Raw genomic sequence first — 72,089 nt, 5'->3', positions numbered from 1 at the left:
TTGGGGGGGGGGGGGGGGGGGGGTGCGGGGTAGAGAAGTTAGGGGGTAGAAATGTGTTGTATTAATAATTTTCTTTTTGTTTTGGGAGCTTTTGTAGTAAAGAGTGTTGGAGAGTAGAGTTAGGATGGAATGGTTAGTTATTAGGTAGTTAGTATTGTTTTGGGTAGTTTATTATTATAAATGATTATGATTAGGTAGAGAATGTTACTTATTGGATAGAACATTAGATAGATTTTTAATTTGGAGTTAGCAAATTAAAAAGGTATATGACTAAAAAGAATAATTAGTAATATATATAATTAATTGTGAATTATCAGAATTTAAATTTATAATGTAGGTTCCTTTACCAAATTAATGAGGCAAACATTAATGTATGGGGTAAAGGTTTAATAGGTGGGATGAGTACCTTAGAAAATTCACATATGGAATTTAAATTATGGATAAACTTAGTATTAAAAAAATAGGAGATAAAAGATTGGTTATATTTTAGTAGTATTAAAGGTTAGACTTTTGATTTTATGTTTGTGACATGCCAAATTAATACAGATTTCATTAAACATGTTGATTTTCTCTCTCAGTTGGGGATATTGGTAGTATAGAATAAATAATAAATAAGTAAATAATTAAGTGAAATAAAATAAAATCAATATTCAATACTTAATTCTAAGACAAAATTAGATAAATAAATAACTAACCTCAAATTCCAACAAATAAATAATTAAAAATACCAAATTACTAATGTATCAAATTGAATAAGCCTGGAAGAGGAGGAAGGTGTAATGAGTCCCTTAAGGGGATGTTTATATGTAGTGGAAGACAAATTGGGAAGGTATGTATGTGATAGGGAAACTTGTATCCAAACACATTTAGGACAATTATCAAACATCTTTGTGTTTACAAAACCTAGAACCATTGCAACTACATTTATACGAGAATGGAACCTTACGTCCATTTACAAAGTGACTTAAATTAGAGTGTGGAGGGTGAAAGGTTTATAACATTAACCACATGTAACATTGTCTTTATAGCCTAGTATTGTTACCGATGCTAGCCAACTAGGTTTCCTCTTATGGAAGGCTTAAAAGCCCCAGGTTTGTATAGAGCCAATTTTGTTACATTAACTAACTTAAATATCTCCTAAAACTTGAGGAAAGAATTAATAAACTTACAACACCCTTAATAAAACATAAAATGTTATGTGAACTATTCCTCATTTAATAGTATGTCCATAACAAGTATAGACCTATACACAAAATCTGTAGCACACTATTCAAAAAATAAAAAATTTTGTGTTTTTTTTTATCTCATAATTTTAGGGCATGACATCTTTCCCTAGAAGTTATTTGGAAAGTGGGTCCTTTTTCTTTCTACAACTCCTAATAGGGTTGGCACAATTCTTAACAAGGTTAAAAACTCCTAACATTGATTCAAAGTTTCCTAACAAGGGCTCTTATGTACTAAATGTGTTTATATACTCCTAACAGGGTCCATCCTCTAGTAATCTCTCTCTCTCTCTCTCTCTCTCTCTCTCTCTCTCTCTCTCTCTCTCTCTCTCTGTGTGTATGTATATATATATATATATATATATATATATATATATATATATATATATATATATATATATATATATATATATATATATATATATATATATATATATATATATATATATATATATATATATATAGATATATATATTAGTATATCTTTGTGGGCATCATTCTCGCCAAGGTTTTCCCTCTGATCAAGGGTTTCCCTAGTTAACAAATTTGGTGTAATTATATATGTACATATTGTTATGGTTGCTATTTACTTTGATTGGATGGTTAAGATTAATTAAGTTTGATAAATATTATAATTGGATAACTGCTTCAACCCCCACCCCCCACTCCTCGCATTTTTCTTAGTGGACTATTATTTCTAACAATTGGTATTTGAGCTTTAGGTTTTTGAAGGTAAAGTTTAACAAATTTGGGAGATCCATGGAAAACATATTCAGAAAGGATAGTCTAAAGTTTGATGGAACAAATTATGATACCTAGAAGGAAACGATGAAGACACATCTATTGTGTATGGGTCTAGTATAATGGATCTTGACAAAATCAGAAAAGATAATTATTTCTAAAAGTGCATTGGAAACTTGTACCAAGGATGAAAGAGAACTTTTCATATGTGACATGAAAGCTAGAGAAGCACTATTGTCTGCAGTTCATGAAATTGAGTACAATTAGGTAAAAACACTTAATACTTCTCATAAGATTTGGAAAGCTTTAGAAAATAGTTTTGAAGGTGATCAACATTCTAAGAATTTGAGGCTACAAAGTAGGCTTTTTGCATTTTAACATGCTATAATTATAGAAAATGAATCTATAAGAAGATTTGTAGGTAGAATATCATAAATTACTATAGGTATCAGATCTCAAGGAGCAACCAAGGAAGATGATGAGGTGATCTGGGAGACACTGAAGAGTTTAACACCACCATTTAAGCAAGTAGTTCAAATGATACAGTTGTTGATCTCTTGTACCAAATATTTCACCAAGAAAACATTACTTGGGAGATTAGAAGTAGTTGAGAATAAGCTTAGATAGTTTGGAGAATTGTCAAACATAGAGACAACTTTGAGTGCCTTAAACATTCAACCTAATCTATCAAGGAGCACAAGTGCTACAGGAGATTTTTCTAGTACTATCATATTTGATGAGGACAAAAAGATAGAAGAAGGAGTATCCCTTCTAGTAAGAAGAAAAAAAGATGGTATGATAATATTTAAATGTTGGACTTGTAATGAGTTTGGTAATTATACATCTACATGTCCTAAAAAAGAGAAAAAGTATAGAGGAAATTTAAAACCCAGAAGAGGTAAAGAATATTTGTATGCCAATGAAGAAGATAATTTTGATGAACAAGTAGTAAGTGCTAGCAATGATGAAATAGGATTTGTAGCTATTAATGAAGAAAGTGTAGAGAAAATGGTTCTGGTATCATAGGTTGAAAAGAAATCTAATTGGATAATTAATAGTGGTTGTTCACATCATATGACTACTGATATGAACAAGTTTGTTGACTTCAAAAGTTATGATGGAGGCATTGCTAGAATTGGAAATAATGAAGTTTTGTATTTTAAAGGTATTGGATCTATAACTCTTGATGGTAAACCTAACACTAATGATGTATATTTTGTTGATGGTTTGAAACACAATCTTTTATTTGTTGGACAACTAGTGGATAAAGGTTATCAATTATAGTTCACAAAGAAGACATGCATGTTCAGAGACAAATATGGGAAGGTAATTGGAACATGAACTAGATCTAGAGGTAATGTATTTTTGCTGAATCCCACTAAAATGACATATTTGGTTACAAGAATAGATGAAAATTAGTTATGGCATAAGAGATTTTGTCATATAAACTTTGAAAACATTGTGAAAATTAGTAATATGTTTTCAGTTAGATATTTTTCTAAGATTGTAAAGCCTACTAACACAATTTTCAAGGAGTGTCTATTGGTAAAACATAATAGAGCTTCTTTTCCCAACAAGAAGTTCACTACTACATCAAAGTTGGAGATTGTACACATAGATCTTAGTGGTCCTACAAAGACTAAAGAATTTATGGTGAAAGGTACTACATGATTATTTTTGATGACTTTTCTAGAATGACATGGGTTGCATTTTTTAAAGAAAAATATGAGGCATTTGACAAGTTCAAGATATTCAAGAATAGATTTGAGAATGAATCAGGTATGAAGATTAAATGTTTAAGATTAGATAAAAGAGGAGAGTTTACTTCAAATGAGTTTAATATCTTTTGTGAAGATAATGAAATAAAAACACAATTTTGAGCTCCTAGAACCCCTAAACAAAATAGCATTGTAGAAATAAGAAATAGGTTAGTGACGAAAGTAGCAAGAGCTATGTTAGCTGAGAATGATGTATCCAAGACACCTTGTAGAGAAGTTGTGAATATAGAAGTTTATAGTATGAATAGATTGTAGGTCAATAAAGACACAAAAAAAGCCCCTTATGAATTATGGTTTCTTCACTCACATATAGTTAAGTATTTCAGAATTTTTGGTAGCAAATATTATATCAAAAGAGATGATGATGTTGGTAAATTTGATGCTAGAACTAATGAAGGTATGGTTCTTGGTTATTCATTGAAAAGAAGAGGTTATTGATGTTATAATATAAGAACTAAGACTATTGTTGAAAGTTAAAATACAAGAGTTGATGAGAAATTCAAGATACAAGAAAGAATAGTTGACTACAATTTTGATGATCAAAATGTTGTTGTTACCAAACTAAGGAATGATGAAGTATTCTTTGAGACTAATAATTATTTGTAGAATGAAGGATAGATAAGTAAGGAACAAAGTTTGGAACCTAGAACATAGCTAAGAGTTGAGATAACAACTCCTACTTTTAGTAAGAATATGAAAAATAATCATCCACCAGAGCGGATCATTAGCATTAGAGATAAAGTTGTGATGACAACAAGTAGAATCAATGAAGAACAATGTCTGATATCTCAAGTAGAACCAAATAATATAGATGAGGTATGTAAAGATGACTATTGGAAGCAAGATATGAAAGAAGAATTGGATTAGGTAGTGAAGAATGACACATGGGAACTGGTCCCTAGACTAGTAGACAAGAATGAGATAGGAACAAAATGGGTATTCAGGAACAAGATGAATAAACAAGGTGAAGTTGTAAGAAAAAAATAAAGATTGGTATGTAAATGCTACTCAATAGATAAAAGGAATAGACTATGATGAAACCTATGCTCCTATTGAAAGAATAGAAGTAGTAAGGTTATTCTTAACCTATGTATCCCATAATGTATTCAATGTGTATTACATGGATGTCAAGTCAACATTTTTGAATGGAGAACTTGAAGAAGAGGTATAAATAGAATATACTAAGGGTTTTCCTTTAATAGTTGACAAGGACATGGTATTAAAATTGAAGAAATCATTGTATGGATTAAAAAAATCACCCATAACTTGGTATGCAAGGTTGGACAAGCATTTGAAAAAACTTGGATTTAACAAAGGTATGGTAGACAATAATCTATATTGGAAAGAAATAGATGATGGATTGATGATTTTGGTAATATTTGTTGGGCTCATTTGTCATTCCACCAAAAGCCATGACTGTTAGTGAACATGGAACACCACATAATTAGCCACCTGCGGGCAGGGAAGCACATCGCATCACCCAACAATCTCCCCCTTGATGCGCATACCAGGTGCTTACATGGGTTGGGAAGGCACCGGGGAGATTTGAACCCATGACCAGGCCAAAACTAGGCTTTGATACCAAATGTTATATGTGGTGTTCCATGTTCACTAACAGTCATGGCTTTTGGTGCAACGGCAAATGGGCCCAACAATATTTGTTGATGATATCATATTTGGAGGAGATGATGATGAAAGTGAAAAGTTTGTAGAAGAAATGAAGAAGAAATTTCAAATGAGTATGATAGGAGAGATGAAATACTTCTTAGGATTACATATTGTGTAGGATAAGGAAGGAATCTTTATTTCTCAAACTAAGTATTTGAAAGATCTATTGAAAAGGTTTGGTTTCGAAGCATGTAAACCAGTTGGAACACCTATGATAACTAGACACAAGTTATCTACAATGGATGAGACACCTATTATTGAGCATAAGAAGTACAGATCTATGATTTGAGGATTGTAATATCTAACTCACACAAGGCTAGATATAGTAAATGCAATTGGAGTTGTTGCAAGATTTCAAGCTGATTCTAGACAAACACATTATGCAGTAGTTAAAAGGATATTTAGATATATAAAGGGAACACTAGAGTTTAGATTGTGGTATGATAGATTGAAAGATTTAACTTTATATACTTATACTAATGTTGGTTGGGCAGGCAGTATGGATGAAAAAAATAGCACTAGTGGTGGACCTATCTTTCTTGGAGGAAGATTGGTTTCTTGGATAAGCAAGAAGTAGGACTATATCTCATAGAGTACAAAAGGGGTAGAATATGTTGCAGCAACAAACAATCATAATCAAGTTATTTGGATGAAGTAGATGTCGAAGGATATAAGGATAGAATTTGATGAACCTATTATCATATATTGTGATAACACAAAAACAATGAATATGTCTAAGAATCTAGTATTGCATTCTAAGAATAAGTATATTTCTATCAAATATCACATGTTGAGAGAGAAAGTTGTAGAAAAGGAAACCAGATTGGAGTATGTAAGCACCAAAGAGCATATTGTGGATATTTTAAACAAGCCTCTTCCCAAAGATATTTTTGAGTATTTGCAAGGTATGATAGGGGTTATGCACTTACCTACATCAGAGTAGATTATGCATGAGTGCATTAGTCTAGTGATACAAAGAACTATTGTTTGTATGGACTAGATGCTAATGATTTTTGTATGGGGGAGTATCTTTGATGGACAAGGTCATCTAAGACTCTTGATGGATGTTGTTTTGGGCAATGTCTTTGGATACTTGAGAAATTTAGAGATAGTTGTTACAGTGATAGATGGTTACTAAAACCTTTGACATTGATGTCAATGGGGAAGAGATTACATCATGAAAAATAGTTTGATATAGAGTACATTGAGGTATATGAATAGGGGAGAATGATTGATAAAGAAGATTTGAAAAGATAACAATATTTAATAGTTGGTATTCTTGGAACTAGATGTTTTTCATCTATGTTTCCATCAATGCCTAAGGGGGAGATTGTTCGAAGCATGAATGCTGATGATAATTGTATGTGGGAGTATTGCAGAGACATTATTTTGATGATATGTTACATTCATGACCATGTTTGTCATTGATGTCAACATAGTAGTTTTCTATGGTATTTGACAGAAGAACAATAGTAATGATCTAGTTTTTGTGGATAGATCATTGAGTTATTTTAGTATAAAGGTTAAAGAGAGATACTACTAAGTCTCTAGTATATGAAAATAATCTCAAAATAATTAGATATTAATTCTGGAAGAAGTTATGCAATTTTTGGTGAAGATTGTTCTGAGATAGAGTTTACAAAAGCGTGTTCTAGTAAACTTGCTAGATCTCTTAGTAGAGTTGCTATTCTGAGAAGCAATGTTAAAGACATGTCAAAGACATGTTGGAGATGATGTAGCTAAGATTTCTCATCATAATATTATACATATGGAAAGTTATTCAATTAACAAAGTGATAGGTTGATGTTATCGCTAAGTATAATGTGTTCATAATGAGGTCCTATAATAATTAATTGAGAAGGTGTAATAGCTGACTTAGGGAATTATTTTATGGATTTGGTATAAAGGAATGAATTTTTTCTTTGTTATGTAGGAATGTATGAAAAATTACATGAAGAATGAAGAGAAAAATAGAAGAGAAACAAGTTGATATGCGAGGATAATAAGAATAGAGAAAAAATGGAGAAAACTTTGTTGCTTAGGTTTTATTCTAAGATCTAAGGTTTGATATTTGGATCTAAGGTTTCTCACCTAGTCTACAAGGTCTAATAGTGATTGGTCCAATTGACAAGATAATGAAAGAGGTTAAAGCATAGCACTAACAATTATTCTACAAGGAATGGTTGAGAGATCACTTGGATAGTGAAGTTCAGTGGTCTTGCCCTAGAAGCTATTTGGACAATGGGTCCTTCTACCTTCTACAACTCTTAACATTTGGTATTCTTGGAACTAGATGTTTTTCATATATGTTTCCATCAATGCTAAAGGGGGATATTGTTGGAAGCTTGAATGTTGATGATAGTTCTATGTGGGAGTATTGTAGAAACATTATTTTGATGATATATTACATTCATGATTTTGTTTGTCATTGATGTCAACATAGTAGCTTTCTATGGTATCTGACAGAAGAACAATAGTAAAAATTAAGTTTCTACGGAGAGATCATTAAGTTTTTTTAGTAGCAAGGTTAGAGGGAGATACTAATAAGTGTCTAGTATATACAACTAACCTCACAAGAATAAGATATTAAGTTTGGAAGAAGTTATACGTGTTTTGGTGAAGACTATTCTAAGATAGAGTTTACAAAAGCATGTTCTAGTAAACTTGTTATACCTCTTAGTAGAGTTGTTATTTTAAGATGCAAGGGTAAACATGTGTCAAAGACATATTGGGGATGTTTTGGATAAGCTTTCTCATCATAATATTACACGTATGGAAAGTTATTCAAGTTACAAAGTGATAGATTGATGTTATCGGTAAGTATAATGTGTTGTTAATGAGGTCCTATTATAATTAATTGACAAGATGTAATAGCTGACTCAAGGAATTTTTTTATGGATTTGGTATAAATTAAGGAAATTTTTCTTCATCATGTAGGAATGTATGAATGATTATATGAATCCTGAAGAGAAAAATAGAAGAGAAATAAGTTGATATGCGATGATAAGCAGAGTAGAGAAAAGTTGGAGAAAAATTTGTTTTGGAGGTTTTATTCTAAGATCCAAGGTTTGATATTTGGATCTAAGGTTTTTGACTTGGTCTACAAGGTCTAATAGTGATTTATCTAGTTGACAAGACATAAGAAAGAGGTTAAAGGATATTGCTAACAATTATTCTACAAGGAATAGTTGAGAGACCACTTGGATAGTGAAGTTCAATGGTCTTGCCCTAGAAGCTATTTGGACAGTGGGTCCTTCTACCTTCTACAACTCTTAATAAGTTTAATACAACTTCTAATAGGGATGGGATCTCCTAGCATGGATTCAAGTCTTCTAATAGGGACTCTTATGCACTAAATGTGTTTATAGATTCTTAACAGGGTCCATCCTCTAACAAGAAATATATATATATATATATATATATATATATATATATATATATAGATAGATAGATAGATAGATAGATAGATAGATAGATAGATAGATAGATAGATAGATAGATATCTTTGTGGGCATCATTCCCACCAAGGTTTTCCCAATGATCAAGGGTTTCCCTAGTTAACATATCTAGTGTAATTGTGTTTGTGCATTTACTTTGATTGGATGGTTAAGATTAATTAACTTTGATACATGTTTTAATTGGATAATTGATTCACCCCTCCTCCCCCCTCTTAGTTATCTTGGTGGACTATTATTTATAATAGTAATGCCATTTGGTCTTACCAAAGCACCATGTACATTTATGAGGGTAATGAATGAATTCCTAAAAGACTACATATGTGTGTTTGTATTAGCATAGTTGGATGATATCATGATATTCATAAAAAGAATATAAGAGCATATGAAACACTTGGAAACAATTTGAGAAGACTCCAAGAGGAGAAGTTGACTATAAACCTTGAGAAGAGTGAGTTCACGAAGGAGGAACTTGTTTATTTAGATTTTGTGGTTTCACAAAAAAAAATTAAAAATGGACAAGAGTAGGGTGGAGGCAATCCTAAGTTGGATTGCTCCTATGTTTGCTACTGAAGTGGGAAGTTTCCATGTGTTAGCCCAATTTAATAGGAAGTTTGTGAGGAGGTTAACTAAAATTTGTGCTCTTATGAATGAAACAATAAAAAGAGGCACAAAGACCAATTTCATTTAGACAAAGGAAATAGATGAGAGTTTTGGGAGCCTTAAGAAGGAGGTAGCCACTCAACGAATATTGATTTTTCCAAGTTTTAAAAAAAAATTCTTTATGGAGTGTGATGCAAGTAACATTGCAGTTGGAGTAGTGTTAATCCAAGAGGGGAGGCCTATAGCATTTTTAGTGAGAAGCTCAATCAGCAAAAGACAAGGTATTATTCTTATGACTTGGAACTATATGCACTAGTTCAAGCCCTCAAGAAATGGAAACACTATCTATTACCCAAGGAGTTTTTAATCTATACTGACAATGAGGCACTCATTTTTCTAAACACCCAAGAGAAGCTCAGCCTTAGGCACATAGATGGATGGAGTTCTTGCAATCCTATACCTTTACCATAAAGCACAAGAAGGGGATCAATAACAAGATGGCTAATGCCTTAAGTAGAAGGTTCCCAACTATTCAAGAAGGCAAGTTGTAGAGTCTAGGGATTGAAGAGTTCAAATACTTGTATGGAGAAGACACTAATTTTGCATAGGGAAAGAGGTATGTAGCAATTTTGAAAATAATATTCATAGTCAATTTGTTGAATTTACTTTGTAGAATGGTTTTTTGTTTAAAGGGAAATACTTGTGTGTTCCAAGAGGTTCTATGAGGGAAAACCTCATTCAAGAGAAGCATAATGGGAGTATGAGTGGTCATATTGGCCTCAAAATGACCCTAGATCTAGTAGAAATGTTCTATTATTGTGTAATGACCCACCTAGAGATCCTTCAAAACAAGGATAAATATAAGCCAAGATAATAAAAAAATTTAAAAACAAGTATGGATGCACATGACATACAATATACAATGATCACAAAGATCACAATAGAAGGCTAACCAAGCATCTCGACACCAACAGATCTCCAAATGCCACTACTAACCAAAATGACTGATGATGGAAGACACATAATTGAATTCAAATCAAAACACTACAAATTCAAAATACAACACCAAAGGATTGAAGAGAACATAAGAGAGTAGCCAAAACACTTCTTGAAATTTTTGAGCCTAACCAAAAAGAGCCCACTGTCCACTTGGATAGTTTTTTGCTAATACCAGGTGATACTTTAAAATAACATTGTGCAATACTTCCAATATCGTATAACCTTTCTCTAGAATGGGTGTAAGACTTTTAGGGATTGGTGACACTCCTCAAAAGGGCATGTAATACTTTACTAGAATTATATGAAACTCATTCAAAGGGGGTGTGATACTTTCCAATATCACATGAAAGAACTCTTTTGGGCATGCAAAACATTATAGTATCACCCCATGCTGACACATAGTCATCCAAGAAACTCATAAAATGCTCTAAGGGAATACTAAAGAGAAATATAGAGTTCAAAACCTCTACAGTAAGGAGTATTAGATCTATAATTCAAGGCATAAACACCTAAAAACAATACTAAAAGATGGAAACTGCATCTAACTATCTAATCAAGTAGTGAAGGGAAAGTACAGAAGGAAACATCATAGTGTACTAAAACAACATTGCAATAAACTGAAGCAACATCATGATGAAATAAATAGCCAAACTAAGTATGTGGTTCCTCCCAACCGTAATAGCATCATAAGACCATCATAGGCCCTAACAATCCCCTATACATAACATCACAAATTACCAATTAGATAGTAGATACTAACATATGATGACATCAATAATAAAACATGCTACAATATAAGCATAAGGAAATCTAACATGCTAGAATTAAAGCATAAGATAATCCTACAAAATAGATAAAATCATATATCATATGCTAATCATCATAATAAGGAATTGCATCAATAACTAACGTCATCTAAACATGATATACAAGCATTCCAATGAAAACATAAATCATAAGAAAGCATACTCTAGAACCTGGAGTACCAAGTGAAAATATCCAAAAAGAGTCACAATGGGATAGTTGACCATCTCCATACACCAATCCCTAGAAGTGGTATAGATAGCTATTCCTCCTAACTACATGGAACTCAAAGGCCCACTTGCACTGTGCTGATGGAGATAATGATGCAGCTACAAACACACATAAAGCACATTATCCATGGATAACACTCACACTAGATAGTATGATGACTGAAACCAAGAACATAGATTATACATAAACTATATTTCATATTCAAACACACAATAGGCTACTAAGTAGGGGATGACATCATGGAGGGTCAATTGGTATCAACAAGCCTAAGCTTGGATCTATGCAAAATCAACTTCCCAATGGAAGGATCGCACTCTGAAGCATTCTTTAATCATCTTAAATTTTATTACCACCTAGTGTTTTATTTAGTTATCACTTACTTAAAACTTCATCTACCAACCCTTTGGCATCATGACACTAGGCTGTGAGATAGAAGCTCCTCCATATGCCACCCTACCCTACCCATGCTCATCAAACAACAAGTGCCCATAGACATGCAAATTCTCAACCCAACCCAAATGATCATACCATTCAGAAGTACCAAAGAAGATTTGGCCTCGCAAGTCACTTGAAAAATGTATGTAAATGTACTTGTGTGTGGTGCACCACCATCATGAAGATCATAACACAAGGACTAGATAAGAATACAAAGCGTAAAGTCACTCAACCAAAAAAAAAATTTGGAGGATGGATGTGACACACATCCCAATGCAACATAAATGTGCAATAGTGGTCTAATTGGTATCCAAATAGATCATCGAGGCCCATGACCAACATCAAGCCAAGAAAACTTGAGAAAATAGGGTGGCATACAAAATGAGGTAAAACCCCCCATAATTGGATAACTGCAAAATTAAAACCCATTTGGTTTTTGGGAACAGATATCCCAAAAATCCAATAATATCTAGGTTTAGACACTATATGCAAAAATGACTAGCATAATGGTGTGGATCCCCAATCCTGCATCCCAAAAATAGTCAAAATGCCCATACTTGACAAATCAAACAAAACCATCAAACAAAAATGGAGGAGGACAATATTTCTTAGCCCCCTAAAAAACTACTACAAGAAACAAAAGCTAAAACAAAGTAGAAAATAAGAAAACTAGAAAGCCCTACTTGACAGCAAAAGGGGCAGACACAAAAATCAGGCTAATAAAATAAATAATTTGTTGATATTTTTGAAAGTGATGGCAAAGCAAGGCCTCCCAAAGCTAGACCCAATGAGACTGACCTCATGAATATCCCATGCTCATAGCTTAGAAGACAAGCAAAAAACCAATCCTTTAGAAAGAGGATTTCAGAAAAGTTCTCCAATTCTAAATTGTAAAATTGAAAAGTGAGAAAAAAAATCCCTTTTTCAATACTTATTCACTTTTTGAGTGAATAGTTGATTAAGGCAATAGAAAGTTAGACTAGCTGACTCAGAATCAAGCCAAAGAAAAATAGGTTATTCCTTGTAATGGAAATTCACCTAAGGAAAAGTTGCTAGAAATTAAATTCAATAAGATTTAAAGACCAAAAACCCAAAATCATAGAAATTAGCTTAACAAATTTTGCAACAATGTGAACCTCTAAATTCATAGACACACTCATTGGTCTAATTACATAGTGCAGATGAGTTTAGATTTAATAATCATCAAAAGGTTTAAGTAAACAATTAAAATAAGGATACGTCAACCATATAGGGACATAAATTGGTAAAATGAGTACCTAAATCACTATCTCCATAGGCCACTACCAGGGATATAATTCATGCACATTAAAACATATGATCAAGTGCAATTGCATATAATAACATAGCCAAAGCAATAAATGCATTAAATAACTAATTTAACCTGTTAGTCAATTATACCTAAAAATCCATTTAAATCACTCATGTTTGCAGAAATTATAAGGAGACAAGAGTGAAGTAAATAACCATAGCATGAAATCCATCACATGACATAATCAAAAAATATGTCCAAATACTAGATAATCAAATACCACCATAGACCTACTATCATCTCAAAATGGCATCAACATGTTGATATGATAAATTGAACAACATAATAGTAAAGCATCTATGGCACTGAAATCAAAGTATGACATCTAACCCTTAGGTCTTCTCAAGGTACATATGATAGGAGTATTAAGTATCTCTCAAATAAAAAATAAAAAAGGTATAGACTACAAACATGAGAGGTGATACATATTGGCCTAAGATATAGAGGGATGTGAGAAGGTATGTGAAACAATGTGGCATATGCCAAAAACCTAAAGACACTTTATCAAATGTGAGACTCTATCATCTATTTCTCATTCCGAATAGGCCTTGGAAGTGCATTAGCATGGACTTCATAGTTGTCCTACATAGAAGATAAGATTGGATAGTGTATTTTTTGTTTTTGATAGATTTAGCAAGATGAGTCACTTTATACCCTATAAAACTACACAACATGCTAGTCATTTAGCCCACATTTTCTTCAAGGAGATAGTTAGGATACATGGATTTCCATTGAATTTTTTTGTAGAAAGAGATGTCAAGTTCATGGGGAATTCTTGGATATAACTTTGGAAAAGGTTAGGAACGAATCTAGCTCACTATTCTACCTATCATATCCAAATAGATTGGCAAACATAGGTAATCAATAGGGTTCTAGGAAACTTGCCAAGATACTTGACTAAGGAGTATGGGCAAGGCTGGGAGCAAGCTATTACATAGATAGATTTTTCCTATAATGATAGTATAAATAGAACCACAAGGCTAAGTCCTTTCCAAGTTGTAGATGGTGCACATCCAAGAGGTATTATGGAACTTAGAAAGCTACCAAGATATGATAAAGATAGTGAGAATGTAGATGACTTTTCTTAGTCAATGAAGGAAGTTCATGATTAGGTAAAACAACAATTAATAGAAGCTAGTTAGAAACTAAAAGAAAAGAAGATGAGGGGAGAAGAGAATTACAATTTCAAATAGGAGACTTAGTAATGGTGTTCTTGAATAAGTCTAGATTGAGAAAAGGAATTCAAAATAAGTTTCAAATGAAGAGGATTATAACATGTAAAGTGTTGGAGAAGTATAGTGCTAGTGCCTATAAAGTTGATCTACCCAAGGACATGTCAATCTCAACCATCTTCAATATTTAGAACTTGATATGATATAGAGGACTAGATATTGATGAGGTACAGTATCAAGTAGGGCTCAGTAAGAATGTGGTAGAGCTACAAGTATCTAAAATGATGTAGCCTCAAGCTAAAGGAATACTAGACACTAGAATTAAGTAAAACACTTGGAACAAGGTCTACAAGGAGCACCTAATCAAGTGAAAAAACAACCCTAATTATGAAGCATAATGGATTGCAAATAATGACTTCAAGAAGCATGGAATCAACATGGAGTACCTCTCACGATAGGTAGCTTAGTATTTTCCTTGCAGGGGAGTATAGTGTAGGAGCATCTTAGGGGAAAGACAAACCCTAATAGTCATTTTTGGCTTGTAAATGGCTTTTCTAACCATTGACCAAATAAAGACTAGTTTTAAATTCCCAAGTTGTGTTGAAGAATGCGTTAGAAGGTTGAGAGAAAAAGTTGATCATGTTTTATTTGTTAAGACCTAGTTAGTGGTATAAGGTCTTGACAGGGTCAACTATGGTAAACTTTTCCAAAAACCTAAAAATTGAGAAATTGTTATTAAAATGGGGTCCATAGATTTTTTGGAATAATTTGGATCCACTTTGATCCAAATAGCTAGTTTTGAGGGTTTAAAGGTAATTTTTGCAAAAATTGGAAAAGTTGCTCATAACAACTGTTCCTCAAATTTAGGAATAGACACTAAAGAGGCCTAGGGTTCTAACTAAGGGTGTGTAGATTTGGAAATGAGGTATAAAAAGATAGAGTAGTCATTTTTTAATGGTTGGAAGTTGGCTTGTATAGACTATTCATTTGAAAGATAGAAAGAAACACATAGAAAAAGTGTTTTTTCTATAAGACTTGTTGTTTTGGATTGATCCTCCTACTATTTTGCATGGATTAGTTTCCTAAAATCATGTGACTAATCTATGTGTTCTTTTTGGAGGATTTTGAGTTCATTTTAATATGATTTAATAAAAAAACTTTGTATTTCATGGAGGTTTGTATATAATAGTCTACACTAGAATGGCTATAACTTAAATGCCTATGGTTAAAACCTAATGGCCTTTGAGATTATAAAATTAGTCTCTATAAATTATGTAAAAATGGTTTTTGGAGGTTGGGAGAACATGTTTTCTATTTTTTCAAGTGAGCCCTAGGCAAGCTTGGCGCTATTTGGCTATGAATTAAGATGCTTGCAAGAAGGTTTAAATGTGTTTTCTCAATTGGGATGGGAAAATATTGATTGTCAAAATGAAGTTGGAGGAGTGAAGGGTTCATAGGTTAGAGGAGAAGGTCTAATAAGTATAACCAAGAAAAAAAAGAGGATATTTCTATCATTTCCCTAGAAACCCTCAAAAATAAGGTTTTCTGGAAAAGTATAGCATGGACTCCATGGGAGTCTGAAACCTAGAAAATACTTGAGTCTAGGTGTTATTTACTTAAATATAGAAGACATGAATAGGTCCTCTTAGGGAATTTTTGAAATTATTTTAACTTCCTTGTTTGTAGGAGGCCTAATTGGAGCTCATAGGGATATAAGGCCTAAAAGAGCAATTTGGTGATTTTGAAGTCTTGGACTTGGAAACATGGTGTAGAGTGGTTGGTAAATGACCAAGAAAATTAATGGGATGATCAAAAAATGTGTTGGACATGTTGGGAGCCTTGGGTGTTTTTTTCTACTTGGTGAGCACTTATGTGCTTAGTTGGAGTTTGAAGGGCTTGAAGTGTGATTTGAAATTGATAGATGAGTTTATAGGTTTGAGAGGATTAGGAAAATATCCTCTAGAGTATGGGTATTAGAAGAAACCCTAATGAGGCTAGAGAAAAAAGGATCTAAGTGTGAGAAACTCCCCATCATTGAATATTTGTAAGATCTAAATGCCAGAGGTTTAATGAGATCTTATTAATGTTTAGAGTTTGTGGGAGATATAGTTTTGGGTCATTTGATTATAGTTACTTTGTACACAACTTATCCAAACATAAAACCAAAGCCCATTGACATCGATTTTAGTTTAAGATGTGGGCAAGGGGAAGAGGGGAAAAAATATGGAACATAGTGGTTAAAGCATTTGTAAAGATAAAATTTCATAGAAATCTTGAAGAAAACAAAAGAAAAAGGATGATCTTCACATGCTTGCAACATGCAGATTACTTAAAACTAGTAAAATATGAAAATCATCATAGATAAAGGGTATGCCATGGTATGATACAAAGCAAGGGCATAACATGGAAATAATGCAAAGAAAGGGAATGAAAAGACAATGATGTAGAGCAAGGACATGCCACTCATTCTAAGCTCTCCAAACCCTCTCACGTGCAACTAATCTCTAGAATCGATGAAATACGAAGTATACTTGCAAAATAAATCAAAATATAAACAAATCACATTATCATCACAATTTGGCCCCAAATGTTGTAGTGCTGGTAAGGGTATGATTAAGTTATTTTTATCCCAAGGGATATTATAAGTTTTAATAAGAGTTGATTCCTTTTGTGAAGGGAGAGGATTTCATTTATAGGTCAAGGATGTGAGGATGGAGGGCCAAGATGCAAAGATGAAGGATGAGGGAGGGCTAGGATGCATGGAGAGGGAAGCACATGGATTTTGATTCTTCAAATCCATAGCCTTATAACAAGTGTCACAAGGAGATTGGATGAAAGGGGAGGGTCAAATGGAGCTATGAGGGAGATGGAGTGTGGAAGAGGAATGTAAGAGGCTTTAAATGCTTTGTAAGAGAATTTAATGCATTTGGATAGGAATCTAAGAGGGAAGGGATATGAATTTGACTTACTTTGGCTTATGAATTCTTAAGCATTGCTTAAAATTGTTTACATGTTTATGGAAATGATTAGGCTTAGCTTAGTAGGGGATTAAGATGCAAGTGGCATGTTAGAGGGATGCAAGCAGGATAACATTGATGAGATGGGTTAATTAGTTGGCTAAGAGAGGTTAACATGGGTGAATAGGTTGGGTTTAGCTAGTGATAGGTATTTAGAAATAGTTAGAGGTTAGGGATTGATTCATTAAATGATTTATTTAATAAAAGTGATGTGAAATTAAATAAAATAGGTATGGTGAAATTATTTAATTTAATAGGAGAGTAGTGATTCAATTGATAATTAGACTTCTAATTTGTCATTCAATTTTATCAATTATACTATTGCTAATTAAATTAATTAATTAATTAGGGGATAAAATTGAATTAATCAAATAATAAATAATTAATCAATGATGCCTTATGAGATTACTAAATAGGACTACTTAAATGATGTAATCAAACTTAGGTGTTTACAATAGGGTATCATATGACTCCTTTCAACCCATTAGAATGAATATCCTATATACTATATCATATAATATAATACAATATAATATATTAAAATATAATATAACATAATATGCTATAATATAACATAACATAACATAGTATAGTATAAGATAATATAAGATAATATAATATAATAATATATTTAATAAACTATATATTAAATACAACAATTTATAATTAACAAGACTACATATTATTGTTTGATTAGGACCTCAATTATAATGTAATAAAAAATATGCATCTTAGAAATCACATGGATCATGGAGGAGATAATCGGAACCCCTCCTTAATGTTTAATGCACACCCTTCATTTTCTATGTGATACTTTTACATATTTAAGTCAAAAATTACAGAGAATCTAATATTTTACTAGTGAACTAAAAAAATGACTATGGTCCCCTTTCTTAAGACATACAAAAGTCCAAACACTTTTTCATGGGATTTGAGATTTTTTAAAGGGAAAGACAAAGTCTAGAACTCAAACTTATAGAAAGTGGTCAAAATAGTTGATTAGTTGTCCTAGAATTACTAACACTAGGGGGAGTAGTAGTAGGTGAAAGTATAAATGGAAGAGGAAGGTAATTAATGAAGGAATTGAAGAATACATGGAAAAATATAGGGAAATCCATCATAAAAAAAGACAAGATATGTTAAATATGAATGATGTCAAGCTTGTGATAGTAGTTTCCAGTGAAGATTATGTTGAATTTGATAATATGAATCAAGTTGATGTTGTGAATGATAATCTATTAATCAAACTGAAAAATGTAGAGCTTGAAAGGGAAAATATAACAATTGAGAATGATAGTGATAATGTTGAAAATAAACCTTGTATGTGTCCTTATTATAATTGAAATGAGGTTACCTGTAATGAAAAGAGAAAAACATCTGACCCTAAACCTAGTAGAGAACCAAAGTGGTTAATAGAGATTGATGACACCATTTTCTAGCACATTGGAAGGGAAGAGACCACATAGAATGGTTTGGTTGTGGGATTAAAAACTATATAAATAACTTTTTGGCAAGAAGACATTGGTGGGGAAATGGCAACTCTTTGTGCAATTGTTAAGGATCCAAAAGTTAAGACCCATCTTATCCAATTTGAAAATTCACATCAACAAGAAAATGGAGAGAAATGCCATTTGTGAAGAATCTTTTTAGTGCTCTCAATAGGATAGGAAAAAATATAAGGGAAAAAGACAAGACAAATTATCATAGGGTTATTGCAACTTCCTTGTTAAGTTATCAATTTCAAAAGGTGAGATGTATTAGATAAACTTTATTTGACTTGAACATAAGTCATATGACTTTGATTAGAGCACTTGGAAGAAGAGATTGACTTGAAAAATCCTCTTCAATTCATATATGGGCTTATTTATGGATACTTACACATTTAAATAAGAAGCTAATTGATAATGTGAAGGAATAAATTGGACAATTTTGGCACTCTAGCTCAAGAGTGTCCCCAAATGCAAATGATGTTTTGAAGTTGATAATTGGAAATAAAGACTAGACCCCACTTCCAAAACATTATTTAAAGGTAAGTGAAGAAATTTTTTTCAAACAATGTTGTGAGACTAATCCAACATTTCATATATCACAAAGGGCTTTTGAATCAATGAAGTTATTTTATTTTGTGCCACTTAAGGTTCAAAATATGTGTTGTTGCAAAAATCATGTGTAGTTTTCTATGAATTGTGAAGTATTATGGTCCATCCATTCTACGTTGCATACTAATGAAATGTTGGAGATGTGCAATGCTAGTTTCCTTCCAAAATCATCAAGAGCATTACTAGATAAATTCTTATGTCATAGAGATGATGGTTGTTTCTTAAATATAGAAATGATTTCTTAAATGAGAAGTTCTTACAATGTGTTGGTTTATCCATTTTTTTGACATGTTTCCATGAGGGGTGCAAATAATATTTGGGAAAGATAATAGTTTCAATAAATGTTTATGAAATAGAGAAATACACATTGAAGAGTGGAGGTGAATGCTCTAGATGTGAGTTGGCTATAAAAAAAAATATGTGTGGCTGATTTTATTTCAAATTTTAAGGAAATTTGTTTTACAAGTATGCAAGGAATAGTCATAGATCTCATTGGTTAGATGAACAATTGAGAATGTGTAAGGACACTTTCCCCATTGGAACTATTATATTAGTTGTTGACATTACAGAGAACTATACAATACAACCCCAAAATGAAATACAATCTCGACATTACAACTTCATTAAGATTGCTATGTTTTTCCACACAACATATATGCATGCCCATAATAGTGTAGAAGATAACTAAAAGATAATCACGAAGTACCACTTTTATATGAGCATGATAGATCTCACTCTCATGAGTTTTTCCAACATTATTTTGAGAATTATTTTGAGTTCTTGTGAGAATGTGGTCATGTCATGGATAGACATCTCATTTAGTTAGATAATTGTATAGGTCAATTCAAGAATGATCACCTATTTTATTGGTTGTATAGAATGCATGTAGAGAAGGGTGTACCTCATATTGGGAAACTTTTTGAGTTCAAGCGTTAGAAAGGGGAGCATGATGGACTAGGGGCATGTGTGAAGAGATCTCTAGTGAAGGAGAAATACATATTTTAGCAAAATAACCTCTTGATGCTTGTACCATAGTTGATTGGTGTACATATGCATTATCACAAAGGAGAATATTGATTTAATAGTGCATGATTTCTTTTGGTTGGTTGAGGATAGTGAGAAATTCTTCACAGATTTATTCATTTTGTAGCTTTGATTGTCATACATGGACCATTTGGACACAACAACTTGCATTCTCTTGTCCTAGTTGTTTTCAGAGTGATCTAGATAATTGTGAGTTAAGCGATTGGGCAGATACATGGGCTTCATATTATCTTAGTCCACAATCTCTCATATCCTCTATCATAAATGATGACATGGAAAGTTTAGTTGAGTATAACCATCTATCAAATCTTCTTTCACTAGGATAGGTCTTTGCATTAGTTGCGCTACAAGGGAATGATAATAAATCAAATTATTGGATACTACATTTTGTAATAGGTAAACAAAATCTTGCATGACGAACTATAAATGAAAATGGATTAACATATTCTACTGGTTTAGTTTTTGTTTCTAGAATATGGCTACATACATACATTCTTAAAAGGAATGTAATTCCTACATTTGAAGATTGTGAGAAGTACAAGACCATGTTCATATATTCATACCCTATTATAGCGTAAAATGTAAATTGGTAAAGCATAAACGAAGACTAAAAATTTAAAAAATCTTATACTATTGCTAATGTTGATCAGAAAGCCCTATTGGATATCCTTAAGTAGAGAGATGACCCTTTAGCAACACTACACTAGGTAATTCTAACTCACAATATGTTTCATATGTTAGTTAGATGCCTATATTTGTACATGGTATTAAATTCCTATAATACTAACATTTAGTAAGATATTGAATTGTAGGTGTCAAGTCAATAGTAATAATGCATGAAGATAGTAACATTTTAAGGAGTGAAATGAAGACAATTCTATGATAGTTTAGTCTCTAGGGTTTTTGATAGTTTTACATATAATATGGTTGTATCAATGATATACACAAGGACTTTAGTATGTACAACAATGTACATTGCATACCTTTTGTTCCATATACATAATTTTGTATGGAAAATATATATTTATATTTGTATCAATCAACTAAAATTATGATGAAACACTTAAAATATTGAAAATTTAACTCATTGATTTATTATATCCTTTTATAAGGGTCACTAATTTCTATTTTCATATAATATATTAATGGTAAATTATTATGGACATCTATGTAACCATTCAACCTATTAGCCTATATGGGTCAAAGGTCAATCAAAGTGGTCAAACGAGTGAAAGTCATTAAATAACATGGAGGGAGCATAAAATATATTTTTTTAGTTCATCTAATTAATATTGGTCATGTTTATAATGTTCAAAGTGGAATTTATGTAATAATGTCACAAATTCAAATTATTGTAAAAAACTATGAATTGACCCTAAAGGATGGTCATGACATCATTTGGTTAGTACCATTACCTCTAGATGGGTAAGAAAATCCTAGTGGCATCATTTTTTTGGTCCATAGAGAGCCTAGAGCACCCAAAACTGGAGTGTCTCCAATATGCTCTAAGAACATTTTTGCAATGATCTTTTGATGGTTGTAATTCAAAGACTGTGAGGCTGATCAACAAACTATTAGATGAAACATGATCATGATATAAATTTCTACAATAACCTCTCTTATTTTTGGGAGATTCAATTTCATTTGAATTTGGCACATTGATCTTAGTCGATGCCAAATCTTACAATGTTCCTGAGTAAATTGGTGCACCACTATACAACTTCTAAACTATTCATCATGACATCATTTCATCAATCCTCTTAGCTCCAAATGGGAGGGTGAACCCTAGTGACACCACTATTTCTCCTATTGGTATCCTAGAATGCTTGTGACTACCTTAAACTAGAGCATCTCTAAGGTTCCCTAAGCATGTTTAGGCAACGATCTTCTAAGGGTCATAACTCAAAGCTCATGAGGCCTATCAAAAAAATATAAATAATTATAGGACCATGATATAAATGACTATAATAGCTTCTCTCATCTCTAGGAGTTGTTTAAAAAAAAAAAAATTGAAACAAGGATCTCAGTCGATGTTGAATCTTGTAATGTTCTTCAGTGAATTGGTACACCATTGTACAACTTTCAAATAATTTTTCATGGGATTGTTTTGATAGCATAGTTGGATCCACATGGGAAACCCTATGACACCAATTATCTTTTTATGGTCAACCTATAATTCTCACAACCACCTCAAATCTAAATGTGTCCAAGGTGTCCTAATAATATTTGGGCAGTAATCTTCTAAGGGTTATAACTCAAAGCTACTAAGGTCTATCAATTTTTCTTTATATGCTATGGGACTATGATAGTTATTTCTACAATATTCTCTCTCATCTCTAGGAAATTCATTTATTTTTTAAATTGGCACAATGATCTCGATCAATGCCAATTCCTATAGTGTTCCTCAATGAATTGGTGCACCACTATGCACCTTTAGAAATGTTCATTGTGGCATCATTTCATAGGTGTCATTAGCTCTAGACGGGCATGTGAACCCTATTGAAACCATTATTTTTTCCATAGAGAGTTTAGAAAATTGGCGACCACCCAAAATCAAAGCATCTCCAAGGTGCACTAAGAATGTCTGGGTAACAATATTTCAAGGGTTGTAACTCAAAGCTCATGAGGCCTATTCAAAAATTATCAAAAACTATGGGACTATGATATTGATTTATACAATAACCTCTCTTAGTTCTTGGAGATTTAATTTTTAAATTTTTTTACACAATAATCTTTATCAATTTCAAATTGTGTTGTGTTCTACAATGAACTTTTGCACCACTATGCAACTTTCAAATTGTTCATTGTGACATCATTTTGTCAGCACCATTAGCTATAGATGGGTGGGTGATCCCTAGTAAGACCACTATTTCATCCATAGAGAGCCTAGAATGTTTGTGACCACCCCAAATTCAAGCTTCTCCTAGGTTCCCTAAGCACACCTTGGAAGAGATCTCCTGAGGATCATAACTTGGAGCTCGTGAGGCCTATTGAACAAATGTCAGATGCTTCAAGATTGCAATATCAATATCTATAATAAAGTCTCCTAGTTCTAAGAAATTCAATTTTGTTTGAAATTGGCACAACTATATTAGTTGATTCCAAATCTCATTATGTTCTTCAATGAATTGGTGCATCACTGCTTAAATTTTGAACCATTCATCATGGCACCATTTCATCAGTATTGTTATCTTAGATGGGTTGGTGAACCCTAGTTACAATACTATTTCATCCATAGAGAGCCTAGAACATTCATGACCACCTTGAACTAAAGCATTTACAAGTTACTCTAGATATGTCCTAAGGCATCTCTAAAAAACCACTATATATCCTAGGTTGCTAGAGGATTGTGAAAATGGAGCATCCCTAAAAAACTACTATATCTTAGGTTGCTAGAGGATCATGAAAATGGAAGCTCTTTGATGCACTCTATGAACTCTGTAGATCTTGTTGAACAATAAAGACAAAATACAAGTTAGACTACATAATTAAATGAATTGTACATATCAGTTATAAATCTATTCAAATGAGTGTTAATCAATAATTAAGGAAACTTCATTTACCTCTCTCCACACCTTCCTTGGCTACTCAAGAGTCCTTGTATATGTCCTCGAGAAAGAAAATACCTCCCCAACTCTGATCTAAAATGTTTGTATGGCTTTTAGATTGATCTAATACTTAACCTATAATGTTATTTATGATACCATAATAAATTAATAACATAATCAAGAATTTAAATAATAATTTACCTTGAGTGATCTCTCATCGAAAAATTTCAGCTAAGTGACAAAGATACAAAGTCCTTCTAGTCTCCCTCCATTGCATCAAGTGTTTCCTATGTCAATTAATAATATAGCTATTATAATGATGACAATAATTTCTTTATAATCTGATAATATTAAGATAAGTAGCAAATAAATGATAAATATACATACTATAGGGGTCTCACTATGAATTGGAAATCTTGATGGTATGAGATAGAGAATCTAGGTTAGGAAATCATCAAAGGCTACCCCATATAAAATAAAAAATGAAAAACATTTAATTAGTAAAATAATGACAAGTACATATGTATCTATATATACATTTAATGACTTTAAAGTATATAATTACCTTCCCCTTATCAATGGTCAGTGCCATGTAATGCCCTTACATTGTCCCCCACCAATATGTGAAACAAGAGAAAAAGAAGCTAAGGAATCATCTAAAATACAATATCAAATAGGAAAGTAATGAGTAATCAAATAACACACACTATAGAATCACATAATGTACATAACTATGAAGTTGTCAATTTTTTAAATATTAATATTAATTTCAAATTAACAACGTTGTGATGATTAAAATGTATAGACTTACTATAATAGAAGAATTTCATGTCTATGTGTGCTCCTCCTCATCTCTCATAGGAGTTGTGTCTATCTTTGTAGCCATCTCTATTGTATCATCATCCCCAACTTCAAAGTAAAACATAGAACTAGTAATCTGACATAAAAAATATTTCTTGGAAATAATTTTATTATGTGACACACAGACATGTGAGGAACTATCTGATGTATTACTACCAACATCATCAATATGTGGAGACAATAATGACCTAGGTTGAGTGACTAGCAGATGGTTCAAATGAAGAATGACTTTAATAGATGTCACATCAACCTCAATGATTCCATTAGGATGTTTCACTAAAGGAGGGAGGGAGGTACGGCTATGGTGGCTTTCTTCTACTTTGCCCTAGGTCTATCCTACAAAGCTCCACCTCTTATGTCCATGTTGAGCCTCATGCTCCAAAAAATAACTTTAAGCCCTTTGATAAACTCAACATATAGTTTTCTCAAGAAATATATGGGCACCTTCAAATTTTTGTGTGGTGGTTTGTCAAAAACCATTCACTAGGGATCCCAAAAATTATTTCTAATGGTCTCATTAGTGCACCATTTGATTGATAATTTTAGTTTTCTAGGATCAACTACTTTACTAGTTATGGCATCAGCAAATAGGTTGAATAATTCCTTTTTAATAATATCAAGGGCTATAAACCTATTGTAATCCAAGCCACCATCAAACTAGCGGTACATCTCATCATGCCAACAAAGTGATACATCATGCTACTCAATAAGGGTCTCAATATTAGCCAAAATAGTATAAGGGTAGCTAGCATAGGAGACAAAGTAGGGTTAGTGTTATATGTTTGTTGCACAATACTCAATTGATTTAGATTTTCTTGGATTAAGTCTTGAATCCAATGAGGGTTTTAACAAGGTAGTGGTGGTTGTGAGTATCATAATTTGGTGTGGGATTGGTTGAAGGTTGGTTAGGGTTTTCCATGCTTTTTTATAATGCAAATAAACATAAAATCACAATTTTAATGAAAAAATTATAAATCAAACTAAAAACCTTTCATTTTCATTACAAAAGCCTAAATTTTTTTAAAATGAATTAAATCAATTTTAAAAAAAATTGAACCTACTTGTTTTTGTGTGACAAGTGGAGTAGAAAAATGGAAACCTAGTTTTGTATACTCAGTATTGATTCCTATGTATGTGTATGATCATGGTGTTCCAAAAAGTGGTGATCTAAAAATTATGTAGTTCTGAAATGCCTCAAAGCAATTTAAAATCTATTGTGACTTTTTTCCCAGCCATCCTAATACCAAACCAAAATATCAATACCTTTATAAGGCCTAGTATTGCTTTGGATACCAACCCTACATAGTCAACTTTTTAAATGTCCCCAAAACATGTTTTTGGCCTGTTCTTGTATTTTTTTTTAACTTCAAACATGTGTATAAAGACTTTTTTTCACCCAAATTTGATGAAATGAAAAAGGTTTCTTAAGCATGTTCTTATCTTTCCAAAAAAGTATTGTCTATCAAATTACAATATCAGTAAGTAATTATTATTCATTTCCAATGGAGTTACACATAAAGTGTTGATTGACACACTGATTGAAAAACAAAAATAATTTCAAATGGCATAACATTTTTGAAACCCAAAAGATGCATAACATTATATACTTCTTCAACCATAAGGAAAATAAAAGAAAAAATAAGTTTTGTAAAGTTTTGAATTAGTTAAGGTGGTCAGAGTTGGGGGTCTTTTTATTCTAAAAAATAATATAGGAGAAAATTCATAATTAATTATTTATTTAGAATAAAACTACCCAAAAATATGTGTCACATCTGAGCATGAGTCTACTTCTTATATCTAAAATTGGGTCAGTACAAGAAGTTGGGTCTCACTTATGGACAAAAAGTGGAAGTGTTTTTCCTCTTTCAAAAATATCTTGTCAATTGATGCCAAAATTTGAGGCATTTAGAGATTAAATATTTAAAAACTTTAGAGATAAAATTGTAGTGCCCAAAATTTCCTTTTTGAATATGTAATTTTTTTGTATACCCATTTGATAGATTTCTTTTTTGGTATGGATATTTAAAAACCACTTTTTTAAAATGTCTATTTCAGGACCATATCGCACTTGTGTACATACACCATAATTTGACACAACTAAATGAATTTTTATAAATCCTTTTAAAAGAAGTTACCTGACACACCAAAGATTGATGAGAATAATTTTCTTCAATTTTTTAATGAATATTTTTTTTATTAAATTTCAAATGACGATTAAGCTAATTTCTAAAACCTCTCGTGTATGAACATCGTAATTTAATCAAAATTTAACTTTTTTCAATTTTTTTTTAAAAAATCCAAAAGGATTGTGTGAAAATTGATGACATGCAAATTAATTTAAGAAATACGAAAAATTTAAAAAGTTATTAAAGTTTTAGTGAATCTCACTATTTTATGTTTAAGAGACACTTTTGATTAATAAATAATGAAAAAATAGAAAATGAACTCATAACAATATAAAATTTACATTTTTAAAATTAGAACAAAAAGACCTATAATAGAATTTCTTTTTTTCAAAAAAATGAATGGGGACGACCATATAAAAATTACAAGAATCCTTGAAATTGTTGATTAAATGCCTTAGCCAAAATTTGATTTATAAAGGCATAGGCTTGGTCCCACCAAATCTATGCCATGCCTTTTCCCAAGGAAAATTGGTGCGAATTTGCACCCATGGCATTAGAATTGGGCACCCAATTTCAAATTCAAAAATTTGGTGCTCGATTCTAATTTAGTAGTTATCAGAATCCAACACTTAATATTTAAGCAATTGAGTACACAATTATTTAAAAATCAGATGCCCAATTTGAAATTAGGTACCTGATTATTTAAATATTGGGTTCCTAATTTAAAATTAGGTACTCAGTTGTTTAAAAATTGGGTACCCAATTCTAAAGTACTAGTTGGGCCCCAAAAGCTGCCCCACAAAGAACTTATCAATCATTGCAATGATTGAATGATAGTTTTGAGCTACAACAGCAATTTTTTGTCACAATTATTCTATTTATTTGTCATCTTCTACAATTTACAATATTTTGATTTGAATTCAAAACTGGTACAAACATGGGATCAAAAAAGTGAAGAAAGAAGAAAATAAAAGTTTTGACAAATGAGGAGATCGCAACAAACAAAGAGAATGAAGCACAATGTCAATGGAAGAGAAGACAAAGAATTAGAGAGTTGAGAAATATTTCAGAAGAGAAAGACATTGAGGATACCATGATGGATGAAGAGGATGAAGAAGATAACCCAATAAAAGGAGATTCAGGTGCACATTCTATTAGAATATTCAATATAGGTGTGTCTCCAAACCCTTAAGCTTTTTCTTATGATGAAATTGGTGATTTTGTACAAGTGGGTTACAATTTAAATGATTTAGTTTTTTTTCATGAGAATAGATTGCCAAATGATCATGTACAAAAAAATCCAATAGAAATGCAAGCCCCATAAGAAATACCAAGAAAAAATTAAAATGAGATTCAAATTCCAAACAACACTGAAAATGAAATGCCAATTGAAATAAATAATGGTATGAATGTAGACATGGAAATACCAAGTACTAAACAGACATGTATGAATGATACTAAAGTGCATGAACATCATTTACATTTTTCTAATGATGCAATACATAATCTTCATGGATTGCTTTCATGGAGATAGATTAGGACACATGATAATAAGTTATATAGATATTGTTATTATAATAAAAAATTTGGGTTTCAACATCAGTTTATGTTGCAACTAATTAAAATATCTAAAATGCAAAAAGTAATGAAAAGGCTAGGAATGTATTCAAAATCCAAGAATGAAAATGAGTCTTTAAAACAATTTGTATCCACTATTTCTAGTGCCTTTGATGTTATTGGAAAGAGAACTTGCTCTAAAGATAAGAATGCAACACAACGAGAAATAACAACAACTATAGTTAACAAATCAATTGCTGACAAAATATTGATTAGTAACATAAGTGGATATCTTAATGTGAATAGACTTTATAAAGAGATGTAAAGAGAAGGGTTAAATATGAATGTGATCCAAAAAATAGTTTGTGGACTTCTAGTGTTAGACTTCCAAGATCTTATATGAAAATTCCTAGTGAAGTTAAAAGTTTGGTTGAAGATTTTTGGTGTGATAATATAAGAGTATCACCTAATTGAAGAGATGGTCTTAAATTTAGAGTTGTCTCAAAAATACCTGATCCATATCGTAAACAAATTTTGGCCATGACTCAAACTAAATTGTTTAGTATTTTTTTAGATGATAAGGTGTTAACTATTACCATTAGTCAAAGATATTTTGAAAAGTGTAAACCATGGTATGTAGGGATGAAAAAGGAAAGAATCACATATTCTTGTAAAGTCATGTTCAATTTCACATATATAAGAATACATTTTCAATTGGTACTATAGTTTTAGTTGATGACTTGGCAGAGAACTACACACTTGCACCACAAGATGAGGTACAACCACAATATGACAATTTAGTGCAAGTAACAATTTATGTTCATATATTTTATAGGCATGCACCTAATAGTATAGAGAGGGATCAAAAATATTTAGAGACCACCATTTCTATATGAGTGATAATAAACTTCATTCATCTGATTTTGTCTTGTATTATTTTAAGGTCTTTTATGATAATTTAAGAGAAAGAAAAATTCAAATGACACAACATTAGATATGGTCAAATGTACATGAAAAATTAAGAATGTTAGAATATTCTATTGGTTGAGTAGGACACATAGAAAAACTAATATCCAACATGTGTTGATATTTTTTTATGTTGGACATGGTAAAGGAGAACATGAAGGTGTTGGTGCATGCGTGAAGAAAGCACTTTGTAGAGAGAAACTAAAATTTGACGGAAAATCCTAATTCAAAATTGCACATGAGATTATGGAATGGTGTAAAAAATATTTATACATAAGATCAAGTTATAACTCTACAATTAGACATTTCTTCTGCCTAGTTGAAGAGAAGAATATCCTTTCAAGATATTATTGTGACACAATTAGTAGCTCATCTAAATGGCATTCATTTAGGAATTCAAATTCTAACACTTGGAATATACATGGACTAGGGAGCTTGCTTTTTTTTGTTAGTTTTGTCTTCCAGGTAAATGGGAAGAATGTGAGAATATAGAATGGGTTGAAGATTGGCAAAAAAAATCATTAGCACCTACTAACACACATATTGAAGATGATAAAGTAAATGAAGACAGAAATGTTACTTTTGCATCAAAAGACTATGGTCATAGTTCACACCTCATACAACCTATTATGTACAATTTAATTAAATTTTTTTGTGACCATGCTTCAATCGATATTATTTATTTATAATACATGTCATTAATATAATTCAATTACATGTCATTAATATTTTATATGTTTAAGTACACATGTAATTAAAGTGTTTATGTAAATTATCTTATCTTGTAGGACATGTTTATGTTGTTATTGAACCTAATGATAATGATGAACAAATTGAGTATTGACTAGATAGAGGTGTGGAACATAAGAAAAATATGATATGTCATCATATAGATGATGATGGTTTTTAGTATCCAATTGGGTCTATCATTGTAGCTGGCACCTGGCTAATTACATACCCAACAAGAAGAAATAGTTTTCCTATATTTGAAGATTACCAATTAGAAAAGAAGATTGTACACTATTCTTATTTGGTTGTGGCAATGAATATCAAATTAGAAAGATATAAAGGGAGACCCACTAGTAAGGTATTATGGACAATTTCAATGGATGAGCATGAGACAATCATAGATGCATTGCAAAAGAGAGAGGATGTAGATGGTATAGTGGGATGACTAATTTTAAGTCAAAAACACATAAGTTTTTGTTTTCATTGTGCTCTTTTAACATATGTAGTTATATAATTTAAATGTCTGTATGTTTTTTCAATAGAAAATTAGAGAACTTATATATCAACATAAATCTCATCACTACCACAAATGACTCAACATCAAAGAAGGTAAACAAATGACTCAACATCAATCTCATCAATACCATCACCTTGAGCAACATATGCATCGTCATCAAAACTAATACCCTTGACATCATGCTCATCCTGTACTACATCATCATTGCCCTGGGGGCCTTTGCATATACCTCTACAACTAGTACAAATGTGTCCAAGTGGATGAATATGTGTCACCTACATCCTCTTCTCTACTAAATTTCCTAAAAGGGAACTTAATGAAATAAGAGAAGATGACACTTCTTAATGATGGAGAGGTATTGGGACAACTTGAATAAGAAGTGGTACAAGAGGCCAAAGATGTTTTTGATTCCTCATACTATTGTTGAGCTTTTCCCTAAGCCTATCCTGAGCCATCCCTCCACCAACCACTTGAAATGTTGTAATACCAAAATAATTGGGTTTTAAACCCAATTCAAACTTAGCCCATAGTTTCTTAAGAAATTCAGTGGGCACCTCATGATTTGCGTGTGTTGTATGATCAAGTACCATCCACCACCACTCCCAAAAATGTACTGATATATGAAGATGCATGCACCATCTAATAGATATGTGAGGCTTTAGGCCATCAGAATATAAGACACACATTTTTTCTTTCCATAGTCTAAAGCTATTGATGTCACTATCCAAATGCTCAATAGAGTATACAATGCCTTGCATACTTTCTGCAAGGAAAATTAGGTGGAAGAGGGAGTGAGGGGTGGTTAGGCCTCCCACCTAATGGTCTAAATATCTCACATGAGGTGGTGAAGGTTTCACCTCATGCTTTCTCTCAGATCCTCTGTATTAGGTGGTGGAGGAGGAGTAGGTGGTCATGGAGGTGGGGGTGGAGGTGAAGGTGGAGACAGAGGGGGTGGGGGTGGGGATGGGGGTGGGGGTGGTGGCAGGCATGGTGGTGGGGTAGGGGGAGGGGATGGGTCCATCAAAAATAATCTGCATATATGTAAACAACATAAAACTTCACAAAATTACTATTTAATAAAATAAATCTAAAATATCAATTATATAAATGTACATTTTAAAACCATATCAATTTACATCTAATACATGCCTTCAACTACTTAAATATACCAAAAAGGGGAGAGAGTACATTTGGATTAAAGAAACATACAAAACTATACAAAGTATAGTAAACAAAACCCACTTTAACAAATTATATGAAATTAAATATCATCTTAAATAATTTTGAAAATAAAAACTAAATAAAATTGAATGCTAAATGTCCTTTCTTGAATGTAATTTAATCCAAAAAATAATAATCTAAAAACAAACTCTAAGACTTTAATAATAATAATACTTTAATCTTAAGACTACTTCAACATTATACCAAATTTAGGCTTAATCGTAAAATAATACTGTAAAAAAATATTAATAAATCAACTTAAATGTGAATTCAAAAATAAATGAATGATAAAATAAATTGAATCATTACTACAAACCAAACTAAAATCTAAGACAATATGAATGGTAACTTTTTAAAAAAATTATATATATATATATATATATATATATAATAATGAAGAGGTGAAAGTAGGCAAAAAGGGAGAAGAGGGATAGGAGCTAGGGGGAAGAGAGACGATTAGGAACGGGAGGTGTGTGTGTGTGTGTGTGTGTGTGTGTGTGTGTGTGTGTGTGTGTGTGTGTGAGAGAGAGAGAGAGAGAGAGAGAGAGAAGAGAGATTCATGAATCAATATTTTACAATTTCAATTGTATTGAATTTATTTTTTAATAATTAATATTTATATCAAATATATTGAACTTTAAATTTTAATTAATTTGTATTTATGATAAAGGTTTTTAATTTTTATTTTTATTTAGTAGATGTTTATATCAAAATTAGGTTTAAATTAAAATTTTAAATAATTATATATTTAAATTTATATTTATTCCAATATCAATTTTTTTCATATATATATATATATATAATTTTCCATTTGATTTTGAAGGGAAATACGACTTATTGAAAATAACATATAATATAATTTAAAAGAGAGTCTAGGTTTATGTCATAATTAGGGCTAAGATTGTGTTAAGGATTTAGTTATGATTGTTTATGATTAGGATTTTAGTTAATGTTAGGATTAGAGTTGGGCTTAGGATTAGAGTTACATTCATGAATCTAGGGTTTAGAGTTAATATTTTATATTCATGAATAAATATTATACAATTTCAATTGTATTGAATTTATTTTTTATTAATTAATATTTATATCAAATATATTGAATTTTAAATTTTAATTAATTTATATTTATGATAAAGGTTTTTAATTTTTATTTTTTATTTAGTAGATATTTATACTAAAACTAGATTTAAATTTGAATTTTAATTAATTATATATTTAAATGTATATTTATTGCAATATCACTTTTTTTCAAATATAAATATCAAATTTATATATTTAATTTTACATTTAATTTCGAAGGGAAACAATACTTATTGAAAATAACATTTAATAGAATTTAAAAGAGAGTCTAAGTTTATATCATAATGAGGGCTAAGATTGTGTTAAGGATAAGGTTATGGTTGTTTAGGATTAGGGTTTTAGTTAATGTTAGGATTAGAATTAGGCTTAAGATTAGAGTTACATTCATGAATCTAGGGTTTAGAGTTAAAATTTTACATTCATGAATCAAGGGTTTAGTGTTAAAATTTTACATTCATGAATCAATATTTCAGAGTTGAGCTTAAGATTAGAGTTACATTCATGAATCAATATTTTACAATTTCAATTGTATTGAATTAATTTTTTATTAATTAATGTTTATATCAAATATATTGAATTAAAATTTTTAATTAATTTTTATTTATGATAAAGGTTTTAAATTTTGATTTTGACTTATCAAAATTAGATTTAAATTTGAATTTGAATTAATTATATATTTAGAAGTATATTTATTGCAATGCCATTTTTTTCAAATATAAATATCAAATTTATATATTTAATTTTACTTTTGATTGGGAAGTGAAACATGACTTATTGAAAATAGCATTTAATAGAGTTTAAAAGAAAGTCTAGGTTTATGTCATAATTAGGGCCAAGGTTGTGTTAAGGATTTGGTTATGATTGTTTAGGATTAGGGTTTTAGTTAATGTTAGGATTAGAGTTGGGCTTAAGATTAGAGTTACATTCAAGAATATATATTTTACAATTTCAATTGTATTGAATTTATTTTTTATTAATTAATATTTATATCAAATATACTGAATTTTAATTTTTAATTAATTTATATTTATGATAAAGGTTTTAAATTTTTTATTTTATTTAGTAGATATTTACATCAAAACTAAATTTAAATTTAAATTTAAATTAATTATATATAAAATTATATTTATTGTAATATCAACTTTTTCAAATATAAATATGAAATTTATATTTAATTATACATTTGATATGGAAGAGAAACCTGACTTATTGAAAATCAAAAATAGAATTTAAGATCTAGTCTAGGTTTATGTAATAATTAGGGCTAAGGTTATGTTAAGGATTTGGTTATGATTGTTTAGGATTAGGATTTTAGTTAATGTTAAGATTAGAGTGTGACTTAGGATAACAGTTACATTCATATATACATGTACATAGCTCTAGATCATTTGATCTAAAGCTAAAGTACTTAAATCATCTATTATTTGACATATTGAATTTAGAATTCATTTTAATACATAAAGACTGATTATTTATTATTTAACAGTTAAAATATATCATAACTTGATTTTTTCATATAATGAACTATCAATTCATACATGTGAACATATGTGAATAATTGAGAAACTACAACACTTACCAAATTTTATAAATTAAATGCATCTACATAAAATATTAAAGTTACATTCAATTCAAACATACATACATCAACTTAAACTATAAGATTAGGGTTGCATGGTTAAATTTTAGAAATATCAGTTTAGGATAGGAGTTTATTAAAGTTTGGTTATGTTCATTTTTGGCAATGAATATGGGTAGCTAACATCATGGTTTACATTTACATTTAGAATTTAGTGTCTATATGGTAGGGTTAGGAATTTAAACATGTATTTAATATGTACAACAAACTAATTGATAATTAATTACTATTTAGTTGAAATTAATCTAAAATATCAATGTAATTACATGTTTAAATGATCTAAACATCTATCTAATCATTCATCACTTTAACTTTTATTAAAAATATTGAAACATCTAAAATAATAATTTTTACATGAACATCTACAAAATAAAAATTTTAATGAATATATACAAAACTATTGAAATTAATAGGTACAATAATCTAAATATAAAACTATTAACAATGGAAACATAGAATTTTAATTACTCAAAACTATTAAACATGAAAAAAAAACAATTAATTGATAGAATTATAAAGAAAAAAACTTTTAAAAAATGAAATAAAATTATAGCAAAAAAGTTAAATACTTGGTAGAGTGAAAAACAATAGTAGGGGGTAGTACAAATGAGAAAATGGGCTCCCATTTCCAAGCTAAAATTGGGCTCTCATTCACAATGACTAATACAATTAATAAAAACCCACAAGAAAATGAGTTTATGCTTTTTCAAAATCAGGTACCCAATTTTAAATTCACAGTTTGAGTACTTGATCCATATTCATAAATTGGGCACCTCAATTTTTCAATACGGATTGGCTACCCAAACAATAATTGGTACCCGATTCTAACAAATTGGATACCCATTTTTGAAGAGGTCTATAGTGTTGGAAATGAGAATGGAGTAACTGAGAGGGGGAGGGGGTGAATCAGTTACCACAAAAACATTTCACTGTCCCTTAGATGTCTAAAATCTTCATCTTACTTACAGATTACTGAAACTTGATAATGAAGCAAATACTAATAATTATTAAGAACTGATAACCAAAACAATTCAGCAATAGACACCAGATTTAATGTGGAAACCTAATATGGGAAAAACCACCAATGTAACTAGTTACTATTTTTCACTCTTCTGAAGTGAGCCCTGTTAGGAGCCAACCCTGTTAAAGGTTACAAAACACACTATTAGGTGTGACCCTGTTAGAGGATTTAATCACCATGTTAGGAGTAACCTTGCTAGAGGTCTTTAGAACAATTCAACTGAACTGTTACCTTGTTAGAGGATTTACAATAAGGTTGTTAAACCCACTCTGTTAAGAGATTTCAAATCACGGCTACAATTGTTAGAAAGTAACAATGAATGATTTGAATATAATGCAACTTATCTTTGCTGATACAGATCTCTATTCTGCTTCACTAGATCCTCTCTAATCACATAAAATCTTTGTAGCTCCACAAGGATATTTGATCCTTCAAAAATTCGCTTGCACGTTCACAATTCACACATACATCTTATCCACACATGCACACTTGAATTCGCAACTTGATCCTTCATATATACCTTTCTGATTATCAAGTCGGCCTTAAATACAAGTTAAAATTATTAATAATTATATCGTGAGTGGGCTACATTCATCACATAAATCAATTTTAGCCTTGATTCCACACTTTTCAAAAATCCTTCGCTAACCAACCTAGCTCGGTAAACATTGTACCATAATGATCTTTAGTGTTAACCAAGTGAGGCTTGGTAAGAACTGTGAATTGTGCAAAAATCCTTTGGACACTGAGTGAACTCGGTAAACATTGAGTTCCCTTTTCTTACCTTCCCAGCCCAGTAAACACTAACTTTTCTTCGCTTACCTTCCCATCTCGGTAAACACTAACTTTTCTTCACTTACCTTCCCAGCTTGGTAAATACTCTATCACAGTTTCCTTCGATCACCGAGTGAGCTCGATAAGTACTGAACTTCCTTCGTTAACCAAGTTAGCTCGGTAGAAGCTATCTTTACAGTTCAATATACAACAATGCTTGGTAGACTCTATAAACTACTATGCTTACCTTCTAAGCTTGGTAGACTCTGTCTGATGACTATTATGACATTTGTGTAACATCAAAGACAACACTCAATTAACCAATTGTATCCAACAATCTCCCTCTTTGGCATTGATGGCAACACAACATGTCATAGCAGAATGAAACTTGAAAACAAGTCTTTCTCTTATAGTGCAGCACAATATGTCAACATAATACTTCTCCCTCTTAGATAGAAACTTCTCCCTCTTTTAGTAATATCCCTCTGTGAAGGAATTGTATAATAGAAAGATATGATAGTTTTATTCTCCCTTTACAAATGCTTACAAATTTCAGAATAGATATTACAGTTTTACTCTCCCTCTTTGAAAACACATGCCAAAGAAAATACAACATAGTAAAAGCTCTTCTCATATGCCAAAAGTACTCTCAACTGGATTATAATGTACCTTATGTACATATACATATGCAATGACTTCAATACTCTGCTGCATCAACTTGATAGATTTTCAACTTGTCATAGGTTGATGCATCACTTAAAACTTTATTTTAGTGAACTTCAGATAGGGGAGTGACCCCTAACTTACCTTTGAGATACAAGAATGTATCCTTAGGTAATGGCTTTGTGAATATGTCAGCAATTTGTTCCTTTGTATGCACATATTCTAGTCTGATCTCCTTGTCCTGCACCAATTCTCTGACAAAATGATATTTTATTGCTATGTGCTTTGTTTTGGAATGCATCACTGGATTATTAGATATATTGATTGCACTAGTATTGTCATAGAACATAACAACTAGTTCTTTGATTTCCATCTTCATTCCTTGTAATAACTACTTAAACCAAACAATGTTGGAACAGTTTACTGCTCCAGCAACATACTTTGCCTCTATTGTAGATTGGGATGTACAATTCTGCTTTTTGCTTGTCCAAGAAACTAAGGTTCAGATTCCTTCCAATCTTATAACAGGAGCAAAAGTTTCCCCATAATCTATGCCTTCTTCTTGAGAGTATCCTTTGCATACCAATCTAGCTTTGTTTCTGGATACCTTACCATCTTCAGTCAACTTGTTTTTGAATACCCACTTGGTTCCTACTATATTCTTATCTTTAGGCCTGGGTACAAGAGTCCATGTTTTGTTCTTCTCTATCTGTTCTATTTCCTCATTCATTGCCTCAATCCAACTATCATTTTCCAATGCGTCTTTAATACTTCTATGTTCAAAATCAGCAAGTAAACAAGTATTTTTCAACTTACTTCTTGTCAGGGTTCCTTCATATTTGTCTCCAATGATCTGATCTGGTGTATGAAGTCTTCTGACATATTTAGCTAATACAAGTTCTTTACCTCTTGAATGAGTCTCATTGATATTTTCTTGTGCTTCAATTTCATATTCAGGTTGTTCTAGCTTGGTTGCTTCAGCCTCGGTAGACACTTGGTCAGTAGTGTCTTAATGTTGCTGTGGCTCAGTTTGAACTATTTGCAACTCGGTTACTTAAGACTCATGAGTTGAGGATTCTTGAGTGAATGGTATACTTGGTATAGTATCAGGTTCAATGTAAACAAATCTCTTGTAGTCTTCAGGTATCTTTTTTCTTTCTTCTTCTGATTTGTCTGCAAACTCATCAACTTTCACATGTGCACTTTCTATGACTTTGTGAGTGGATAGATTTAAACATCTATATGCTTTGCTTTTGCAAGAATAACCCAAAAATATTCCTTCATCACCTTTTACATCGAATTTTCCTTTTCTAGATTCCTTCAAAATATAACATTTGCTTCCAAATACTTTCAAATAACTTACATTAGGTTTGTAGCCATACCATAATTCATAGGGAGTCTTGAATGAGTCCTTCCTCAACTGTACTCAATTTAAGGTATGAACTACAGTGCTGATGGCTTCCTTCCAGTATTTGATAGCAATGATTTTTTCTATCATCAGGGTTCTTGTACAATCCATAATGGATCTGTTTCTTCTTTCAACTATTCCATTTTGTTCTAGAGTTCCTAGTGTTGAAACCTATCTTTTAATACCTCTTTCAATGCAGAAGTTACTAAATTCATGTGAAATGAATTAACCACCTCTGTCTGACCTTAAACATTTCAGCCTTTTCCCTGTTTCTTTTTCAACTCTTGCCAAATACCATTTGAATTTCTCAAATGCTTCTGATTTATTCCTTAGATACATGACAGTCATCATTCTTGAATAGTCATCAACAAAAAGAATGAAAAACTTTTCTCTAGTATAGCTTTCTATTCCAATGGGTCCACATAAATCAGTATGCACAATTTCTAATATATCTTCAGACTGATAGTTTTTACCTTTAAAACTAGTTTTTCCCATTTTACAAATCTAACAATTCTTGCATAGACCAACCTTAGGTTTCTTAATGTTAGGAATGCCTCTTACTTTCTTGAATTTGCTTATTTTTACCAAATTATCAAAATTGACATGACACAACCTTTCATGCGATAACCAACTCTCTTCAATTTGAGCAATAAAACATGAGCATTTACCAATTTCTAGATAGAACAAGTTACCTTTAGTTTGGGTGCCAGATCCTATCAGTTTTCCTTGCTCATTCAACAGTCACGCCTTTCAATGCATGAATTCTACCTTGAATCCAGTATTTAGTAACTATGCAACACTTAGCAGATTATGTTTGAGACCTTCAACCCAGTAGGCATTATTACATATAAGTTCTTTGGATAGACAGATTCTTCCTCTTCCTTTTATGAAACGAGGTTCATTACTACCAAACCTCACACTGCCACCATCATAGTCTTCAAACTGATCAAACATAGTTTTATCACCAGTCATATGATGTGAGCAACCGCTGTCTATAATCCATGTATCATTCTTACTTACATGAGAGATAAGAGCCATTTTATCTTCGTCATCACTATCTGAGTCATCTTTAACAGCAATATAAACAATTTCATCCTCACTATTATCAGAATCCTTAGAATTTTCAGCCATGAAACATGATTTCTTACCTTTGTTCTTGGATGGTTTAAAGTCTTTCTTGCCATTCCATTTGTGATCTTTCTTTTCATCATTGTTTTTCTTTTTTGGGCACCTTGCTGCAATATGACCAATTTCATCACAAGAAAAATAGATTAGAGGAACTTTACCTTTGTATTTTCCTCTGCCTCTAGAATATTTCTTGGCTAGTAGAGCTTCAATCACTTCGAAATCACTATCTGAACTTTGGCTGGATTCATTTTCACTTTCTAACTATGATTCTATCTTCTTTTTTCTTTTCTTTTTGAGTGAGAGCTTGGCTTGAAATGCTGATTCAATGTTTTTGGAGGTTGGAACATAGTTGTCAAAGTTATCTAGTTCAAATGCAGTTAGTCTTCTGACTATGACCTCAAGATTTATCTTATGATTTGCTTCACACCTTCTTTCCTCTATTGCAGAGACTCTGATTGCATAAACAAGAAGCAAGGTTTTGAGAACTTTTCTTACAACTGTTTCTCCTTTGTTGTCACCTCCGGCTGCCCTGATTGCACTTACACATGCTTTAACTCTTTCAACATACTTTCCAATGTTTTCATCCTCTCTCATCCTCATTTGATCAAATTGTCCTCTTGGAATTTTTGCTTTTTCTCTTCTCACATTGTCATCCCCTCCATAGATCTCCTTTAGCTTGTTCCACATGTCAAAGGCAATTTTGCAATCCTTAATGTCATCAAATTCTTCATAGCTGAGAGCATATGCTATGTCTATCATCATATTGTTGTGAGTCTTCTTTCCACCAATATCATTAACTGACAATGTGCAAGAAGGTTCTTCATATTCTTCTTCAAGGTATTTCATTCCAGTATCACCAACAGTAGCCAGATGAAGTTTCATAAATCCTTGCCATGCTGAGAAGTTATCTTTGTTAAGTTTTGGAATTTCTCTTTTGTAAGACATCTTGATCTTTGGCTTAGAACCTTGAAATCCTTTCCTGCAAGCACCAAAAAGCTTTGATACCAATTGTTGGAAATGAGAATGGAGTAACTGAGAGGGGGAGGGGGTGAATCAGTTACCACAAAAATATTTCATAGTCCCTTAGATTTCTAAAATCTTGATCTTAGTTATAGATTACTGAAACTTGATAATGCAGAAAATACTAATAATTATTAAGAACTGATAACCAAAACAATTCAGCAATCATGAACACTAGAGACACTAGATTTAACGTGGAAACCCAATATGGGAGAAACCACCAATGTAACTAGTTACTGTTTTTCACTCTTCTGAAGTGAGCCCTGTTAGGAGCCAACCCTATTAAAGGTTACAAAACACACTGTTAGGTGTGACCCTGTTAGAGGATTTAATCACCCTGTTAGGAGTGGCCTTGCTAGAGGTCTTTAGAAAAATTCAACTGAACTGTTACCTTGTTAGAGGATTTACAATAAGGCTATTAAACCCACTCTGTTAAGAGATTTGAAATCACAGCTACAATTTTTAGAAAGTAACAATGAATGATCTGAATATAATGCAACTTACCTTTGCTGATACAGATCTCTGTTCTGCTTCACTAGATCCTCTCTAATCACATAAAAGCTTTGTAGCTCCACAAGGATATCTGATCCTTCAAAAATTTGCTTGCACCTTCACAATTCTCACATACATCTTATCCACACATGCACACTTGAATTCGCAACTTGATCCTTCAAATATACCTTTCTGATTATCAAGTTGGCCTTAAATACAAGTTAAAATTATTAATAATTATATCGTGAGTGGGCTACATTTATCACATAAATCAATTTTAGCCTTAATTCCACACTTTTCAAAAATCCTTCTCTAACCAACCTAGCTTGGTAAACAATGTACCATAATGATCTTTAGTGTTAACCAAGTGAGGCTTGGTAAGCACTGCGAATTGTGCAAAAATCCTTTGGACACTGAGTGAACTCGGTAAACACTAACTTTCCTTCGCTTACCTTCCCAACCCAGTAAACACTAACTTTTCTTTGCTTAGCTTCCTAGCTCAGTAAACACTAACTTTTCTTCACTTACCTTCCCAGCTCAATAAATACTCTGTCACAGTTTCCTTCGATCATCGAGTGAGCTCGGTAAGTACTGAACTTCCTTCGTTAACCAAGTTAGCTCGGTAGAAGCTATCTTTACAGTGTAATATACAACAACATTCAGTAGACTCTGTAAACTACTATGCTTACCTTCTGAGCTCAGTAGACTCTTTCTGATGACTGATATCCCATTTGTGTAACATCAAAGACAACACTCAATTAACCAATTGTATCCAATACTATAGAACTAACTTCTGTAAAATTGTGACTCAACTTTGTGCATTCACCCAATCTTATAAAAATGTATTATATCATTTTATTTTGATTAAGGTGGTTTGAAATATGCCTACTTCTTATTTTTGTCCTGAAATATTTGTACTATTGCTTTGAAATTTAAAATTTTGACCAATCAATTTTTTCTTTCTTCAAATAAGGCCTAGTAGTTTAGAAACTAAATTCAATTTCCTATAGATTCCTTTCTAACAATTTTTTGATTGGATGTCCATAACAAGTTGACATAACCCTAATTTACTAATTTTTTGTTGCCACTTAAGGGCATAGTTTGGTAGACCATGATCCTATATATACCCTCCTATACTCAATAGAGAAGGCTATTGATGTTGGAAAGAAAATGGACAAAAGAGTTTGGAATTTTTTTCACGTGTGTGTAGGTTTCAAGTATCCAAAATATTGGATGCCCAATATAGCTAGATAGTTTTTTAAATCATTGGTTTTAGGATTGAGGGGCAAAAGTCAGAGCTGATTTCAAATTTCATTTGAACATTTTTAGACTAGAGTTTTTAACACATTAGCACTTTTTGGCGCACCATGATCCTACACATGCCCATTTAAAACATTAGTGTAGAGAATAAGGGTTTATCATTTAGTATTAGGGTCGACCATTCAGGATAATGGTCTTTGGCTTAGAATTTAATACTAGAATTTAGGGCTAGGATGGGGGTTTAAATTTTCTAATTTAGGGTTGTAATACTATTTTAGGGTTAAGTTTTATGTAAGGCTAGAATTTAGGATTAGTGTTATAATTAACATTTAGTATTTAGGTTAGAGATAAGCAATAATCATTAGGGTTTAGTCTTTATGATTAGGATGAGATTAGTGTTTAGTTCTTGGGATTTATGATTAATATAAATATTAGGCTTAGGGTATGGTTCTGCATATGGAGATTATTAAATGGTTAAGGTTATGGGTATAACTCTAGGATTTAGCATCTAAGATTAGGGTTAGCATTTATATCATGAACTTAGGATTAGGGCATTTTCATAGGATTAGTTCAATAGTTTAATCACTAATCCAAAATCTAACCCTAACCCTAACCCTAGGCTCATGCATAATTCAAACCATAACCTTAATCTTCAACCCTAACCAAACACTAATATGCATCCTAATAATATTTATAACCTAAAATATAGTGTTAATAATAATTCAAAGCCTTACACTAACAATTCCTTAAGCCGTAACCCTAACCTTAACTATGATACATAGCCTACAATCCTAACAATGATTAAAAATCTAGGATTATTATTAAGATTAGGGTTATCATATTGGTTCACATAATAATGTGTACTAGATTAAGGTTAAGTTTAGAGTTAGGATTATGGTTTAACATTTAGGGAATGCAACATATAGGATTAGAATTTATCATTTAGTATTAGGGTTAACTATTTATGATTATGGTCCAACATAGTATTTAGGGTTTAAAATTTAGAATTTAGGATTAGGATCTTTGGAATTTAGGTTTAGAATGAGGGTATAAAATTTAAAATTTAAAATTTAGGGTTATAATATTATGTTAGAATTAGGTTTTATACAAAGATTGGAATTAAGTACTAATGAGGGTTTAGAATATAGAAATTAGGTTAAGTAATAAGGATCAAGGTTTAGTCTCTATGATTAGAATTATGATTAGAGTTTAGAATTTTGGACTTAGGGTCATCAATAATACTAGGATTAGGGTATGGGTTTATATATGGGTAGCATTATGGTAAGAGTTATGCTTAGAACTCTAAGGTTTAGCATATAAGATTATGGCTTACATTAAGGGTTAGTATTTATATCATAAACTTAGGATTAGGTATTTTCTTAAAATTATTGCTATATTTTAATTACTAATCCAAATCCTAACCATAACCATAACCATAGATCTAAGAGTAATTCAAATTGTAACCTCAACCTTGAACCCTAACTAGGCCCCAACATATATCCTAATCATATTTCTTACCTAAACACCAACCTTAATGATAATTTAAAGAGTTGCACCAATAATTTCATAGACCCTAACTCTTACCTTAACCATGATATATACTATAAAATATTAACAAACTTGGAAACCTAAACCTAAATACTAACCTCATGTTCATTTATAATTATTTACCCTTAAGCCGTTGTCTAACCTATTTAAAATTACTTACTATTATCTTATATATCATACTTACTCTTACCTTAAATATAATTGTAATCATAAGACTAATAATAATTCCAATGTTTTACTTAGCACTGATTAAAATACTATTACTTACTTGAAACCTATTATAATTAGAATCCAAACCCTAACCTTAACTATAGTTCAACTTATAAGAATGAACATCAACCCAACCTTCAAACTTAGTTGTATTTTGATCTTGTACTAGCTAATATATACTCTATATTTAAAATTATATATTTAAAATACACTAATATCCATTGAGGAATTGAATTTTTTCATCAATCATCTTTAATATAGAGCAAAAAATAAAGTAGAATCCCAAGTCTAATAACAACTCTAACTAAACTCTTATATCCTAACCCTAATTAGAGATTATAAATCTTAACCATTAACATTTAATCCTAACTCTAATGATAACCCTAATGGAACTTCTAAAACCTAACACTAATTAAAATCATAAGCCCTAACCCTATCATAAACCCTTTACTCTAACTATAAGCTTGTTTGAATTCCTAAACCCTAAACTTAATTTAAAACATAAATCATTTACTCTCTCATAAAACTAAACCAATCCTAAATGTAATAATAATATTAACTTTAATCCAAATCATAACCCTAATTCAAGCCTAATTATAGTTTGGACCTAACCTTAGCAATAATTCCAACCTTTCTAGTGGCATTGATAATTTTTTGTTTTATTTCTAACCTGAATACTATTTTATAATTATAACACTAACAGTAAAACTAAAACTAACACTAATCCTAACTCCACTCATAAAATAGACCATAGACCCATCTTCAACATTAAATCATATCCCTAATTATAGCCCTTGACATATGAACAACTGACTATCTTGAAAGGGATGATGTGAAAAGAATGATAAATCTAAACTAATGCTCATGTGTTACACTTTTCGTGGTTGGTACTTATATCTTATATATAATTCATATGTAAAATATGTTAAGATGCACCAAGGTGTTGAATTTTCTCACAATTCACCAATATTATACATTTTAAACAATCAATGCCTCGATGCATCTTAGAGTATTTTACATATAGACTACAAATCAATACATCACTTCCCAAAATGTATTCTTCTTCCCATATCAACACTTTTATGGAAATAAAGAGTCACCCCATAATTATTTGATGGGGCCATTCAAAGCTAGAGTGACCAATTTTGATAAATCTTTTCTTTCCTTCAAATTTATGTCAAGCACCACTCCTAGGGGTTGTCCATGAATTTCTCTTTTCTCATATACTATCTTCCCTAAACCTAGTATGGTAGACTTTATGGTTATGAGAATTCCATTAATATCTATAATGAAGGGACAACTCTTGTATCAGTCAGAATGATCTCCATTTCTTGCTGCACTATCAGTGGAGTGGTGGTGAGGATGACCTCTTGTTGCACAACCATGACGGGGGTACTCAAGGTAGTTCCCACCTCAGAACCTCCAACCTTTAGAATACAAGGGGAATGAAACTATTGCTTTCTCTTTGTGAAGAGAAGCTTTGTAGTCTAGGTGACCATATTTTGAATACCTTTGATAGAAGTGTAGAACTGTTAGCAATCTCTTAAACTAGAGCCTGATTCTTCTTAATATACCATTCATGTTTCAAACATATGACTTTATTAATATTAGTAAAATATATCAATAAATTCAAAATATAAGATATGTTTTTAAATCATTCATAGAACATTATAATTTAATATACTATAAATAGACATATAAAAAATAAATATTAAATGCATAATATTAAAAGTTCTCATTGCATAAAACCAAAATTTCTATAATATTCAACTAAGAAACACTCCAATCATAAATTTCACAGAATACAGTCTGCTGATTTATAACAACACTGGTCATTAGATAGGTTGCATGGTTGTTCGCTTGCATATCTCCAATAGTATAATTCTATACTATTCTAGCTAAAAGGGTTGCAGCCTCTTTGACTATTAACAAGAGTTGAAAACACTAAAGCTCTAATATCATAATATCATGATAAAATATCATGAAGAGAAGAAACTATAAGAGAGGAGAAGCTATGGAGAAATTAAAAAATGGACTTTCTCAAGAATCTTAGATCATTTACCATTAGCTCTTATACCAAGTTGAAAACTCTTTCAAGAGTCTTAGATAATTTACCATTAGCTCTTATACCAAGTTGAAAACTATAAAACAAAGGACAAATTCAAATATAAGCTCTGTTAATCACAGACCCAATTCATCTTATTTATAAGAAAATCTATATTAAAAGTACAGAAGTTTCTAGATTGTAGTTTGATGGATTATTTATGAGTATTGTTGGAATGGACGGCTGAGATAGTTCATACTTGAATTAATGGTATGTGTTGCTATTGATAATTAATTCAATCTTTCTCACAGCAAGGACAGTATGTGGTTTTCCAACACATCTTGTAGTATGAAAAAGATTGAAACCTTGTTCATTGTAATTAAATATATATCCTTGTTGGATATATTACCCGCAACCCGAGCTTCCGAATATCTATAGGATTTAAGAACAGCAGCAACACAATAAAAATAATACTAAAAAAAATAGGGGTTCTCTGTTTTCAGGAGAGACAACACAGATTTTATTCATAGCTAAAAGAATTCTTACAAAACTTTATTATTTAATACTCTATGATCATAGTAGACTTCAGCTGTAATTCCTAAGAAAACTAAAACAAAACCAAACCAAACTAATTCATGCATAGCATAACATATGCAAGGATAGCATGATTTATTACAAACTAATAAACTATTGTAGTTCAAACTGCTGAACACTATTATCCCAAGAAAGTAAACTATTCATCAAAAAACTATAATCTAATGTATGCCATATGGAAAGTACACATCTTTCTTAAACACTACTCTTGAACTAAAGTAAACTAGAAATCATTTGTGAAATGGTGGAGATGAAGCAGTGGAGCTGGAGTTTGAAGTGGAGTCAATCAATGCTGAAGTTGCATGCTTATTTTAGTTTTACCGAATAGCAACATTAATCTTCATACTCCCTCTTGATGCTGAGAGGACTAACAATTCGATCTCTGAGTATCAAAAAATGATCTTCTGCAACTACCTTTGTGAGAATGTCTGTGATTTGCTCCTTTGTGCTGATGTACTTCAACTCAACTGCTTTATACTGTACCAAATCTCTGATGAAATGTTGTTTCAGATCAAAGTGTTTGGTCTTGCTGTGATGAACCAGATTCTTGGTGAATTTAATAGCACTTATATTGTCACAAAATATCACAGTAGGCTGAACTTGTATCTCTCCAATTTCTTCAAGAAGATTTCTAAGCCATAAAGCTTGTGTACCAGTTGAAGTAATGGAAACATACTCCACTTCTATAGAAAAAAGAGCAACCATACTTTGCTTCTTTGAACTCCATGTGACTAAACCAAAACCCAAAGAAAAACAATTACCAAATGTAGATTCTCGATCATCCAAACAACCTCCCCAATCTGAATCACTAAAGCCAACAAGCTCAAACTTATTAGAAGAATAGTGAATGCCAAAATCTATCGTGCTTTTCACATACCTCAAAATTCTCTCGGCTTCCTTCATATGTTTCTCTGATGGATTTTCCATATACCTTGAAACCAATGAAACTGAATAAGCAATATCAGGCCTTGTGTGAGTTAAAAACATCAAACTCCCCACAATGCTCTTGTATAATGTCTCATCAAAAATTTTAGCACCATAATCTCTACATAATCTAACTCCATGAGAAATTGGAGTGGAAAGAGGTTTACAATCAGCCATATCAAATTTCTTCAACATATCTTTTGCATACTTTTTTTGACAAATAAAAATTTCATCTTTACCTTGATAAACCTCCATGCCAAGATAGTACTTCATGAGACCTAAATCTTTCATCTCAAACTCATTCATCATAGCAAATTTAAATTCATCTTTCATCTTTGAACTACTACCCATATATAACAAATCATCAACATACAAACTCACAATGATAATTTCATTACCTTCTTGTTTGTAGTAAAGGGTAGGTTCACTCTTACTTCTTTGAAAGCCATTTTGCTGAAAATATCCATCTATTCTTGTATACCATGCACGTGGTGCTTTCTTGAGGCCATACAAAGCCTTCTTCAACTTGTAGACATAATCTTCTTTGCCTTGAATCTCGAAACCTTGTGGCTGTCCCACATATACCTCTTCTTCTAAGTACCCATTCAAGAAGGCACTTTTCACATCCATGTGATGAATACTCCATTTCTTTTGAGCTGCAAGAGAGATTAGCATCCTAATAGTTTCTTTTCTTGCTACTGGTGCAAAAGTTTCTTCATAATCAATGCCATACCTTTGAGTGAAACCTTTAGCAACCAATCTTGCCTTGTGTCTTTCAACACTCCCATCACTATTATACTTGGTCTTATAGACCCATTTTGTGCCAATCTTCTTCTTCTTATGTGGAAGATCTACAAGCTCCCATGTTTCATTCCTATCAATGGAATCCATCTCTTCATTCATTGCTTGCATCCAAACCTCATTAGCACATGCATCTTCAAAACATGATGGCTCAAAATCAGTTTTAGCAGGTAATGCAAAATTTATTGTCTCACCTAATGGATCTTCTTCATGTGCTTGATTTTGACACCTCTCATAAATATCACTCAATCTTCTTACGTTCCTTGGAGGACTTGAGGATGGACTTGCTCTTGGGATTGGTGAGGGGTTTCTTGGTGGGCTTGGTGATCTTGAAATAGAACCATTAGTTGGCTACTCATTATCATTATAAGGAATATCATCATCATCCAAAACTGATTTTGGCTTTCCAACATGTTGTTTTTGATGACCATAAACTCCCCCTTCATCAAAAATCACATCTCTTGAAAAAAAAATCTTATTAGTAATAGGATTGAATAATCTATAAGCTTTGCTTTCCTCACTATAGCCCACAAAAATACATGATTCACTTTTAGCATCTAACTTTTACCTATTCTGATCAGGGATGCGAACATAAGCCAAACAACCAAAAACTTTAAAATGATTTACATTAGGTATTTTCTCATACCATGCTTCATATGGAGTCATCTTGTGTAGGGCACTTGTAGGACTCCTATTGAGAATATATACAGCTGTAGCAACTAAATCACCCTAATAAGAAATGTTCAAACCCTTGGTTTGTAACATGCTCCTTGTCATTTCTACCACAGTACGGTTCTTCCTTTCAGCCACTCCATTCTATTGGGGTGCGTATGCATTTGTGAGTTGTCTTTTGATGCCATTCATCTCACAAAAATTCTAAAAATCATTTGAGCAAAACTCTCCTCCTTGATCTTTTCTCAAATATCTGATTGTGTTCCCTTTCTCATTCTCTACACGAGCTTTAAATCTCTTGAATGTATGAAAGGCTTCATCCTTAGTCTTCAAAAAATATACCCAACACATGCATGAGTAATCATCAATAAAAGTAATGAAATATGATGACTTACCCAAACTTTGTGTTTGCATTGGACCAGAAATATTTGAATGAATAAGTTGAAGTTGGTATTGTGCCCACCATGCATTGCCTTTTGGAAATGATTCCCTTGAATGTTTCCCTTTTGCACACCCTTCAAAAATCTGTTTATGCTCTTGAACCTTAGGCAATCCAAGAACTAATGCATTTGATGTTAGATTCTTCAAACTATTGAAATTCAAATGGCCATACTTGAGATGCCACAACCAACTTTTATCCTCATAAGCCATATTGACAAGATGATTATCATTTTGACCAAACTTCAAAGGAAACATCATATTCTTTGTCATAGGAACAACTGTAATCACTTTATTTTTTTTATTCTTATCATAGATAGTACAGTGCATGTTCTCAAATACCAATCTATAATTCTTCTCACATAGCTGCCCAACACTCAATAAATTATGCTTTAACTTGGGAGTATAATAAATATCTTGAACACTTTTCATACCTTCCTTTGTCTGAACATCCATGGCTCCTTTGGCTGCAACATCCATAGTATTGTTATTACCAAGGGTAATATTGGATCTGTAACTATCATCAAGCTTTGAAAATATTTCTCTGTTATGGTTAGAGCATCCAAAATCCAAATACCAAACATCATTCACATTACTTTCACCTTTCCCATAACACAAAAATAAATTACCCAAGGAAGGATCCTCATCTTGTTGGGCATAATTTGCATTATTGTTACCTGATTTCAGTCTACACTCTCTCTCAAAATGTCCATACTTATTGCAATGATAGCATTGGATGTTCCTTTTATCAAATCTGCCTCTACCTCTTCCTCCTTGAGCACCTCCTCTTCCTCTAGATCCTCTTGAAAAATTCTAATTTTGGCCCCTTCCCGAGCCTTTGTTGTTGTTACTACTGCTGCTAGCACCGTCATTCTTTAAAATTTGCAATTGGAAAGCAAAAGCCTTCTCATTAACACTGGTAGATGTGTCCCTTATTCTATCCTCATGTGATATAAGAGATCCAACCAATTCATCATACTCCATGGTAGCTAAATTTTTGCTTTCTTCTATGGCAATTACTACAATATTCCATCTTGGGGTTAGAGATCTCAATACCTTTTGTATTATTTTCTCTTGAGCAATAGATTCACCCAAAGTGGCCATTTTATGAATCACATCTTTTACTCTCACACAGAAATCTCCCACACTCTCTGTCTCCTTCATCTTCAAGTTCTCATATTCTCTTTTCAAGGTTTGTAGCTTCACAACCTTGATCTGATCATTGCCATGGTAAGCATCTTTTAGAGTCTTCCACGCCTCTTTTGATGTCTGTGCATCAGCAATTCGAGGAAACAAGCTCTTATCAAGAGCCATCTAAATGTGAAACAATGCCATTGCATTCTTCTTCTCAGCTTCTTTCTTCAATCTCCTATCATTAGGTTGGAGAGTATTCCAATTTGCAGGCTCTTCATATCTGGATTCAATGATCTCCCAAAAATCTTTCCCAATCAAAAAAGTCTTCATCTTGATTGACCAATATTGGTAATCAACTCCATCAAACTCTGGAATTTGCAAATTTTTTGCCATGCTACTATCTTCCAAACACCTTTAGCTCTGATACCAAATGTAGGATTTAAGAACAGCAGCAACACAATAAAAATAATACTAAAAAAAAATAGGGGTGCTTTGTTTCCAGGAGAGACAACACAGATTTTATTCACAGCTAAAACAATTCTTACAAAATGGAAGCTTATTTAATAGTCTACAATCACAGTAGACTTCAGTTGTAATTCCTAAGAAAACTAAAACAAAACCAAACCAAACTAACTCATGCACAGCATAACATATGCAAGGATAGCATGATTTATTACAAAATAATAAACTATTGTAGTTCAAATTGCTAAACACTATTATCCCAAGAAAGTAAACTATTCATCAAAAAACTATAATCTAATGCATGTCATATGGAAAGCACGCATCTTGCTTAAACACTACTCTTCAACTAAAGTAAACTAAAAGTCATTTGTGAAACGGTGGAGATGAAGCGGTGGAGCTAGAGTTTGAAGTGGAGTCAATCAATGCTGAAGCTGCATGCTTATTTTAGTTTTACTGAATAGCAACATTAATCTTCAATATCCAGGCTGTGGATATGCATAGCCCTTTTCAAACAACAAACATACCAACATAAGAACTCCTATGTATTTATCAACTCTACTTCCTCTCATAGATCAATAACAGGAACAAAAGAGAACGTTTTAGTCTGCCGAATAGTAAATTGAAATATATTGTTGATTTTCTCTAGAGGCTAAATTGGGTTTTCAAAGTAAAATTTCTTGTACATTACCTAGGACAATTGGATGAGGTTTCTCCAATATCTGTTAACTGTTTATTGTTGTTTCTATAGGTTGACATTTGGTAGGTCTGCAAGTTTGCAACTGACTATTTTTTCAATTAAAACTTTAACAATCTTTGTATTTACTCAAATAATCAACAAGGTGGTTTTTTAATGGTCTCAAGTAAGATATCGTTGTGTAGTATATCTTAATTTAATAATCTTAATAGAAAAAGATTAATAAGTGATAGTTATATTTAAACATATTCTAGTTAATTTTATAATTTGTTAAAGTAAATAAGAATATGTATTTTATGATTTTATTAATGTAAATCAAAAAGAAAACTTATGTACACAACTATTCAAAAGATCAGTTATTCAAGTCATGTGAGGTATTCACACCCTACTAGTAATCTATGTGTCAAAAGCACATGTTCTCTAGCATGATCAATTGAGCTTACACAATGCTGATTTATTCACATGAAAAATTAGTCAATTATATATTGCACTTAATAAGATCCTATTGTATCTTAACATGTCATCCAATTTAATAATAAAAATTTTATAACTTTGATAAAAACTAGTAAATGAATTCCTAGATATTAGATTTATTTCTCCTATTAGACTTCATACCAAAATTTTCTCTATTGATTAGCTCTTAGAAATACTCCTAAATTGAGAGATCTTAAAATAAGTAGATGGTTCAATAATAAGTGCACATGATTTTTTTAAAGATACCTACATGACGATAGATCATACAAACATGTACACAGTCAAGTCAAGGAAAAAAAAAAAGTGAAACAAGGCTAATCATGAAAATCTGAATTCAATATCAAGCTCCCACGTACAAGAATAAACTTTTAGCAATGAATTTAACATTTAAACAAAATGGATCATGACAGTGAAGATAATCCATGGATCAAAGTATCGATGATCATGGATAACAGGTAGATAACAAAAATATATAACGTGTTGAGATGAGTTATAAATACATCAATGTTTGTAGCATGATATATCTAGCTGAACTAGCTAAGTTCCTCAGTGAGTAGTTGTCTATACCACCTCCCTTTAGTCGGCCAATACATTTTACCTCTCCTCAATGATACCCTCTCCTCATTAACACTAGACATTAAATAGTTGTGCTGCATTTTTATTAGTGTGTGCTTTTAGTCTAATTCTCATTTTCGCTATATTTAGGTACATCAATTTGGTGGCATTTTTAGATTCCTACTAAAATGGTAGTTGTTTTAGATTCCTGTTAAAAACTTCTTTAATTGTTATCATTTTTTTTTTTCAATTTTTAATATCAATGTTTCAAATTACATTCTACCATTCATCTCAGAAAGTATACAAAAGAAGAATAGAAAAAATCTTTAAAATTATTCTTATGAATTGTAGAAATCTGAAAGCTTTTAAGATTGGAACTCTTTCTCTTTCCATACAATCTCTTTGTATTTTCATCCCTCTCTTTTCCAACACCATAACAAATTGACCAAACGCTTCTTAAAATATAAATAAAAACCCTTATTTTTTAAAACTTATATATATCTCAATTAATATAAGAAAAAATAAAATAAGAAACATGAAAGTTGGATTTGAAATGAAATTAAGCAAAAACAAATATTTCATTTCATAAATTAAACGAGATTTCTCGTGAATGATTGATACAGTACAACACTTTTTGAAGGCTGTGCCAAATCCATGATGAAGATATGAAGTAGAATGTAAATTGCTCAGATCACTCTCCAAAAAAATCTTCCTCACTACCTATATTAACATCACTTATATGCAACGAATTCTTAACTTACCATTCATTTTTTTTAAGAATCATGAATCTTACATAAACTAATATTCACGAAACATGTATGAATAAATTCGAGATAAAAAACTATGCTACGAAATATTTGATACCAGAACAATGGAACAATGTTCAATGGAGAAGTGCCCTCAAATCATAAGATTCACAGAATACGTTGTTTATTCATATCAGCACTGATCATTGGATAGGCATGGTTGCAAGTAAAGCATACATTAGAAGCAGTAAAAGTATATACTATTCCAGCTAAAAGGTCTGCAGTCTGTTGTACTAATAACAAGGGTAGTTTGTGCTCTCCCAGCACATCCTCTATTACCATAAAGATTAACAGCTTGTTGATTGTAAGTAAAAACATATCCTCCATGGTAATCTGTGGGTATAGAATAACACCCACACCCGTCGCCGTTGACAGCCACAACCGGACCTGCCGGACATCCAGTCCCTGGGTACGCTACAAAAGAACTACCTGCATACGCCTTTTCAAATAACATCCATACCAACATAAGAACTCCTATACATTTGGCCAATCTGCATCTCTTCATAGCTTCCCAATTCAATCGGAACGAATGATTAGGTGTAATGGAGGAGGGGGAGGTTCTTCGTGTATTTTTAGAGGAAAGCCGAGCATGTCTAGGCGCCAATATGTCTCAATAACAGGACTAGTGGACAACATTTTATTCTGCCATATGGAAAATTAAACATATGATTGATGTTTTCTAAAAGGGTCAACTCAGTTTTCGAAGTAAAATTTCGTTGTACATTACCTAGGACAGTTAGATGAGGATTTTCCAATGCTTTTTAACTTATTATTGTTGTTTCTGTAGGCCAACATCTCCTATGTATTTGTATTTGTCTTTCAAGTTTCCGAATACTGTCAACGTTTCAAATTTAAGGTAATGGTCTAAGTTAGAATCTCTGTATCTAGCATAGTTTACTTTTATAATAAGTATATAATTAATAATCTACAGAAACATATTTTTTATTTATTATACAATTTGTTAAAGTAAATAAGAGAAAATGTTGTTTATTTTTATCATTACAAAATAAATAATTTTTTGAGATTTGGATGGATTGAAATTAAATATTTTTTCTATTATCTTGTATAGATCTCATTTGTATTTGTAAACTCAATTCATAATTACAAATTATAACTGTAATAATCTCTTAATCATATCATTTTTGTCATTTGAAAGAATCTTGTTTGATCATTAACATGAAAAATGAGTTAATATATTAGATAGCTTGCACTTGACAAGATCCTATTATATCATAATATGTAGTGATAAAAAATTAATTACTTTGACTAAATGACCAAAAATCTAAAGTGATTTCTTACATATCAGATTTGTTTCTCCTATTGAGCCACATACCCAAATATTTTCTATTGATTTTCTTTTGATGTCACATACCTTTATTCCGACATTTTGTACCTTTGCATGTATGCTAAATATTAAAAAGACACATTATAGCCTAGATGTGAGGCCCTGCCCCTAATTGAGCATTGACACTTCACATGTTGATACTTATGATGCAATAGATAGAGAAACTATCTTTCTTTTAGCTTAGAGAAAATATAATGATTGTAATAAAAATATTCATCCAAAAATTTAAACATGTCTATCAAAATCTAGTATCTATCAAAAGTTTCTATAGACATGCAAGAATTATATATTCAAATACCCATTTCATCTATAGCTATAGAAACATGATAGTACATCAATTATTATATCTCATCAAAATCTATTCAAAGAGAAACTACTTAAAATTCAACCAAAAATACTCATAACATTCCATGAAATTGTTACCAAATAAATAAATACTAATCATAGAAGGATTCTTATTAAAAAATGGTGTTTCAATAATCTAGCATGACAAAGATACAAAGGTAGTGAGTGAGAGTGGAAAAAGAAGGGTTGGGATTTCTATGTTTTCTAATTGCAATCATGGGGAAGATTTTGATGGCCCACAAGGGGTTTTCTAGCTACTATTCTTTGTGATTCTTGGTTGTTAGCTCTTGTACTAGACCCATTTTTTTGTCTCCTATTAGCATCATTGGTACTCTTTTCCAAGGGCTTTTTGTGGAGGTAGGCTATGTGTTATTATTATGGGGCCCTATTTCCCTCCTATTCTAGTAATTTTTGTGATCTCATGCTTCTTATCCCTTTGTTCCAATTGATTTAGTAGGAGTTTGGACTTTCGTCTCTTTTTTTGTTGGGAGGGTTGTGATTTTGTGTTAGGGTTTCACCCAATAGAGTTGATGAGGTTTTTTCTTTCTTTAGATTCAATGTTGATCATCTTTTCTTTGCCCATTTTCTCTTTAACTCCAGTTTTCTCTACAATCTCTCTCTAGAGGGATGTTGTTCTTTTCAAGTTCTTCTTGACATAAAGGTGGCCTTGATCTCTTTTGGGGGTAGATCTTCTTTCTTGGATCAATGGAAGTTGATGGCCTCTCTTCCCCTACTCTCATTTAGGAGGCTTCTTATAGAGGTGAAAGATACTATTGAGGAGGACACTTATCTTTTTAAGGAGGATTGATTCTAGTCTTTAGAGGTGTAGAGTGGTTGTAGAAGGTTTTCTCTATCTTTGGGCCTCTTGGTGTCTTGGTGGATCTTGACTATATGCTTCTTAAATTTATCGAGGTGTATTTTGGGTTGGGTGAGGAGTTCCTTAATTGTTATGGGTTTTTGTAGGTGGTACTATTGGTTTAGTCATTGAACCTTAGCCTTACTCCCTTGTTTTTCAATTGGGCTAATTTAATGTCAATGTGGAGCCTTCTATTATATATGTTGATGAGAACTAAGTTTCTTATTTTCAAGGGCTCATTTAGTGGGGTGGATGTTTTCAATTTTAGTATAAGTTAGATTTTTGAATATTCCAATCCTTGGGTAGAATTCAAGTATTTTGATGGCACATGTTTGAGGGATCTCTCCATTTTAGCCAAATGGCTCAAGGAGCCTTAAGCCAATCCTATGTATTGGCTTTTCCTAGGGCCACTAATTTCAACTTTGACAATGTCTATTTGGGTTGTAGATCACTTCTTGTCTTTGTTGTGTATTTTTTGTAGTAGCATTTCATTCTGATGATTTTCTAGATCCCTAATAAAATCTACTTGTATGGGGTTTTGGGTTCCCTCAAACCTTGCTTTTACCTTAATCCAAAAAAATCTTTTGCCAAATACCAAAATATAAAATTTTCTTCATGCAGCTCAAAGGAATTAGATTAAAAATTGATAGGGAAGACATCATTATTTCCTTATAGAAGTCCCAACTTCCAAATTCCCATAGGTTGAAGGTTGCACTCTAATCTCCACAACAATATGAATGTCATGATCACTAGCTCTCATAATTTTACCAACTGATCAAAGATTTTCTTCTCCTTTAATATAGAATTTATGCCATTCTTCAATATTAACCAATTGCAGCCCCTACTTGTTCATAATTTTAACTACACATTTTACTATCTTAATAATCTAGCCTCCCCTTCTACCTCAGTGACTAGTTTCTATGCTTTCAAAAAGTTTTGAAACTAAGAAGGTCCCTCAATATTTTGTAGTTTATATATCTTTATGAGAAAATCATATTTTTCCATGGTAGAAAATTTTGTCAATCTAAGATTTGAGGAATGTTTATGATTAGAATAGGATATCTGTTGGTGTATCCATTAATAATGGGAGCATTCTAATTTGCGGCTAATGTGATAGTAAAACTATTGTCCATATTTCTCAATACTCACTTTAGTATTATATACCATAAGAAAGTCACATTTCTTTTAGACACGGTAATCTTGAGAAATAATAGAGACTTACATCATCTCAACATCAAATTCTCAAAATAATCTTCACTATTTTGACATAAAGAAAATGTAGAAAAATGACGTCTCTTTAGAAATAGTTTAGAAAAAGTACAACTCAAATTCCAACAAGATATAAAAGAAGATTCAAATTTTCAGATTATTTTGAGTCATGAAAAAATATAAAGTTGGAAAAAAAACCTAAAACATGTGAGGCACCACTATTCAAAAACCAAAAATTTTAATTAATATCTAGGATAGCCATTTCCAATGGCTTGAAGTTACTTTCTCAAAAATTTCCTTTTAAACCATCACCTACTCTTCCTCTAGATTCAAAAGAAGATAAAATATTTGATCTTATTATAATGTCCTTTCTCAATTCAGTTATATCCTCCATTACATCAATTTTCAATAATAATCAATTCACCTGGATGATCGAGAGCCATAAGAAAAATAAAATTTTAGAATGATTAGTAGTATTGGATGTGAAGTCCAAAATTTTATATGTACTTCCATGATTGTTCACTTCATCTTTCTCGTCTTCATTTTTTCATCTTCTATTAAAGACTAATGCATATAAATGAGAGGGAAAATCCCTATGTATTCAAGCTATAAGCTACAATGACTACATAAATGCTTAGCTCCTAGAGGATCTAGAAATATTGATGAATCAAGTCAAACCTTGTGTCTCCCATTTGTAGTTTCCAATTTTTCTTTTAATTTTTACAATTGGTATTAGATATTGTAAGATCCTCAAGAAAAAGAAAAGATAATAATAGAGCCAATGGAAGGAGGAGGATGACACCTTCTGATGTAGGAGCATCCTTGGTGTAAGAGAAATATTGCATCACCCAGAATATTTTTAGTCATACAAGCTTAGAATGTCCTAATTTCATATGTGGATCTTCATCTTGGATATACCAGCCTCCTAGTTGAGGTTCATTGCCATATCATGCATATTCATGAATTTATTGTAGATTTTTGTGGTGCATTTTTGGTTAGAAACTTCAAACTCATTGTTGATGAACTTAGAGGTCCTAGATGGGCTCTGATATGGGGTCAAATTGAGCTTGTACAAGTTAGCCCTTGCAGAATAGAAGCTTAGGATTATGAGAAATGGTTATAATAGCCAATCAAAATAACAATGCAAAAGTTATGGTCTTCTAAAGTTGAACTGACCAAAATTTCCAAACTAAGTGTCAAAGGTGTATTGGGTCGACTATATATGTAATTTTAATTTTAGTCAATCTCAAGTGCTACAATTTGATGTGTACAAACATCTCAAGTGGTGTAAAACTACATGTGTAAGGAATGCTTATACATCTTCTATGATAGCCCTAGGTGACAATTAGAGCTTTGTGTTTCAAATTATTGTAAAGAAGGCATCCATGTGGCTGCATATTGTATTTCCAATTTTAGTAATTATATATTTGCACCAAAAATAAGAACACATTTTGTTCTCACCAATTTCTCTTATTTATTTATTTTGGTTATGTGTTTGTGGTATTAAGGAGAGTACCCTTCATCAAGTGGTATCAAAATAGGAGATCTTGAGTTTGTAAATAGATCACCGATTGTGAGACAATTGCATTGAGACAGCAGTAAAGAGATCATTGACTATGAGGTAGTTTGAACTAGGGTTTGAAAGTAAGCACAATGATACCTCCATGAAGAGAGCATGGTAGGAGAGTCATAGGTGTTACACTGGAAGGTTTTAGAGCCCTCTAGAGGAATATGCAAACATTTCAAGAACAAATGTAGAGAGGAATGAATCTTTCTATACAAGATGATGAAAGTGAGGATGAAAGACAAGAAGGAAATGTTAGTCAAGATGTAGTAGATGAAGTTCTCAATCAAGAGGAAGAGAGGCTTTTTAAGGCTATTTCTAAGATTGGAAAAAGACTTGAGTTTGAAGTTGCAACAATTTTGGGAAATCTTGACCTAGAGGAATTGATTGATTGGATCAATGAATTTGAGGAATACTTTGAATATCAAGATATTGAAGATTTAGATATGGTCAAGTTTGCAAAGCCCAAATTGAAGGGTCATGTGATGATCTAGAAGCAAGAGATCCTATTGGAGCAAAATAGAAAGAGGAGAAGTACTAGTTAATAAGAGAGTCTTACTAAGTGATAAGAATAAACTTGATCAAAGGAGGAGTTTTTTTAGTGCCAGGTATAAGGACAACATTAAAGTGGAATAGTTGGGTCAAGAAATGTGACAAATAACAAACACATCAAGAGACAACAATATTACATGATTATATCACCCAATATTGGACTATTTAGTACACCATGATTAATAAAAATGATGATGAATCTACACAACATCATGTAGATGAAATAAAAAGTGATTCATCCAACATTAGAATGTGTATATGAAATACAGAGTGATTTGTCCAATGTTCGAAGGAAGTCATTGTACTAAAAATACACTAGCACTATACACAAGTTCTATTACAATTCAAACACATTAATTGATGAAAATAGAGTGTGATATGATGATAAAGGATGGAATAAGATGTTAGACCAAAAAAAAAAAACATTACAAGAAAACATGAAATGGGAATAATCACATACAAAACTATGCCCACATAAACATATATTATAATAAAGAATCAATGATAGATATGTGCTCATGGTGATTGTTATACAAGAAAATAGAAATACATATTTCTATTTTGAAAAATTCCCATATTTAAATTATATATCCTATAATTTCAGGACAAAATTACCCATAAAATGTAAAGCATTTGAAAGAGGAACTAAATCAGATTTTGGAAAGTGTGAACCATAATCTCTCATTTAATACCAAATGATGGAGATTCCATCATACAAAATAAGAGGGAACACTCCATATGATAGTTTATGTAAGGAAGCAAAGGTGCACAAAATCACTTCCTACACTAATCTTGAGAGGATGATTATGCAAATTCAACTAACTATTTCAAAGATCTAAAGAAATGCATAATAATATAATAAAAATAACAATGAATACATAACACTTAATTACCATGGGGAAATTGTTCTAGGAGAAAGAAAAACCCACCCTCCAAAACCCACACAATGTATTCTCAAATCAATAAGATTACAATACATTTGCGATGCAAGTTCTTATAGGAGAGCATCACTACAACTCGAACTCAGACTTAGACTTAGAGAGACTCCTTCTAGCACCCAGTCTTGCAAATAGAACTAGTTGGTTCAAAAACCACCCCAAGCCTTCCTTTTATAGTAACTTACAAATTGGAAACCATTTTTTCTCTTACAAAACCATGGGCCAAAACCATGGCCAAAAAAACTATGCCATATGTTACCCACTTGGCATTTGTAACTCCAAGAATAGCATTTTTCTCCATAATTTTATCCTCTAGTTTAGACCCCCACAAAAGTCATATAATGAGTTTTTATACTCTAGAAATAGCCCTCCTATATTATACTAAACACAAGACACAAGTTTAATAACTCATACACCTTTTTCCAACTCATAAACATGTGGAAATATACCACAAACAAATTCTAGAATTTTTCTACAATTTTTGGAAAAAAGCTTGCAAGCTTGAGACATAATTCTCAACATTCTTCCACTTGTTGAACAACTTGCAAGAGTCAGGGGATCCAAAGCATCATGGACTTAATTATTAGGGGCTAAGAGGCCCATAGACTTTGAACACCATTTGAACTTCTTTATGCTCATGAGCATAGTTAATACATCAGCAACATTCACCAAAGTCTCCACCTTCTCCAACTTCACCTTGCCATCCTTAACCATATCTCTCACAAAATGATATTGTACATCATTGTGCTTAGTCCTAGTGTGAAATGTCAGGTTCATCATTAGGAAAATTACACTCTAAATACCACTATAAATTGTCACTACACCCTATTTGAACTCTATATCTAAACACAATCTCTTTAGATAGATGGCTTCCTTGCAAGCATGAGTAGTTGCCACATACTCTACCTTAGTAGTGGAAAAAGTGACCATAGCTTATCACTTGCTCATCCAAGTGATTGTAGCATCAAATATTGTAAAGACATATGCACTAGTGGATCTTCTTCTATCAACATTGCTAGCCTATTCTAAATCCACATAGCCTTGAATATCCAAAGAATTTTCATTTCCTATTCCATGGAAACATATAGAGTACTTTGAGGTACCCCACAATTATCTAAAAACTCCTTTTACTACATCCCAATCTGATCTTCCTAGATTAGACATGTAACAAGAAAGTACTCCCACTACTTGGGCAATGTCTGGTCTTGTACAGACCATAGCACACATCAAACTTCCAACAACACTCTGATACAATACCTAACTCACCTCTTCCATCTCCAATGTGGATGTAGAACACTATGAGCTAGAAAACTTTGTTCCCATAGTAACAACAACTATAAATGGTCTAGAATATTTCATATTGAATCTTCTCAAAACATTACCAACTTACTTACTCTAACTTAGACAAAGTATTTTGTTTTGTCTATCTCTTATAATCTCCATTCCTAGAATACACCTTGCTACACCAAGATCTTTCATTTCAAACTTTGTTGAGAGCTAAGATTTTAATTCTACAATCCAACCTTTTCCTTTTCCAATAAATAACATGTCATAAACATATAAGGCAATAACCAAGAAATTATCACCATCAGACTTGTAGTATATACAGTGATCAAATTTGGATCACACAATTCCCAAACTCAATACATTTGTATAAAACATTTGGTACAATGTCCGAGGACTTTGTTTTAAATTGTTCAAGTATTTCTTCAACTTACATACCAAATGACTTTTACCTTTCACCACAAAGTGCTCTGTTTGTGTCATATAAATTTCTTCCTTTGAATCTCGATGAAGAAAAGCTATCTCCATATCCATTTTCTCAACTTCTAGATCATAAGCTACTACAATATAAAGTAAAAATTGAATGGATGTCATTTTCACTACAGTAGAAAAAATTTGACCATAATCAATTCTTGCAACTTGGGAGTAACCTTTTGTAGCCAATTGTGATTTATACTACTCAATGCTTCCATCTGAACCCATCTTCCTTTTGGACACCTATTTTCAACCAATAAGCTTCCATCCTTTAGACAATGGTACAAGGTCCCATGTGTCATTCCTCTTAAGAGCTGCCATGTCTTCTTCTGTGGCTATTTTCCAAGGCTCTAAATCATTCATACCAAGGGCCTCCTCTATATATTTTAGTTCATCAATATTAACATTCAAAGAAAATATACACCTCCAATAATCAAAAGAATATGTAGACCTTTCTGGTACTTTCCTCTATATACCAGACCTTTGAAAAATATCTAGTTCGGGTTCATGTTTAGGTTCTCCCTCTTCCTCTAATGATTTAGAACTCATATAGATCTCTCCAAAATCTCATCTTTCTAAGGGCCTTAATTCAACTTTCTTAGGTGTAACAAGAAGTTGAATCACATCTTTCTTTTCTTCCATCTGTTTTGGTCGTACTATAATAGAAGAAGGCTTAGTTTGTCTAAATATTACACATCTGAAATAAAATACCTTTTATGTAATAGGTTCCCAAAGCTTGTACCCTTTCACAATATAATCTTATCCAATGAAGATACATTTGATAGCTCTGTTTTCTAATTTTCCCCACTTCTCCTTTGGAAAATGAGCATATGCCTCAAAACCAAAAACTTTTAGATGTCTAAGAGAAGGCTTGTGGACCAACCATGCTTCCATTGGTGTCTTATCAACAAGAGCTGATGTAGGAGACTTATTTATTAGGTAGCAAGTACTGGCTATAGCTTCAACCTAGAAGTTTTTTTCCCTATCTAGCTTCAATTATCACACTCCTAGCCTTCTCCATTAGGGTCCTATTCATTTTATTTGCAACTCCATTCCACTAAGGAGAGTATAGAGTTATCTTCTCTCCTTTAATACCACAATTTTTACGAAATGTGTCAAAATCATTGGAGAAAAATTCACCACCATTATTAGTTCTTAAACATTTTATTTCTTTCCATTTTACAAGACAACCATTGCTTTAATTTCTTTGAAATGATTAAAAACTTCAGCTTTACTCTTAAGGAAATAAACCAAGTTCTTCTACTAATATCATCAATGGGTAAAACATAATAAACTAATCTACTAATAGAAGGAACATCAACTAGAAAAAATACATCAAAATGGATTAGATCCAAAATACATGAGGACTTATGAGAACTTGAGTAAAACTAAACATGGTTTTGTTTACCATAGATACAATGCTCACAAAAATCAAACTTATGATTGCATTCATTGAACCCATCAACAAGGTTTCTACATTTTAGGGTTCATAGACCCTTCTTTCCTATGTGGCCAAGTCTCTAGCTCCATAACATAGTCTTTCTATAGGTAACTTTGATTTAGTAGACAAAGCACCCTTGGGTACCCAAAAACCATGAAAATCTATTGGAAGAGAAACCCTCTCCTTCTCTAGAAAAATAGTCCTCTTCACAATCTTATTAGAAGTACTATTGCACTCAACCGTGCATGTGTCAAGCTAGTACAATGTATCCAATCTACTTCCTCTTTATATCACCATAGAACCTCTCGCCATTTTCACACCTACTTTAGAAAATTGTACATGCACACCCACATCTATTAGTTTGCTGATAGATAAAAAAATTCTAGCTAGTCCCAGGATATGCAAGACAATATCAAATCTTTTAATTCCACCATTAGAAAATTTAGCAAGAATACTTCCAAGACCAATAATATCAAGGATTGAGTTATCACCCAAATACACCTTACCATCGTCAAAATTTTAATACTTACTAAACCAATTTCTATTAGGATTCATGTGAAAAGATGCACCTGAGTCTAACAACCATGCATTGTCACCTGCATCAGTGGCCAAGGCTACAATGAAACCATCTCCATCTTCCTTCTTAGACTCAAAATCATAATCTTGATTCTTCTTCTTCTTTTTCTCCTCTTTGCAATCCTTTTGGAAATGTCTATGTTTGCCACAATTCTAGCATATTGCCTTGGACTTACCAAGAGATTTTGATCTCCCCTTATTCTTGGACTAAGAATGACCATATTTCTTTTCATTCTTACCTCCTTCTTTTGGTTCTCCTTGAACAATCAAAGCCCCTGTAGCATTTAGACAGGCCTTTTTTCTCATCTCCTTAGAAAGTAGAGATCCAACAACTTCCTCCATTTTAAAGATAACTAAAGTGCTCCCTATTGCCATAACAAGGCTGTCCTATAATTCTAGCAACAAACATAGCAAGATTTGGCACCTTTATTCTTCATCCATTGACATGCCGACTGAGGCCAATTGAGTCACCAACATATTAAAACTTTTAAGATGCTAAAAAATCCATCCACCTTCTTCCATTCTCAAAGAATATACCTTCTTCCTCAAGAAAATCTTGTTCACAAGTGATTTTCCTTGATAGAACTCACTTAACTTCTTCCAAAGATTCTTTGAGGTAGGTTCTTCATGGACATTATTAGAATCTGGTCTGCAAGACACAATCTAATGAGACCTTTAGATTTTTTGTCTATCGCATCATATTATGTGGCTAAAGTTAGATGGGTAGGACTCAACTTATTCTCATCAATCACATCCATAGATCCTGATTAGTCAATAGATCTTCCGTATTCAGCTTCCACATTTCAAAGTTAGTGCTAGAAAACTTTTCAACATCAATTCTCCTCGACATGCTTGTCATCTTTTCAATCCTACGTCATAGAAATGAAATACTCTACACAAGGTACCACTCAAATTTTTATTAGCTCAAAAAACCCTGTACCCAACAAAATCAACCAAAACTAGCCAGGCTCTGATGCCATTTGTAAGGAAGAAAACATGCACGAAATTGCTTCCAACACTAATCTTGAAAGGATGATTATACAAATTCAACTAACTATTGCAAAGATCTCAAGAAATACATAATAATATAATCAAAATAACAATGAACACATAACACAATGATTACCATTGGAAAATTCTTCTAGGAGTAAAACCCCACCCTCCAAAACCCACACAATGTATTCTCAAATCAATAAGATTACAATACACTTGCAATGCAAGTTCTTATAGGAGCACATCACCACAACTTAAACTTAGACTTAGACTTAGATAGATGCCTTCTAGCACTAAGTCTTGCAAATAGAACTCAATGATTCAAACACATCCACAAGCCCTCCTTTTATAGAAATTTACAACTTGGAAATCATTTGTGGTCTTACAAAACCATGGGCTAAAACCATGGGCAAAACAACCATGCCACATGTTACCCACTTATCATTTGTAACTTTGAGAATAGCATTTTCGTTTGTAATTGTGTCCTCTAGTTTAGACCCCCATAAAAGTCATATAATGAGTTGTTTATACTCTCAGAATATCCCTCCTATATTATACTAGGGACAAGACACAATTTTAACAAATCATACACCTTTTTCCAACTCATAAACATGTGGAAAACTACCACAAACCAATTCTAGAAATTTTCTACAATTTTTTGAAAAAGGTTTGCAAGGTTGAGACACAATTCTCAATATTTTTCACAATAATGTCCACCACAGTGAATATACTTAAATTATTATATAAGTCACAATTTCAGCAATCTTTCATGCTAGTGATTAGGAAGAGCAGATAATACTAGTAAAAACATAGTGAGATACATCAAGTAATATAGTACTTAAACACATGATGATAAAGAAAATGGTATATTGTTAAATAAATTAATAATTTGAAGAGGAGAGGTTTATGATTAGCTTGAAAGAATTATCAATACCAAATCAATGATTTAGCTGAAATAATAATCACAAATGATAATTTTAGGTGATATGTAGGAGGTTATTGACTCATTGATATAGAGTTATAATTTAATAGTCCCAAATATTCAATGTCCAACATTAAGAGACAATAGATAACATAAATGTAATTAAAATGGTAAAATTTTATAAGCATACCCTTCAATTACTGATGCCATTTTGAAGAATCACAATTTTTGGAAGACAAAATCCAATCATAATAATAATATGAGTACAAAGAAAATTATAATAGCAGACTTTTGATAAAATCGTAAAAATGTTATTTTTATTCTTTTGGTCAGAACTCAATTCCTTTGATACTACAAATCCTCCAATTAGGGGAGTTATTAATCTACATATCTATAGGTTTATAAATAGCCATTTACCATATTAGAAAAGGGAATAAGTGTACATTTGAGAGGAAAATTAAGTTTATGTTGTTATTATTCTTTTGGTCTGAACTCAATTTCTTTGATAGTACTAATTCCCCAATTAGGAGAGATATTAACCTACAGATCTATAGGTTTATAAATAGCCAATGACCAAATTAGAAAAAGGAATAAGTGTAGATTTGAAAGGAAAATTAAGTTTAGATTGGAGAAGATAATTAAGCTCAGACATAAGAGGTGGGGTAAGAAATGATGATGATATATTTTATAATGATTATATTTAGATGCATGAGTAAGAACCATTTTTTATGATTAATACAAAATTATATAAACTAGAGGGAATATTGATTATGGGGAAGAATAAAAGAATATAAAAAGAAAATTGGTAGTCAGACAACTCATTATGTATGGAAGTGACAATCTTCTCTCATTTATCCTACTAGATCTATGACTGAAGTATAAGAATTGACCTACTTTTATTACATGTTTATTAAGGAAATCATCACATCACACATAATGCAAATACATGTGAAATCCAAATATTTGGCATACATGGGTATCAATTTATTATGAACCTTAGTGAATAGAGATATTTTTAAAGAAATTGTCTTAAATTTATGAATTACCAAAGTGGGGCATGTTCATGGCAAACTTTATATCTAAAATTGAAAGTTCTCAATTGTGGACTTAGATCAAAATAAGTTCATCTTTTATTTTTAAAATCTTAAAATAGAATTTATGAAATTCTCTTATTTATTTATTTTTAGTTTTATTTTATCTAAATATGTTGGCATTCTTATCTTAAGATTGAATTATTATTTCAAGATCAGACTAAAACAAGATCCCAAGTGGCTAAATACAATTATAAAGGGGAATTTTGATCTACTAACATAATGCTATGTATTCATTTCATTAGATTATTTCTTTACAAGATAAGGTAAGGCCTATGGTGGAATGGACTATGCTACATCATAAGAAGGTCTTAGGTAAGGCCTACAATGTTATGGGCACAAGCTACATCATACAAAGACACTAGTTAAGGTTTGTGGTGGAATGGGCATTAGCTACATCATATAAAGGCATTAGGTAAGGCCTGCAATGGAATGGGCATGTGCTACATCATACAAGGGCACTAGGTAAGGCCTACAGTGGAATGAGCCTACGTTATATCATACAAAGATACTATATTGGAAGTAATGATTGGAGAGAGGTAACAAAAAGAAGGGGGAAAGGTGAGGCCCACTAGGTACACTGCTCCATATGATATGGGGCCAAGGGGGGGTAGAGGATCTACTTTTTGGCCTAGGTTTGGTAACAAGGAAAACTATTGTAGTTCTTACTCCAATATAAGAAGGTATCTAAGTAGTCCACCTTGATGAATGCCTAACACCTACCATCAAGGCCAATGGAGTTAGAGTCCCACCCTTCAGCTTAGATTGGGATAAATTATAAATATGGAAGAAAGAAAACATCCTACTAAGTAGGTCACCTCTTGTAGATGTCTAACACTTGTCACGAAGGCCAATGAGGTAAAAGTTCTACACTTAGGCTTAGTATGGAATTAGCTTGAGCATAATTTATAATGATATGGCTTTTTTTAAACTTATATATGTATACGTTTGTGTGTACTAATGATTTTATGGTTGAAGGATTCACAACCAACTATAATAAGAAAGTAAATTGTGTAAATCATTTCTCTAAACATAAAATTACAAATTACAGGACTTAATCAAGCAATTGCATAACATGTGTATTATGTGTTTACATCATGTGTGCTTCATGTCTTCATAGATAATCTATTTACATTGAGTATTCTTTGTAGATTCATGCATTCATCTACTTCATATATGTTTTGTATATTTATGAATCAATACATGTATCTTCTTTATATTTTCTTACATCATATTTTATATGGATATTAAATTTATATGGAAATATTTGATTAAATTGCATTTTCTTGAGGATAAGAGAAAAATTGAGAGGTGAGGACTATGACGTCCCCAATTTTAGACTAGGTTTTAATAAGAAAGAAGAGCTAAATAATAATATTTAATTAATTTAATATATTTATATAGATAAATATACGATATAAAATCATCTAATATATATTTTTGGATATATTTAACTATAATGATAATATATCAATATTTACTAATATAATAATGTTATAATATATATATATATTTACCAATATAACAATCTTATGATATATATAATAATGATAAAAATAAAAATGGTACTAAATGAATGATGACAATATTATTATATTATCTGAATGGCTTATATTATGCATATGCCCAAAGATATACTATAAATATGAAAATTTAAAATAAATAATAAATGTTATAGACATATAATATATATTAATGTATATTATTAAATATATGTTAATAAAGAACTATTAATCTTTAACCATAACAACTAGATTAATTACTAATAAAATATATAATTAGGATAACTATATATATATATATCCTATGGAAATATGGCATACTCTAGTAGGTAGGCCATGTCAATTTGACAAACATGTTGTACACAATGGGTGTGAAAATACCTACACTTTGAGAAAAAATCAAGTGAAATAGAAGTTGAATTCATTGAAGGAGAAAGAAGAAGAGGTATGAAGTATAAATTGAATATGTATTGTCGATGGAAAGGAGTTTCTCTAAGGTATGAAGTACAAGCATATGTGTTTTTTTGTAATCCTAAAATATGATAAAGAAGAAGTAGAGGAGGTACCTATAGCAGTTTCATATTTTTTGGGAGAGTTTCCTAATATTGTGTCAGATAATATAGTTGATGGATTACCCCTAATGAGGAAGATTAGTCACTAGAAGGATTTAATTCCATGAGACAATTTTCCAAACAAGACAACACACCAAATAACACCCACAAAAAGGGAAGAGTTGAATAGACAAGTGGATGAGTTGTTGCAAATGGGGTTGATTCGAGAGTTTGAGTTGATGTATTGTACCGACACTATTAGTACCAAATAATACTAAAGAATGGAGGATTTGCATAGATTTACATGCTATAACAAATATCAAAATCAAGTATAGATATCTATTGCCAAACATGAATGATATTATGGATAATTTTACTAGAGTTGTATATTTCACAAAGATAGATCTGAAGAGTGGGTACTATAATATTTGTATTAGAGAAGGAGATGGTGGAATACTTCTTTCAAGACAAGGGAAGAATTGTACAATTGGTTGGTAATTCCTTTTGAGCTAACTAATGCACTAAGCACTTTCATGTGGCTCATGAATGAGGTACTAATGTATTTTCTAGGTAGTTTATCATTATTTACCTAGATGATATATTGATATGTAATAAGACATTGGAGGAGCATTTAATGCAAATTCATAAGTTTTTTTATAACTTTAGGGAACAAAAGGTGCTAATCAATTTGAAGAAGTGTAGTTTTGTGAAAAAAGAGGTGGTGTATTTGGGATTCATAGTATCAAAAAAAGGTTTGAAAATGGGCCTTAAGAAAGTGGGGTCAACCCTTTAATGATCTAATCCAAGGAGTGCAATAGAGGTAAGATCTTTTCATGAATTGGATAATTTTTATAGAAAATTTATCAGAGGTTTTAGCAAAATTTGTGGGCCTTTGACTAAAATAATGAGAGCAGATAGGAAAGAATTTAAGTGGACTATAGGAGTTGATAAGAGTTTTAATCCATTGAAACATAGAGTTACAGGGTAGCCTATTTTAGAACTTCTAGATTTTAACAAGGTGTTTCAAGTAGACTGTGATGCTAGTGGTACTACAGTAGGAGTTGTTTTGAGCCAAGAAGGAAAACCCGTTGCTTATTTCAATGAGAAATTGAATGATGCCAAAAGAAAATATTTTATTTATGATAAGGAATTTTATGCTATAGTTCATGCATTGAAAAAGTGGAGATACTATCTTCTTCCTAAGGAATTTTTTTTGTATATTGATCATCAAGCTTAGCAATATTTGAATAGTCAAGGAGAATTAAACTAAAGGCATTTGAAGTGGGTTAAGTTTTTATAAAGTTATACATTTTTTTGGAAACATAAGAGTAGTAAGTCTAATAGAGTTGTAGATGTTCTTAGTAGAAGAAAAGTTTTACCAATAGAGTTGCAAATTGAGATGGTTGGGTTCAAGGAACTGAAGAATTTATATCTAGAGGATCCTAATTTTGGTGAATCTTAGAAGGCTTATATAGAACCTATTACACTTGACCAAATGAAGTGGTTAGATTTTATTATCCAAGATGGTATGTTATTTAAAGGAATTCACTTGCGTATTCCCAAAAGTTCAATGAGAGAGAATCTCATCAAGGAAAGCATACTGGAGGGTTGATTGAACACTTTGGTAAAGAGAAGACCATTTCTTTGGCTGCTAAGAATTATTGTTGGCTATAGTTAGAACAAGATGTGAAGAAGTTTGTGTGGAATTCCAAAGTATGTTAGATGAAAAAATGAGTGAAGTAGAATAATGGGTTGTATCATTCATTGCCTATAACAAAGAAGTCATGAGAGGATGTTAGTGTGGATTTTGTTCTTGGTTTAGCAAGGATAGAAAGAGGGTATGATTCCATATTTGTGGTGGTTAAAAAATTTTCAAAAATGACACATTTCATTCCCTACAAGAACAAAAGTGATGGTGCTCATCTGACAAAGTTGTTTTTAAGAGAAGTGGTGAGACTAAATGTTCAACCAAAGAGTATAGTTTCTGATCAAGATACCAAGTTTGTTGGGTATTTTTGGTGTACATTGTGGAAGGAAATGAAGAAAAATTTAAGGTTCAATTCATCACATCATTTACAAATTGATGAACACAATGAATTTGTGATTCAGGGTTTGGGGAATTCAATGAGATGCTTAGTAGCAGAAAAACCAAAGGGATGGGATCTAATTTTACCATAGGAAGAATTTGAGATTTTATTAATAGGAGTATTGGTAAATATTTGTTCTAGATTTTATATGGGAGAAATCCATAAAATACTACTAAATTGAGGAAATTGGATAAAGGATAAATAAGTAGTGCTGAAGAAAAATAATTTGCTAAACATTTGAAGAATATCCTTCAAGAGTTGAGAAAGCACATTATTAAGATGAATACACTATATAAAGCTAAGGAAGATGTGAAAAGGATGCGTAAGGAATTTTATATTGGATATGCCATCGTGGTTGATTTGAGAAAGGAGCATTTTCCCATGGGTACATATA

This window comes from Cupressus sempervirens, chromosome 5 (genome assembly GCF_028749045.1).
Source record: "Cupressus sempervirens isolate cs-2001-9-10 chromosome 5, ASM2874904v1, whole genome shotgun sequence".
NCBI classification, from domain to species: domain Eukaryota; kingdom Viridiplantae; phylum Streptophyta; class Pinopsida; order Cupressales; family Cupressaceae; genus Cupressus; species Cupressus sempervirens.
Note: the sequence above shows the minus strand (reverse complement) of the source record.